The 56,181-nt window shown below is 39.3% G+C and overlaps 8 protein-coding genes across 20 annotated transcripts; 3 read left to right on the top strand and 5 right to left on the bottom strand.

The window, feature by feature from the left end:
• The first annotated feature begins 444 nt into the window (after nucleotides 1–444).
• LOC116195987 (potassium transporter 2) lies at nucleotides 445–6,102 on the top strand. Of its 7 annotated transcripts, none has more exons than XM_031525473.1 (10): nucleotides 445–872; nucleotides 1,961–2,025; nucleotides 2,137–2,365; nucleotides 2,479–2,724; nucleotides 2,818–2,871; nucleotides 3,634–3,894; nucleotides 4,023–4,075; nucleotides 4,191–4,308; nucleotides 4,404–4,658; nucleotides 4,919–6,102. In XM_031525473.1, the coding sequence occupies exons 2-10, from the start codon at nucleotides 1,987–1,989 to the stop codon at nucleotides 6,040–6,042; spliced, it is 2,379 nt and encodes a 792-aa protein (XP_031381333.1). In that variant the 5' UTR covers nucleotides 445–872; nucleotides 1,961–1,986; the 3' UTR covers nucleotides 6,043–6,102. The 7 variants fall into 7 exon arrangements, with proteins under 7 accessions (XP_031381333.1, XP_031381330.1, XP_031381329.1 ...); XM_031525470.1 differs by having other exon boundaries at nucleotides 497–914; XM_031525469.1 differs by having other exon boundaries at nucleotides 497–914; nucleotides 1,925–2,025.
• A 468-nt stretch (nucleotides 6,103–6,570) lies between these two features.
• On the top strand, nucleotides 6,571–11,870 carry LOC116195611 (mini-chromosome maintenance complex-binding protein). Its single transcript, XM_031524895.1, has 14 exons — nucleotides 6,571–6,843; nucleotides 7,093–7,206; nucleotides 7,292–7,399; nucleotides 7,570–7,701; nucleotides 7,993–8,037; nucleotides 8,860–8,979; nucleotides 9,088–9,246; nucleotides 9,544–9,618; nucleotides 9,764–9,877; nucleotides 10,056–10,258; nucleotides 10,370–10,505; nucleotides 10,634–10,861; nucleotides 11,359–11,426; nucleotides 11,537–11,870. Exons 1-14 carry the CDS (start codon nucleotides 6,676–6,678, stop codon nucleotides 11,649–11,651), a joined length of 1,785 nt encoding a protein of 594 aa, XP_031380755.1. The 5' UTR covers nucleotides 6,571–6,675; the 3' UTR covers nucleotides 11,652–11,870.
• Nucleotides 11,871–12,249: 379 nt separating this feature from the next.
• On the bottom strand, nucleotides 12,250–17,191 carry LOC116195612 (uroporphyrinogen decarboxylase). Its single transcript, XM_031524896.1, has 6 exons — nucleotides 17,008–17,191; nucleotides 15,437–15,549; nucleotides 14,647–14,757; nucleotides 14,295–14,483; nucleotides 13,696–13,821; nucleotides 12,250–12,945 (listed from the first exon to the last, which is right to left on the bottom strand). The coding sequence occupies exons 1-6, from the start codon at nucleotides 17,132–17,134 to the stop codon at nucleotides 12,430–12,432; spliced, it is 1,182 nt and encodes a 393-aa protein (XP_031380756.1). The 5' UTR covers nucleotides 17,135–17,191; the 3' UTR covers nucleotides 12,250–12,429.
• Nucleotides 17,192–17,793: 602 nt separating this feature from the next.
• On the bottom strand, nucleotides 17,794–20,840 carry LOC116195613 (5-amino-6-(5-phospho-D-ribitylamino)uracil phosphatase, chloroplastic). Its single transcript, XM_031524897.1, has 11 exons — nucleotides 20,669–20,840; nucleotides 20,431–20,553; nucleotides 20,236–20,304; nucleotides 20,007–20,111; nucleotides 19,694–19,748; nucleotides 19,238–19,311; nucleotides 18,873–18,956; nucleotides 18,646–18,786; nucleotides 18,376–18,441; nucleotides 18,157–18,266; nucleotides 17,794–18,072 (listed from the first exon to the last, which is right to left on the bottom strand). The coding sequence occupies exons 1-11, from the start codon at nucleotides 20,774–20,776 to the stop codon at nucleotides 17,904–17,906; spliced, it is 1,104 nt and encodes a 367-aa protein (XP_031380757.1). The 5' UTR covers nucleotides 20,777–20,840; the 3' UTR covers nucleotides 17,794–17,903.
• Nucleotides 20,841–26,974: 6,134 nt separating this feature from the next.
• On the bottom strand, nucleotides 26,975–29,912 carry LOC116196606 (high mobility group B protein 3). 6 transcript variants are annotated; one of them, XM_031526413.1, is made up of 8 exons: nucleotides 29,249–29,912; nucleotides 28,992–29,159; nucleotides 28,690–28,855; nucleotides 28,497–28,583; nucleotides 28,261–28,311; nucleotides 28,090–28,163; nucleotides 27,903–27,963; nucleotides 26,975–27,358 (listed from the first exon to the last, which is right to left on the bottom strand). In XM_031526413.1, exons 1-7 carry the CDS (start codon nucleotides 29,323–29,325, stop codon nucleotides 27,939–27,941), a joined length of 648 nt encoding a protein of 215 aa, XP_031382273.1. In that variant the 5' UTR covers nucleotides 29,326–29,912; the 3' UTR covers nucleotides 26,975–27,358; nucleotides 27,903–27,938. The 6 variants fall into 6 exon arrangements, with proteins under 6 accessions (XP_031382273.1, XP_031382272.1, XP_031382274.1 ...); XM_031526412.1 differs by lacking the exon at nucleotides 26,975–27,358 and having other exon boundaries at nucleotides 27,728–27,963; XM_031526414.1 differs by lacking the exon at nucleotides 26,975–27,358 and having other exon boundaries at nucleotides 27,728–27,963; nucleotides 28,551–28,583.
• A 135-nt stretch (nucleotides 29,913–30,047) lies between these two features.
• Nucleotides 30,048–33,377, bottom strand: LOC116196605 (WEB family protein At2g40480). 2 transcript variants are annotated; one of them, XM_031526411.1, is made up of 2 exons: nucleotides 32,524–33,377; nucleotides 30,048–31,760 (listed from the first exon to the last, which is right to left on the bottom strand). In XM_031526411.1, the coding sequence occupies exons 1-2, from the start codon at nucleotides 32,728–32,730 to the stop codon at nucleotides 30,312–30,314; spliced, it is 1,656 nt and encodes a 551-aa protein (XP_031382271.1). In that variant the 5' UTR covers nucleotides 32,731–33,377; the 3' UTR covers nucleotides 30,048–30,311. The 2 variants fall into 2 exon arrangements, with proteins under 2 accessions (XP_031382271.1, XP_031382270.1); XM_031526410.1 differs by having other exon boundaries at nucleotides 30,048–31,766; nucleotides 32,524–33,373.
• Nucleotides 33,378–41,135: 7,758 nt separating this feature from the next.
• On the top strand, nucleotides 41,136–43,656 carry LOC116194348 (LOB domain-containing protein 15). The gene is made up of 3 exons (XM_031523148.1): nucleotides 41,136–41,725; nucleotides 42,171–42,435; nucleotides 42,890–43,656. The coding sequence occupies exons 1-3, from the start codon at nucleotides 41,712–41,714 to the stop codon at nucleotides 43,310–43,312; spliced, it is 702 nt and encodes a 233-aa protein (XP_031379008.1). The 5' UTR covers nucleotides 41,136–41,711; the 3' UTR covers nucleotides 43,313–43,656.
• A 4,129-nt stretch (nucleotides 43,657–47,785) lies between these two features.
• On the bottom strand, nucleotides 47,786–49,961 carry LOC116193537 (peroxidase P7). Its single transcript, XM_031522280.1, has 4 exons — nucleotides 49,672–49,961; nucleotides 49,385–49,576; nucleotides 49,037–49,202; nucleotides 47,786–48,465 (listed from the first exon to the last, which is right to left on the bottom strand). Exons 1-4 carry the CDS (start codon nucleotides 49,888–49,890, stop codon nucleotides 48,074–48,076), a joined length of 969 nt encoding a protein of 322 aa, XP_031378140.1. The 5' UTR covers nucleotides 49,891–49,961; the 3' UTR covers nucleotides 47,786–48,073.
• Between the last annotated feature and the right edge of the window lie 6,220 nt (nucleotides 49,962–56,181).

Below are 56,181 nucleotides of genomic sequence, written 5' to 3'. Positions count from 1 at the left end.
GAATTGTGTTTGCTACGCCCGTGTGTTATCACATATGTACGTGCAACCATAATTGAACCAGAAGTCATGGTCGATAGTGGATCTGCTTCGGCGCACTCGGGAGTCCAGACGACTTGTATATTCCAAAGGATTCATATATTATTATGATAGCAACGTTTAAGATTGTACACAGAATTAGAGCCAAGATGGAAGCAACACCACCTGTGAGCAAATATTGAGTGTATATTATTCATTTATGACAATTATGAGCACTTCAATAAAAATATTTAAAAGTACAAAAATTAATTCTGCAATGAATTCATAAATTAAAATTAAATATTTTTTCATTGAATATCTATTGAATATTTTTTCTCACAGCCGTCATTCAAATTAAAAAGAAAAACAATGCTAAATGAATAAAAAAAAATCCCGCTTTCAATGTGATTTTGACGATTGTTCGACTCGAATGATTGCTGATTCACTCCCTCACGCACTCGCTCACTTACTTATCCGCCATTGTCGGGTTCTTGCAGCCCTCTCACCTCGATCCTCTCGATGTCCTGTCTGTCTTTTTCTTAGGTTCCCATCGTCTAAAAATCTACCCATAAAGATCTGTGGTCCTCCGTGTCGCTCCGTGGTTCGAGGTTGGAGTCCATCAGTATCACTATCGGATGGGGTGTCGATCCATCACATGGGAGCAGTCAATGTCTCGGAGCTCGCGACCTTTTTCTGCGGTGGATAACGATTGCTGTGAGAGATTGGTGATTAGCTGATTCGAGAAAACGACAATGTGGGGTCTCGGAAAGAGCAGCTCGGTTTCGGCACTGGCAAGGGGAGCACGAAAGGTTCTGGTGCTACACACGAGCTCTTAAAACCCGCATTGGATGGCCAAGGTATGCTCTCTCCTTCCTTCCCTGAGCTGAAAAGTTACCCGGGTAAGCTCTCAGATCCGCTCGTTTGTGTTTCTGCCGGTGATGGGTTTGTGAGAATCCCTTGCATTTTGGCTCTCTTGCTGTCATGGTGTCATTATCTGCTGATTTTGCTCACTTGATCTCATGGCCTTTTTGTCAGTCTCTTGTATCCTAAGCTTAGGCTGAGTAAAAGGGTCATGGAACTTGGAAGCTTGTCTTGGTTGGTGAGATTTCAGTGATCAAGTCCGCAACTTGAACATGGGTTTGCTGTGTATAAGCACAGCGAGAACGAAAACAAAAAAGGATGTCTAGCCAAGTGGGTGTGATGTAATATCCCTTGAAGTTAGCATTATTTGCGGGCACTAATTGGCGGGATTGATTGTTGGCGCCTTGTGAACGTTAAATGTGTTCAGTCACATGATCGTGTCCTTTTATGCCTATGTTCTCCTTGTGAATATTTAAGTTTTGCGATTGGATGGAGATGCCTGCGAGTGCTGTCGAAACTGAATCTTGCCAAATTTGCTGTCTTTCTACTCATCTCTGTCCTTCATTGGGCCAATTTTGTTGATGGATCTACTCTATCTCGTGGCTTCTTGATCAGCCAAAGTCATCCATCAATAGTGAGATTTCATTATCCTGTCTTTTCAGCGGTAGGTAGAAAATTAAAGGAACATAGAGCTTAATTATAGAAATAATGTATTCTAAGGAAATTAAATGAAGGGCCTGCTACATTTAATAGTGGGGTCCCATGCTGCTGTGTTGCTGAGTTGCATTATCCTTTTCTCCTCTCTTTCTTCTCTCTTCATAAGCTCTAGAAAGGCCTTTACTTCATATTCGAATAGAGGAATTAGGAATTTAGGAGGGTTCTAAAAGGTATGGAGATCATGTGGGTTTCTTTATAAGTGGATTGAGTGTGACCTGCTTTTTGCATTAATTTGCGTGTCGAAGATATTGCATGGTAAGTCCTGCTCTCCCATAAGTAAATCTCATTTGTCTTAAGTGCAACACCAATAACTCTACTGTTTCATTCATAGCGGATCTGCTGCTAAAAGATTCAATCCTTAACACAGATCGGAGATCAACATATGCGACTAGAATGGATCTCAATTATGGCAAGTGCTGGAAATCGCCCAAGGTTAGTCATCGTTAACTGACATCATTTTCCAGATAACTGGCACGGATCTCACCTCGTGATCTTATGTGAGATCTGAATTCGTTGCACATCATTTGCTGTATGAAATTGCAGGATTGCAAGACTCTGTTGCTCTTAGCTTATCAAAGCCTCGGTGTGGTTTATGGGGACCTAAGCATTTCGCCTCTTTATGTCTACAAGAGCACATTCGCAGAAGACATTCAGCATTCCGAAACAAACGAAGAAATCTACGGCGTTCTCTCCTTTGTCTTCTGGACTCTCACTCTCCTTCCCCTGTTCAAGTATGTGTTCATAGTCCTTCGAGCTGATGACAATGGAGAGGGTAAGGCCTGAGAAGTCTCGCAATGGTTATAAATTCTTATTAAGAAGCCATTGATCTTTATAGCAAAAGAATAGATTGAAAAATATAACCTTTCCTATCGTTGGCTTTTGCAGGAGGGACTTTTGCTTTGTATTCACTAATATGCAGGCATGCTAAAGTGAGCCTTCTCCCAAACCGACAAGCTGCTGATGAAGCTCTCTCTACATATAAGCTAGAGCACCATCCTGAGAGCAAAAACAGCCCCAAGATAAAGATGTTGCTGGAGAAGCACAAGCCCTTGCATACAGCTTTGCTCGTCTTGGTCCTTCTTGGAACTTGTATGGTGATTGGAGATGGACTTCTCACTCCTGCTATTTCCGGTAACTCATTGAATGCCCAGAAGTTGCATTTCTAAATTTGGCGTAGATTCTCCTAATTTTCTTAACCAAGAATTATCCGCTTTCTTTCTCCAGTTTTCTCAGCCGTATCGGGTCTCGAGTTATCCATGTCGAAGGACCATCATCAGTGTAAGTTTCTATGGAATCATCATCTTAAATTCGGTCACATCATTTGAGGGCTCTACATAGGAAAAAGAAGTCTCCATCCTGCCGCTGTCTCGATTCATTTGAAAAGTTCATTGTAGCAGAACTGTTGATATAATATATGTGGCGGGGCCACTGACATGGACTTCATGAGAAAGCCAATTTTTTTTTCCCCTTTTGAGAATTAAAAAGCCAGTTTTATGTGGTTCCATCGACTTGTTTACTGTTCATGGACCAGAAATTAGCTCCTTAATTAGCCTCACACGTGTATAAAGCAATGGACTAAGGTCCCTCTGTTCCTGTTCCTGAAACTGATAATTCAATACAGGGGGTCCGAATTGTTGGTCTGTCCTAGATAATGAAGGAAATTACATGACCCATTGTGTGTGGGGACCAATCAAATTGCCCTACTTGCTGGTGAAAGACCCATGTCCTGTTTCTCTTGAGGTGTCTAATTTTCTCTACCCTTCTCCTGTCAGAAGAAACATGATTATCAATTACAATTAAGCAAGACAAATCAACTTCCTGCCACAATAATTTTAGATCTTTCTTTCTGATGTAAAGCTGAAAAAATAATATTCCAAACACTAATTTAAGATATGGAATCTGAAGTAGAAAATTGATTAGATGTTAAAAAAAAAGATATAAACGTTTTATTTATGCCATTTGGTCATCTATATTAAGATGAAGAAAAGGTTATTAGCAGATTGCTTAGGTGGAAATGAACAATATTTTCCCTTGCTGCAGATGCGGTGGTTCCAATTACTTGCTTCATACTTGTATGCCTGTTTGCTCTCCAGCACTGGGGAACACATAGGGTTGGGTTCCTCTTTGCACCGATCGTCTTAATTTGGCTGCTTTGCATTAGTGCCGTCGGCTTGTACAACATATTGCATTGGAATCCCTATGTCTACAAGGCACTTTCTCCCTACTACATGTTCAAGTTTCTGAGAAAGACGAGGATTGGCGGATGGATGTCCTTAGGAGGAATCTTGCTGTGCATAACAGGTAACCTCTATAAGATATTAACCAAAATCTGGAGTCCGTGACAAAATTGTTATAATGAGCAAACTGATTTGTGGACTTTTAAATAGCTTTCATTGGTCTCACCAATAAGCTCTTGTGCTATCGTGCAGGTGCCGAGGCTATGTTTGCTGATCTCGGGCATTTCTCATATGCTGCAATTCAGGTACTTGTCAAGAAGCTTTTCTTCTTCTATGCTGGGAACTATTTGGTGTGCCCATAAAGAGGTACACGTCCAACTTTGCCACCGGACCTAAACACTTCTATATGTTCGACTGCAGATTGCTTTCACCTTCCTAGTTTATCCTGCTCTCATATTGGCATATATGGGTCAAGCTGCATACCTATCTAAACACCACCAAATCATTCATGAGATTGATTTCTACATCTCAGTTCCGCGTATGGTTATTTTCTTCTCAGTATGCGCTCTGCTCAGTTCTATCTGAAGTAAATAGCTTTTACACTATACTGAGGAATTGCATCTTTTGCTACAGAGAGTGTTAGGTGGCCTGTTCTCGTGGTAGCAATTCTTGCTTCCGTTGTTGGAAGCCAAGCAATCATAAGCGGGACATTCTCCATTATAAACCAGAGCCAGTCCCTTGGGTGCTTTCCTAGAGTAAAAGTCATTCATACCTCTGATAAGATACATGGACAGATCTATATCCCAGAGATCAACTGGATTCTCATGATTCTTTGCGTTGCCGTAACAATCGGCTTTAGAGATACAAAACGCATAGGAAATGCCTCAGGTAAAGATTTATTTCTATATCTTCTTTGAAATGATAGTAGAGTATCGTATTGGAGGATTTTCCTTGAAGTTAAAAGAACTTTGCAAAATTTCCTGATATATAATTAAATCTGTAACATGGAATGAACGAGATATCAAGCATGACTAAAAAGTATTTGTGTCTGAATCCTAACATCTTTTGTTGACTCGAGATCAGACACTTTTTATATTTCATGAGCATTATCTTGAAGAAATTATTCAAATTTCAACTCTTACTTGCAGGACTGGCGGTAATGGCAGTGATGCTAGTAACCACGTGCCTCACTTCCTTGGTTATCGTCCTTTGTTGGAACAAACCTCCAATCTTAGCCTTTCTTTTCCTACTTTTCTTTGGGTCGATCGAGCTGCTCTACTTCTCAGCATCTCTCACCAAATTTACCGAAGGGGCGTGGCTCCCTATCCTCCTGGCCCTCTTCCTTATGACAGTCATGTTTGTTTGGCACTATGCCACCATCAAGAAGTATGAGTTCGACCTCCACAACAAGGTCTCACTCGAGTGGCTGTTAGCCTTGGGCCCAACTCTCGGGATTGCTCGAGTCCCTGGGATCGGGGTGGTTTTCACAGACCTAATCTCTGGGATACCCGCTAACTTCTCTCGGTTTGTGACCAATCTCCCTGCTTTCCATCAGATCCTCGTATTTGTCTGCTTGAAGTCAGTACCGGTCCCTCATGTACCCCATGCAGAGAGATACCTCGTGGGCCGTGTGGGACCTGCAGAGCACCGGTCTTATCGGTGCATTGTCCGGTATGGCTACCGAGATGTTCATCAAGATGTAGATTCTTTCGAGTCTGAGCTTGTCGACAGGCTGGCAGAATTCATACACTACGACTGGCATAAAGGGCAAGGGAGTGTTAATAGCAATGACATTGACCGTGCATATGGTGATGATAGGTCACACCATTCCAACCGGTCCTCCAGTGAATGCAGGTTGGCGGTGATCGGGCCCACTTACGAGATGGATGGGAGCCTGGACCCGGAAAGTGTGTCGATCGAGTTCTCTAGCGTGGAAAGTCTGACAGAAGTCACTGAGATGGAACCGATCCGTGGATTGGAGAAAAAGGTGAGGTTCGCAGTTCCTAGTGATTCCTCTGAAGTGGGTGAAGTGACTGAGGCACAAGTGAGATGGCGGGAAGAGGTGGCGGACCTGCTGGCGGCTCGACAGTCGGGGATCGCATTCATAATAGGGCACTCCCACGTTAGGGCGAAACAAGGCTCGTCCATAATCAAGAGGGTAGCCATTAACTTTGGGTATAATTTCCTCAGGAGGAATTGTAGAGGCCCTGATGTGGCACTCAAGGTACCTCCAGTCTCTCTTCTTGAGGTTGGTATGGTGTATGTTGTTTAATATAAAACAAAGCATTCCCACTTGACTTATATCGTAATGCACTGTTTTCCCTCTTCCTCTCTTCATCTCCTTACAATCCGGATATACTTCGCGAAATGAATCGAGCGTAGAGTTTGCCCGAGCAACTCGGGAAGAGAGGGCCTCAAGGCAAAGGTTCCACATCGTCTCGAGCCGATAGGCTGCCCAAGCTCTGCAATAAAATTAAGGAAAGATTTTTAAAATAATACAATTAAAATGAGTTTCTTAAATTGCACTGTAGAAATAAATAAAATAAAAGACTGGAAATTAAAATGAAAAGAAAATACATTTTCACAGACCCAAAAAAAAAAAGGTTTGCAAGAAAAGATTGGGCTTTTTGCGAGCCCATTCCTTGTAAGTCCAATAAAGGGCCCATGGGCGCGGACAGTTGAGCCCATCACGTTAGGGCAACCGCAGCCGAAAGTGGCGGGAAACCGTTCCCTCATTTGGCGGGAAAGATCGCTCGCGAGTATTTATCATTTCAACCGGTCACAGAGCCTCTCTCACAGAGAGAGCGCGGGAGAGGGGGAGAGAGAGAGAGAGAGAGAGACGAGCCGAGCGACGACCGAGCGAGCGGGGGAGAGGGTGGGAGACGAGAGTGTCAGGGGATCGAATATGGTCGGACCGCCATACGACTGCTTGGCGAACCCACTCGGAGCCGTTCGGCTGACTTTCGAGAAGGCGGTGGCATCAGGATCTGATCCGACCTCGTTCGATGGCAAGGACTGGGGCGCCGTCGACCTCTTCCGCGAGTTCCTCTTCGATCAGGGCGCTCTCTCTCAGGTGATCTCACTAGCATAAGCTCTAGATGATCTCACTGTATCCGTGCCGTACGCGTTAGTCGTTTGCTTAAATGCATGCTCCTAACAGGCGCAGTCGGTCGACTGTTCTTGTTGTAAATGTAAATTTGAGTTCGAATGTGCTCAGGCCTGAACTATAGAATCAGTATGATTATGACTGCGTGCTACTGGTCCTTTGACTGATTAGAGCTCTTTGAGATGCTATTGTTCACATAATTTTGATTGAATGTAGGTCCCTGTCCTTAATGCGAAAACCATCAGATATCTTCAACCCAATACGCTTGTACGGTTCCGGGGAATGATACAGGACATGTTGGGAAATGAATTCTATGCCGGTGCCTATAAGGTACGTATACTAATCCCTGGTTATTTTGATATATAAAAAAGATGTCATAGAAGGTACTAATATCGTCTTTGGATTATATGCGAAGGATGGCGCTGTATGGAGAACAAATAAGTATACAGATGCCTTTCAATATCCAGTGGGTACTTCACCTGATATGCGGATTTGGGAACGCCGATTGTTCTATTGTGTTCCAGTAAGTTCCTTTTACTACAAACCACCAGAAAGAAGTCTAGACTCTTAGTTACCTTTGGTTTCAAATTTTAAGAATTGTTCACCGTATCTGATTATTAGACTGGGCTATCTACATTTGTCTGCTATCTATGCGACTAAGTGCACTCGACTGATTATGGTCCTTCTTCTCAGGTCCCAGGACGGAATGCTTGGGCTGATGATCTCTCTGATGTTGCTATTACACGGTGCATGGATTGGACTCTCCAACATGGAGAGAAGCGGAGGAGAATGGAAGATGAAGCTGATGATGAAATGGATATGCAGGTAAAGTCGGCCTTTTGGCTAACTCTTATCTGTTTCTACATTGCAGATTGTATAATAACAATGAGTGGAATGCCGTAGCTCTAGCATTTTCTGTGAAATTGTTTTCGAGGACTCTGGATTGAGTCCATGAAATTGCAGTCATGTCATCTCTCTCTCTCTCTCTCTCTCTCTCTCTCTCACAAATAAGTGGCCTTGCCATCTCATAAAGTTCTAAGCTCTTCTTATATTGTTCCTCTTTTGACTTTAGTTAGTAGACCATGAGTATCAATCTAATGCACTTTTATATGGCAGATTCCAGAAACTGGTGCAGGAGGTTCACCTGGTGCCAAAAAGATGGTAAATGACCTCTAGAATCTATAAAAGCAAAAATTTGCTGTTAACATGATAGGAATATTGAGGATTGCTCTTCGTTTGTATCTGTATTGCTGTCATCAATATCACGAGTTAGCCTGTTAATTTGTCTATTATGGTTTAAAGAACTATGTATCTGTGTTGGGTTGAACATAATTTTAAAAGCTTGGCAGGTTTATTTGTTTTACAAATAAAGGAATGCTTTTGCAGCATGTTGCAGACCTGTTCGTTTTCACAATTCAAAGAGGGGTTTCCAATGATAATTTTTAAAATGAAAATTACTGAAAGGAGCAATGTTAAATCAATTTTGGTAATGATTAAAAGAATTATTTTCCTCAGAATATTGTCCTTTAACTTGGACACTTTGCAACTTGGAACAATTAGAATACACAGGATCCCAGTTTTCAGAAAAGTCCTAGTTCTACTTAAAAAAGGATAGCCTTGGGATCAAAGTTTAATATTATTACTTGACCTTCCCACCCATATTTTCCAATAGTTTCTCCATTTCACCCGCTCAACAAACCGTCTATTCCACTGGGATTTACTCTTTAATTCTTATTGTACTCCAATATTTTTTTATCCTATTTGGTTTTAATTTACTAATCTCCGATCGGTTTATGATGTTTGCAGGATTTTGAATATTTTCATCTGTACTGATATCCCAACAATTTTTTTTTAACACTCAAAATGAAAAGCATTGGAAACTTAAAAATTTGCATTTTGCAAAAATTGTTATTGTTATTAAACATTTTTACTGGATTGTTATTTGACATTTTTAATTTTAAATCTTTTCCTCAATGATGATAGAGGGAGTCAGGGCAGCCTTCCCACCTCTCACCATCCCAGGGTTCTGTGACTGAGAGCTGTTGTTTTATCCCTTGCAAAGATTCGAAAGCAGAAAACCAGAATCTATCTTGTCTTGTAAAGGTAACTACTTGGTCAGATTTAATTTTCTTGAAATTTTATCGCAGTAGTTTTACTAAACAAAAATTATAATGACTTAAAATTCTTAACTCAAAGTTCCTTTTTTCGCAGATATATGATTCTTCCGACTCCGACCTGAAATTGAATGATGTTTTTGAGTTCATTGGTGTGTTCACTTTTGATTATGACCATCAAGTGAACATGGCTGAAAAGGATGAACTGGCTGATGACTTTTGTGAAGATGCCTCAGCTCAATTTCCTACAAACAAGGTAATGACACTTGTGCTCACATTCTCTAATAATTTGTGCTGTCCCCTTCATCATTTGTCTAGTAGTTGCCTTTTATGCACCATGCCATAAATTTGTTTTATGCATTTACCCTGAATATCCCAATTATGTTACTATAGGTTGGTCATCTGCATTAGATATCCTGTTATGCTAAGGTCATCCTATTTCTAGTCTTATTATCATGGAAATCTACGTAATTTAGTGCTGCTCATCATATCTATCCATAGTTTGGGGGAATAAGAAGGAAAAGCTATTAATCGTGCTTTTCTTTTAATTCAGGTGCCACGTCTTCATTGTCTAGTTCACAGGAAACTTGCAATTCAGGATTTTCTTCACAGTTCCCCTTCGATGGAGGTGATTTCCTGACAACTGCAACTGTTTTTGATCTGTCTTCACTTTTCAGGATCTGTGCAGATTTCGTTTATTAACCCTTTGCTGTTAGTTTTAATTTAAAATTTTTTCTTTATATCTTCAACTTAATTTGTCTATCACTTCGCAGCTGACACCCGATCTAGTGAAAAATGCGAGGGAAGGTTTGCTAGGCCATCTTTCAAGTGTTCTTGGAAATGATGGATTAGCTGCTCATTTCTTGTTGTTGCATCTCCTGTCAAAGGTAAACTGTTTTTCTTCTACTTGTTTGCCTACTTGGATTCATGATATGTCGATTTTGCAGTCATCCTAGTCTCCCCCATCTTTCATTCACGGTTAGGTTGTATATTCAATCTCCAGCTTTATTTGCCTATTTCCTTTCTTCAAAATGATCAGTTACAAGAGTGGAATTGCCTTGGCAGGTGCATGCTCGAGTGGATTCCTTGGCTGTGGGGAAGTTTTCACTTAATCTCACCTGTTTCAGCAAAGAAAGTGCATCTATATTTGTTAGCCAATTAAGCCTTGCTATTAAGGACCTACTGCCATTCACACAAAGTATACCCCTAACGGTGGAGAATCTCAATGCAGCTTCTCTTGCCCCAAGAAAAGATTATGAAACAAACAGGTCCATAACTATTAGTACTACGAGCAAATTAACAGCATGACAGTATCAATTATCTATTGAATTCCAAGAATTATATTCACCTATCCTGATGACGGGTATTATTCCTTTCAGATTAATAACCGGAGTCATGCAAGTGCCTGATAACTCACACTTAATTATTGATGAGACACAACTGAATGTTGGAACCCTAAATTCTGTTGGCATTGACAATGCGAGAGTTTTGAAGGATTTAATCGAATTGCAAAAGGTGGTTGTTTGAATCACCTTCCTTATTTCATATTAGTTTATTCTGCCTTATGTTCGGTAAGATAAAAAGTTATGTAGGCTTTTTTGTTGAAAGAGTATAACCTGTCACCTGAACCATTTTGGTTTCAGGTCGTATATGATTTTAAGTATTACAAAATGGAGGTGGCAGCTGATATTCAGATGCTTATACTTTCTGAGGGAAAGTCAAACATTTTACCGGCTGATACAGTAGTACCATTCCGACCGTCCTCGGTAGCCAGCAACCAAGCTGTTCCTAAAGAAGCACTGGAAGCTTGGAGGTGGTATTTAGCCTCTCTCAGAGCATTGCCACATTCTATCGACCCAGAAATGCAGAAGGTATGTCTTAGCATTCAAAGGCAGTTAAAGCTTTTTTGCCGCTTTCTTCATGCATCAGTACGTGGGTATGTGACTTGTCTGTTCCCAGTACGAACACTATCATGCTTCAACAATAAAAAATTTGTCACCAACAAAATGTTCACGATCTGTAGGTAATGGACTACTCTTTGCTTTTTGAGTAGAATAATAGCTTCGATCTTGTGCTTTCAGCAGAACCAAAAAAAACAAAAAAACAAAAAGGTGTATGGGTTTGATTTGGTTTCTTTGCACTCTGAACTTTGCAACTAATCAGACAGTGTCATCAACAAGTAATTTGCAAACTTGGGCCTTTCCTGATGTTTGCTTGTTCTTTGATCATTAAAGCTTCTGGAGTGGCTATGAAATTCGTTGTGGATGCTTCGTATACTAGACCGACATATATTTTGAGTGCACCTTTTCCTCGGTTAATTGGCATAATCTTGTTTAATCTTAAATTACCATGCGCTCATACTTACCAGGTGGTGGAAAATGATCTGGTCGCAGCAAGGCAATCAAATAGAAGCTTGGGCAGCCAAGAGTTTAGCAGGTGAGATAACAATCTGATGGTCTTCTATGTTATCGTAGTTATTATTTACCAATGACTGCTCGATGTAACTTGCATCATGACTGCTCTATTTGCAATGCTTCTGCTTGCAGGCTGCTAACTATGGGCCGCCTCATGTCGCTAAGCTACGGTGAAACCTCGCTCTCGTTGGAGAATTGGCAAATGGTTAAGGAACTGGAGAGGCTCAGACTCGAGAGGTTCACGTGACAACATAGAAGATCAGGGACCCTCATATGTCGCCTCTATCATGTTAATATTTTCACGAACGAACGTCATGTTCTGCATCTTTCAGCATCTCCCAGTTCCCACCAAATCGTTTGTTTCATTCTTAGGGTTGGGGGTCTATGTAATGTATGTCCAAAATTCATATTTGCAGTTATAACTCCATCATCATTATATAATAATAATTTTGTATAGCCCACAAAATCGATCTTCAATTCATGTAACGCTCTGTAGATGTAAAGTAATGGACCTAAGCGAGCTGATGTAATGATAGGTTTTGCTCAGACAACGATCAGTAGGTAGAGAAGATTGGGCTTGTGATGAGCCCGCCAGAGACAATCTGTATTGTCTAAGCCTATACTAGGCCTCTACTGGAAACAATTGGGTCTGATGTAGGCTTCATACAGGGCCTCCCTGGACTAGAGCTGAAGTAGGGCTTCGTATTGGGTGTGTTTGGGCCTGGGCTGGATCTCACCCAAGCATGTAGTGGGTTTCTCTGGCTTCTTTGGACCTCATATGGACTTTTTGTTGGGCCCTCCTAGGTCTAACTATTGGATCCACAATGGACCAATAAGCATCCCTATTGGAAAGGCTCATTGGCATCAATGCCATTTATTTTGCCAGGGAATTGCTCCCCATGAGTTTTAGCAGGAGCAAGATTCAAACGCAAAATATGGAAAGGCTTTCATATGATTCTAAGCTAAGTAACACAATCCCCCATTAAAGGGGACAAAAAATGAGAAGGAATCTAAGGGAACATCTCCTAGTATCGAATCGCTTTGGCAACTTCGAAAAAATGAGCAACATTCTCCTCTGGTGTACCAACCTTGATACCATGACCAAGGTTCAAAATATGTTTGCCTTTCCCAGCTTTCCTGACGGTGCCATGTATGCGGTTGGTGATGAACTCTTTCGAACCGAAGAGGACGCCCGGGTCCACGTTACCCTGCACGGCCACATCAGCACCCAGTCGTCTTCTCCCTTCAGCCATATCGACTGTCCAGTCCAAGCTCACCACGTCCACACCCGTCAAGGCTAGCCTCTCAAGCAAGCCTCCTGAACCACTGGCATATAAGATTAGAGGGAGATTCGGGTGTGTCTGCTTCACAGAGTCCACGATCCTCCTCAAGTAAGGAAGACTGAACTCCTCAAAGTCCTCAGGGCTTAACTCTGTGGCCCATGAATCGAAGATCTGAACGACCTGGGCTCCATTATCAGCTTGGTACTTGACATACTTAGCCATGGACGTAGCGAACTTATCAAGTAACGCATGGAGAACCTGGTGTCAAGCAATTCATTTGGAGGTGCATAAGACTAAACAGAGCAAGCTGTTAAGCATCTAATATTCAAATAGAAAAATGCGAATATTCTGGAAAAGTTTATTCACCGCCTTCCTAAATGTTTCAACAGCTGAGGAAAAGGAAAATACAAGAGGGCAATCAAGAAGACTCCTAAGCTCCCAGAAAATGCAAGTAAACATTTGATTTTAGCCATGGTTTACCAAATTGAAACCTTTCACATCAGTCAACTCCTTTTGCACCACTCTTTGAGTTTAGCTTCAGCTAAATCATGTTCCTGATGGGATATTTAATCAAATTCCATTTCACATATATAACTCAATCCATCTGTTAAGTCAAGCACATAACTTAGTTAAGCCTTTCAAATACCAAAACTATGTGCAAGAGTTTCTCCATACTATCCCCATGAGAGCAACTATATACTGCCAACTTCATCCTGTATTCATTGATTTCAGCACTCATCCAAATTCTCATTTCATTCCTCCTCAATTTCTCTACCTGCTAGCATTCAGCTCCATGGAGCACTATTGGTTATAGTATGTATAAGATACTATAATCGTCTCGCTCTCTTCCCAATAAATTATAGAGATAGTAATCAACTGAAAATTGTACCATCGAACCGATGGTAATTAATCAAGTTCTAAGCTATGAACATAACAGCTTGCATCCAGTTCTGTACCATAGGCTGTGCTACTACCCCCAAACTATCTATTGAAAAGTTATGAAACTACCTTGGGTTGGGAGAAGGCCAGTCTCTTTATCTTTGTGAAGTTCTTCGATGAACCACCTTCTACCACGTAGGATGCTAGAGTGAAAGGAGCTCCAACGAAACCCAATACTGCTGCTTTAGTATCGACCTGCAAGATGGTCCATCTGTTATATAATGCTTATAGTTCTTTGTCTGCGATAGCAGGTCAGGTTCTGTACAATGCATCCTCATAAAACAAATTGCTTTTCCTTCAACATTTTTCAAAACTACTTTTTTTATTTTTGCTTGCAGTGTCTAGATCAAGGAAATATGTCAATTACACATCAGCCTATAGACATTATCCTTGGCTCCATGCAACTCTCATTCACCGGCATACTTAGTTCAGACTGGAGTACTAAGGACAGATACCAGTCCAGAAAAGCAAAGCTGTGTGATGTTCAACTCCCAAGCAAAGGGTTATGAGGTCGAACACAACAACGAAAATATAAGATAGTGGAATCTGTAAGTTAGATCAACTATAGAGGTTTATATCTGTAAGTTTAGATCAACTACAGAGATTTATGATATAACTGAAAATATGAAAATGAAGAGCTACTGGTCTCTACTTAGACAATGAGATACCTCTTTTCTCAAGATGTTCAAAGCTTCCCCGACATATGGAACAGAAGCTTCAGGAATGAATTCTCTCACTTGATCAACATCAGAAGCCGTCTGTATAGGGTTGAATATGATGGGACCCTTGCCCTTCACAATGTCGAAAGGTATATTCATCCCAGAAAGTGGGGTGAGAATGTCTGAGAATAAAATTACCTGGCAAATGAAAAGGCGAAAAAAAAAAAAATTTGAGGAAAGCACATAGGTGAATGACAAGATTGCAACAGATACTTATAATAACAAGGCTGCTAATTTGAATGATGCTATAAGAGATAAGCATACATTTAATTCGTTAGGTGAAATGAGGCTAGCTATTTACCCCATCAGGCTTGAAGACATTCCATGGCTGGAGAGATATTTCTACAACAAGATCAACATTCTCTGATCTTTCACGAAAGGAGGGATACTTCTCGCAGATGATTTGATAACTCTGTAATAAGGAATTTTAACACAAGAAGCAAGACTTAAAATAAGGAAACCGAGGTAATAAACCATATAGCTAGCACCTATTTTTATCACAAAAAGACAAGTAACAGCTACTGCAAGGAAATCTATTGATAATTGACACCCACTAAGAGGAAGAAAAGAAAAAGAGAAGATGAGAAATACAAGACCCAAAACATGACATTGCTATCCCCATAATCACCTAATTCTAAAGTGGGAACTGCATAAGGTGAAGTGAAGGAAAAAAAGCAGCCACCATATTTGAAGATATAAATTACTATGAGCACAGTAAAATTTTAGAAAGGACAAAAGAGTATGTAGCCAGCCATCTTTGAGTGGTAAACCCAGCACATCAACTAGATAGAGCTCATGCCCTGTAAATGCAGCAAAAGGAACAATAACATCCCTCATCCTAAATTTAGTGAATTTGAATGAGTAATCAACAGAAAAGATGCTATGCCTGTGACTATGATGACAACTGTTACTGTGGGAAAATTTTACTAGGTGACGATGACATCAAATGTCCATGCCCAACCTCTATCCCAATAACTGATTCTGTCGTCAATTTCGTAAAAAATGGAAGAACCAAAAGTTCCACAAAGGGTTATAATGCAGCATAAGGACACAAGAATCAGTTGAAAATAGAGAAATAAGAATAGACCTGCCTTCATGTACCTTCCAGCTTGCCTCATGAGCCAAACTGGGGGTCTCTCCACATCTTCGCCGCGGACAGCAGTAAGCAAAAGTGGCTCAGTAGTTTTTGGTTCTGCTACAGTCCCTAAAAGATTTTTGTGAAAGAGACAATCAGTTTATGCACCAAAATAAACAAGAACCAGGAGACTACAGGACATAATTGATCAATGATTTGCCTCACAAACGATCTTTAATGTACATAAATCCTTCTTATACAAGCGCAAACAAAGTTGCAGATGATGGAGAGATCGGCCTTGTGGTTAAATGAGTCAGATCTAGGAAATGTCACTTCGAAAATAACAATTTGATGGCCTCTCAAATAGTAGAGAAACATATCAGGAATCCCAGAATTCATCCAGTGGATACTATTGCATTTATAAATGAGGAGTGTTTGCACTCAGTACAAGTGATTGTCAAAGTGCTCTGAACATTTAGAACATTTACTGCACTGGAATATAAGGGGACTCAGAAGTGAGAACATAACAACCTCAAAGACAGCAATGCAACTGTAGACATCCAAGGTGCTCCAACCCATATAAATCCATTTATACCCAATGCCACACCCTAGCATTGCTGGAATCATCTGATACATTCAGAAAGGACCAGAATCCCCTAGGCTATGCAGAATAAGTTTGACTGACTGAAATGTCCGAAACCTTTTAAAAGTGACAAGAAAATTGGGATGCCCCAGAAATCATTAACCATCCTAGAAATCTGGGAGTGGTTCACCCTAAAATCCTGAGCCGTCTTAGACCATCAAAAATAAGTTCAATACCATCACATATCGGGGACCACTCTGGAACTCCAAAACAGCACGATACCACAGGAGGAAGCCCTGGAGTGGATCAAGATTCCTGTAATGCACCTAACCCAAGGCGCTACAGACATTCCTAAGGAAGTCCTACCAGATCAAATAAAGCTGAACGGGGGTCTGAGGATTTAAGTAGCAGAGCACATGCTTAGAAACATAAAGATAGGGTTTTGAGACTAGCTGTCTTAAACAGAAGATCAGCTACCCACGCTTTCACCAACGATGATTTCCCGACCCGAAAGTCTACTGGTACAATTGGGTTACGTTTACCAAACTGGAAAAATTCAAATCATTCCAACCCTTGCCATTATGTTAACGAGTTCCTTGCAAAAGTAATTTCCAGTCCTCAACATAATGCTCAGAAGGTGTTGGAGCGTCAAATCACCTCGTACGTTATCAAATTGGAAACGAGCTCATGCCAAAGTCAACTCAACTCTCCAACACAAATTACAGAACGTAGAGACGCATCAAATTGACTCGCATCGCTTTCGGACCAAATATGACAGTCTTATCGTTTCAACCCTAACTACAGCTCCGACAACTTGGCGCCAAAGTCATCTTCATTCCTCAGCCAAACTTCCGAAACTATCAGCGCGCGAATGAACTCGCAGTTCAAAGATTTGGGAAATTCGACAGTTTCAACCCTAGCTGCGGCACAAATCGAGTCTGTGCCAGGGCATTACAACCAGAAAATGCCAGAAAATGAAGCGGAAGAAGATGTAAGGTGTGTACCTCCGAGAGTGCAGTGGATTCTCTGCCGAGGTCTGGAGCTCGACGAGAAGACGGCGGCGGATCTCGACCGACTCGCCGGTAGAGCGGAGAAAGAAGAAATGGAGGTGGAGGAGGAGATGCAAGCCATGTTTGACCGCGAAACGGTTTTTCCCGGTAAAGAAAAAACAAATGAGTTTCGGGTTTTTGAGCAATGATAATAATGGGAGAAGATGATAAGATAAGGGCATATCCACAACCCTGATCTCCGGGAATTCCAGTGGGCCCCTATCCTCTGCCACGTCAGCTTACCATGTTATCGCGCTGGAAACGGAGTGCAATGAAATTGTACTGAATTTAATTAATCACGACCCAATTATACTTTCGGATTTCAGAATTCAGACCGACAAAAAATTAAGGTTTAGAGTTTTCAAATTTGATTTGAATTGATTCAGACTAAATTACTCGAGCTCGATTCAGCTGTGCTCAAGATTGAACCAAGCTCTTCCGGCAATTGAGCCGAACGCAGACCCTTCATCACTGAGGCCGCTTCCCTTGATCATTACATTATAAACTGAACCAGCACGCAGCTCACTAACTTAATATACCTTCCATTATACTCAGTCTCTCTCACTCACACCTTAGGTAACATATCTACTTGAGCTTTCGGTCTTCCGATCTCCACCATTGCCCAGTAAAATATCAAATATGCACGATTAGACCCTGAAATGTTCTTGGCATTTGCTAACGAAGATTATTGGTTATCGAGGTGGCTCCAGCTCTTATCTAGAGATAGTGAACAGATGACACTGGAACAACAACAGAACAACACTCTTGTAAGTAGAGAAAAATAATGGGAGGATGAGTCGTCTTAATTTACAGCAAGAGCAGGCAGAAAAGGTATGAGTTCTATGAAAGAATCAAAAAATCGTATCGATAGTAAGCTTTCGTTTCGGGGGAGCTTTCTCAGTGATCTGCTTCTGAAGGTCCATAAACGTGGAGCCCTTGTTGGCGAATAACCTCCGGAGGTTGATCACCGAGAGCTCGTGGAAACTTGCAACCGTGAGATCAGCCTGCTCCAAATCGTACCTGCAGATGTATCTCAACTGAGCACTCTAACAAGAATATAATATTGCGTGCCCGAAACTAATGAACATCTTAGTGAAAACCTACGCCGGATGAGCTCCAATTAGTGCCACAGCCATCATTGTGCAATTGTGTGCAGCTGTTACTCCTCTTGGGTCGTCCTCAAACACGACACATTTCGATGGCTTTCGATCCAACTGCATTGACACCCCATTTAAAGGCATGAAATGGAGTTATGATCTATCATATTTATTCCGTTATTCCCCTATGACCATCTTGTATTGATTTTAAATAGATATTTAGTACCTTCAGGGCAGCAGAGAGAAATCTATGGGCCATAGACTCCATGCCATCTTCCTCTGTAACTATTGCCTGCTATTCCAAACTAAATCATGTTATATGGCAAGAGCACAACAGATTTACTGGAATGAACACACTTCAGAAAAGGTTAAACCCTATTGCCGGCTACACTGTTGAAGGATAAATTCAATTTCCAGACCAAATTGAGCAGCAAATGGTCAGGAGTTGCTAAATCAGAAAAGACCAGCTGATTCTGGAAGGACATCAATTACAAACCTGAAAATACTTTTTAAGCCTCATGCGTTCTAGGGCTTCCACCATGTTTTTCCGATCAAGACTAGATACAACAGCACAAGGGATTCGAGCTGTACGCATAGCATCTAGCCATTCTTCCAGTCCCTCTATGGGTTTTGTAAGCTGAATGGAGAAAAAAATGAGCACCACTTCGACTAAATCAAAGTAAAAAATAAGTTTCCAATCAGATCAGGGAAGTATGGTCTAACTTGTAGAAGGTTATCGTAATACAACTGGGCAAGCCTTGCCTTTAACCTGTCCATTTCTTCCCCTGCTTCATCCCACAGCAATACCTGAGAGTATTTCATGCAAAGGCTCTACTTAATTCTCAGTGTAACTAAATGGGACAGTCACAGGAGACTTGTTGTAGGAAGTCAGGAAATACAGTAATACTAAGTACGAGATGGACTGAGACTAATATGCAGTAGTCACTTATTATAGCAAGAGATCGACTTTTTCTTTTTTCTTGCTCCTGTTTTCAAGCTTCCTATATACCATGCAATTGCACCTCAAAAGCAAAACTGAATATTCCAAATAACAATGCAAGACCTCAAAGATATAATTATTTCCAAACCTTACGCAAAACATGATCAGCACCTGCACAGAGCACGTCTCTTTGGACTTTGACATCTTCAGGGATCTCTTTTCCTGTGAAGACATTTGAGCAAAGCAGATAAATTATAGCATTCTCATGTATCCCTCGGCATTAAAAATAAATTATATCCTAATCTATTTTCCTGTTTGACTTAGTCCCCATCCAAACTTTGTAGGGTTAATTTTCACAGTACAGAATAATACAGAGACAATAACTTCAAAAGAATTTATTACGCAGGAAATCCTTGCAATATTAAGCACAACCGATTAACTATAGCAAATTACTAATGGCCATGAAAAAAGATCTTGGAAAAGATTACCCATACTGTTCTCGAATATGGATAATTTTGACAGCCAACTATCTTACTGTTCATACATGCTTAACGAAAAGAGACTATTCATTATGTTTATTTGAGTTCCGACCATGTACACATACCTTCTTCAGCTGCAAGCTGTTTCCAAGCGTTCAACTTTAAAGCCCTATTATCTGCCTGAAGTATATTAATGCACAAACTGTAACATGTTATCTATTACGAGTGAATTATAGGAGGAAGGAGCATAAGAACTATTAGCAACAAAGTTCCGCCTCTGAAAAAGCCAACGAATCTGAAACACAACATGCTTCAAAACATCAATAAATTTTAAAAGAAAGGTTTCACTTAATTTTCTAATCGCATCAACAAGGAATTGAAACCCGTCACGACGTTATACTTCATACTATACAAATAATTAAAATATGAAGAGCTTACGACGACATTGTCCCAGGAGAATATAAGCCCATAAGCCTCGTCCGGTTTCATTGCATAACGGATGCGTTGAAGAAACCCTTCTTGCAATCTATCGTTCAGAAAGTCCTATTGAAATAATGCAGAACAAGAACATATTAAAAAGACAAGACAATGCACTCAGAGCACCAACACATCAAGCTCATACTCAAACCGGACAATCACAAGTAAGAGACGCGAACTCGTAGCTCACAACATCAATCTTCAGGGGCCCATCTGCCCTGAATGTCTCAAAGCCCTCCCCATATTCAGCTCCAATTGCCTGAAGCACCCACAGAACAGAAGAGCTAAATGAAACAGTCTGCCCTCCAATGAAACTTCAGGGCTCAGCTCAAGAACAAGAATTTGAACAAAGGGGATGAAATAAGAACAGCTACCGAATACCTACCTCTTGCATAAAGAGCTTATTTGGGGTCACAGGGAACCCATTAACGCAGCCACTATCGCCAGGCTCGCACGCACTTCTAATCACAAGGCGATGGCGAGCCTTGTCTCTATGCTTCTTCAATCTCTGCAGAGAGAGAGAGAGATTAAGGACGCTCGCGTTAGATAACGAATTACAGGGGTATTGAAAAACGGAAACTTCGAGCTCAAAATGGAGCGAGAGGAGGGGAAGCGGGACTCGCCGAGAAACTGAGGTTGGAGGATAGCTGGGATTGTGGGAGCAGAGAGAAAGGATTGCGGGGGAGGACCAGAGAAGAGGGCCGGAGGTGGCTGGAACAATGGCAATCCATTTGAACACGGCGCTGCTCTGCCGATTGTAGGTGCCGGCGTTTTTGCTATATCTGTACGCCGAGCGATCGACCTGATGAGTCATCTTTTTCAATTTGGATTTTTCCTTTTTTTCTTTTTATTTTTCGCTATTTTTCGATTTAACTAATAATATAAGTTTGCCACGTGGCAGAGATGGTTAATATTCAGGTGGGCTCCACTCGGGAATCAACTTGAAGGCACCAAAGAAAGATCCCCCCTCCCCCAACAAGTACAAAGGCCACAATGGATATATCTATTCCCAGATCGGGCCACAATTATTTCGATCTTTTTTTTTGTTTTTTTTTTATCACAATCGAAGCTCATGGGTTAGGAGTCAGAGGAAAAACACCCTAATTAACATAAATTGCCTGTTTAAAGCCTTAAACGATAGAATTTGCCTTAAATATCGAAAAATCAAGGCGAATCGGTGAGTTTTGCTCCGAAGGCCATTTCCTTCGAAATAGGGTCGTCAGAACCTATTTTTTTCTAGGTACCGACTTGCCAGGTCTTCTGCCGCATCATTCTCCCCTGGGTGGAGAGAATTCGTCCTCGAATCGTCATCGTCCGAGCTATCACCTGTGTAAGGAATCAGGTGCTTAACATTAAACACATCGGCAGTACGAATGTGGCTGGAAAGTTTAAGCCGATAGGCGTTCGAATTGATCTTCTCAACGATCTCCACAGGGCCAATCTTTCTAGCAGCGAGCTTGTGGTAGTCACCAGCAGAAAATCGATCCTTCGTAAGGACAGCCCAAACAAAATCGCCAACTTCAAACTCCACGTGCCTTCTCCTTCGGTCAGCAACAGCTTTGATACCAACTGACGCAGCGTACAACGCGAGTAACCGTCATAGACTCGTTGATTCGCGCACGAATACCGGAACTACAACCTTCTATACCTGTTGATTCTACGAATACCAGGAAATAAGCATCAAACTCGAACCCGAGATTGGACGAAGCACGAAAGCTCTGAATTTTATTGATAATCCGAAAAGACGACTCCTTTTGCCTTAGGGCTTACAGAAAGCTTAAATAGGGTTTAACAAAACCTAAATTGCATAAAAGAACTAAACTTTTCAAAAAGTGCACAAACACCCTAATTAACATAAATTGCCTGTTTAAGGCTCTAAACGATGGAATTTGCCTTAAATATCGAAAAATCACGGCGAAGCGGTGAGTTTTGCTCCGGAGGCCATTTCCTTCGAAATAGGGTCGTCGGAACCTATTTTTTTCTAGGTACCGACTTGCCAGGTCTTCTGCCGCATCATTCTCCCCTGGGTGGAGAGAATTCGTCCTCGAATCGTCATCGTCCGAGCTATCACCTGTGTAAGGAATCAGGTGCTTAACATTAAACACATCGGCAGTACGAATGTGGCTGGGAAGTTTAAGCCAATAGGCGTTCGAATTTATCTTCTCAACGATCTCCACAGGACCAATCTTTCTAGCAGCGAGCTTGTGGTAGTCACTAGCAGAAAATCGATCCTTCGTAAGGACAGCCCAAACAAAATCGCCAACTTCAAACTCCACGTGCCTTCTCCTTCGGTTGGCAACAGCTTTGATACCAACTGACGCAGCGTACAACGCGGGTAACCGTCACAGACTCGTTGATTCGCGCACGAATACCGGAACTACAACGTTCTATACCTGTTGATTCTACGAATACCAGGAAATAGGCATCAAACTCGAATCCGAGATTGGACAAAGCACGAAAGCTCTGAATTTTATTGATAATCCGAAAAGACGACACCTTTTGCCCTAGGGCTTACAGAAAGGTCAAATAGGGTTTAACAAAACCTAAATTGCATAAAAGAACTAAGGGCCTGTTTGGTTTGATGATTAGATTTTAGAATCATGATTTTGATTTTAAATCTACCCACTAGATAACAAAAACACACGTTTTCCAAGTCAAATTTATAATAACATCTCATTTGTCTTTTTCCACAATCAAAATCAAAATCAAAGTTACTTTAACTCTGAAACCAAACGCCCCGATAAAATTTCACTCATGAGAAATGAAAGACATTACCGACTGCACTACAAATTAACTTCAACTTAGCATTCTAATTCATTGTCTCTCTGTCCTTTTTTTTTTTTTGCCCTTTTACTAATCTGAAAAGAGCTTAGACCTGTATAAATATAATTTTTGTTGACATAAGTATCAATTTTAAAGCATAGTATGAATCAATGATCATGACGTCTTTTGGGTCTGAAATGTGTAAGAATTATGGAGTCTGATTCGAAAGTGTTTTGAACAATGGATCTCATCTCCTTCTTATACTGTTCATTCTTTTTTAACCCTTAAGGAGATTTGATTTTCTTCATAGCTGCTCACTTCCCAAGATGTCTTTCAAGGCCTCTATTAAGAGATTGGGCTACACGCCTCCTGTGTTTAGGACTCCTCCAAAGGAAGCTCACTTTAACGAGGTCGCTTCTAATGAGGGATCTTTTAATTAAGGTTTTCCGTAATAGGAGGACCTTGGCTTATAATAACATGTGATATATGCAATACACCAAACTTAAGATAATATACTTATTGTATACGATAATGAAGTGGAATGGATCAAAGGGAGCATAAACATAGATGAGTAAGAGGCAGAATAGATTGCTTATCTGAAATGGGGCTGGTTTCGGACCGCTAGAGGCGGAGTTACGCTTGAAGCGGTCGAGCAAACGATGCATTCTAATCTGCCATTTCATGGCTGCCTGAAACCTAATTCCCGTCACTGAACTCTAAAAGCAATTGGAGGGACCAAAGAGTCTACCTCAACATAGGATGAAGACCAAACTAATACCAAGTTAACAATATATATGCAAGAATCATTTTGGATCCTCAATAATGTCCAAAACTTATAATCATTTGTTGCCACCTTCCGGTCCATAGTGCCAAAGGTTTCTAGAGAGACGCAATATATGGACCAGGAGATTAAATTTCAAAATCAAAATCCATGCACAACGAGCATCGAAATATATGTGTAAACTTGTCTATAATATGCTTCAATCATTACCGCCGACATGTACTGCAATATTGTCACCGACATGCATTGCAAATTATTATATCATAAGCAACTAAGTTCAAAACTTTTCTTTTAAGAAATTGGAAGGAAAACACCGGTTAGAGACGGTGCCTGCAAGGATCATGCCATGGCAGGAGAATTCCTGAACAATGAGCTAGCAAGGCCTTTGCTGACGAGCATCACTGGGGTAGTGGGAGGTTGACCGAAGCAAACGAAGGCGCTACCGAGCAATAGTGTTGACATCGTGCATGACAGGACCACCGAGCGATTGTGGCTCTTGATCAATGTGCCATAAGTGCAGCACGGTGCGTGCCACAGTCTCTGTTCCTTAAAGGGTTATCGAGCGTCACGGGAACGACGAGAAGACCACTTCTCGTTTGCTGAGATTCCAATTGGATGATATGTGCTTTCATCACATCCATTATTCTCCGCTCTGCTCGATAGAAGATGTTTTGGAACTGCTCTGCTTGTTCTACAACCCAATCACACGCTACGATAATGGATCTTGCGGAGACCTCCTTTGGTATGACTTCCGAGAGACGAGCAATTGAGAAGTGGTTCACCATCGGTACAAAACTTGTCCCTTGACTCAAACACCAATCGAACATAATCCTTCAGCGGAATAAGAATTAAGGCAGGGGATTGAGGGGTAAAAATAAGAGTTGGAACCCAATGATCACGGGTGCTTCTTCCAAAAGAGCCAATAGCGTCCCCGAATAAAGCCCTCCACTGGTTGGTGACCAAGGGAGAAGAGATCACGATCTGCTAAATTTTGTCATCTCGCGTGATGTGAAGAAGGATCAGTGGTGGTGCCGAAACATCAACAATGGCAAAACCGGAGTCACAACCTTTTTCAATGTTCCCACAGACGACGCCAATGAAATGTGTAAGAATTATGGGGTCTGATTCGAAAGTGTCATGAACAATGGATCTCCTCTAGTTCTTATACTGATCATTCTTTTTTTACCGTTAGGAAGGTTTAGTTTTCTTCATAACCACTCACTTCCCAAGGGGTTGTTCAAGATCTCTATTGAGAGTTTGGGCTTATGGGCCCTATTATTTAACCCATATTAGGGTCAAAATATAATCCACAACCTGTGAAGCTCAACCAATTGGGTCACTAAGAGTTTGTTTACACGTGTGGTGAGAGGATTCATAATGACTTTTCTTTATAATTTTAAGCAGATTTAGTATTTAATGAGAGTTTTTGAAATTACTGTTTGGGTCGAAAATTAAGGTTACAAACATGATTTTCTCAAGTAGGTTAACAAGTGTTTATGAAATCTGTTTCTGCTTATTTGGTTTCAAGCATTAATAATTGTTTTTCTTACTTTCAGTAGTTTTAAATTAGTTTTTTTTCCAAACACTTTAACTTATTATGAAATCAGCACTTATTTTTTATCAGTTTTTGTTTTAGTACTTCTCTATTAGCAACAACACTTCCAAACCAAGCCTAATTTAGTTGGCTTGAACCAAGTTCTTACCCATATCAAGATCTCTCTCGCCTTTTATTCGGTGTGCACCGCCTGATATTCGTAAGTCTAATAGACTCTAATTAATTCAAGTTGCCCTTTTGTTCTATGTACATATATCAATCTCCCTAAATTTATAGTGGACTCATCTACTAAGAAGAAATAATTGCCTTTTTTAAGTGAGCAAAGCTACATTGATCCGAAGATTGATCCAGCTAGCCAGTCTCAGGTTTTTGCTATCCTATCAGTGCAAGATGATCTTTCTGGTCTAGTCGAGTGATCGGGAAGAAAATCTGATCATTTTCCTACTAACGAAAATGTCCACAATCGTTCCTTCAAGTATTAAAACGTGGGGATCATACGTCAACAAGAATTATTATTCTGATTGACTAGGACATACTTTTTAATATTTTTTCCGATTTTTTTTCAATAAAACCTTTTCTCAGAATAATTTTGGACGGAAATGTAATTTTTTAATGGGAAAGTTGACGAAAGAACTAAAACGAACAAGAAATGCAACATTATGGACTAGATTAAACGAATAAAAAATTAGAAGGAAAGTGAAAAAAAAAGGTTTGAAGATCAAAAGTGATATTTTTCCTCGATTATTTACATAGAACAATCTTGAAAAGTTAAAATGAACATTGAAAGAACAAAAAACGTTTAGTCAAACAAAGACTGGATTTTGGTTTACATGAATAGCAATTCAATTACGTACATTGTTTGTGTTGTGTCAGCAATTGAAATTCGGATTACTGATAGGCTCCTATCACTAATGGATGCGGAATTGCCATGCTTCCTTCCATCTGTAATTAGAACCCAAAATACCAATATACCATCACTTGTATTCATCATATTTTCAAAAAATCTACTCCTCAGCCACCACCCCCTCCGTCGCCCCTCCATTGTCACCGTCGCCGGATTTCTACTTGTGACAAAATCACAACACCCTCCAACTGCTCTTAAGCTGCCGAGACCATATTGGGCCTCGATGAGGCCAAATCTAACCTCATTGGGCCATATTTAACTTGTGCGGCGCATGGAAATTTCAAGCCTTTGAAACTTTGACCTCGTAGAACCAACATTCAAGGCTAGATAAAAAGACAAAGAGAGTCTCTCTAGCCATCCAAGGGCTCCTGAGCCCTAGTTTGATGAAGCTAGGGCATGCGAGCCTCATGGTTGACGTCAAGACCCCATCCCAAGGATCCTAAGCCTTCGTTTGGCGAAGTCAGGGCTCACAAACCCTGTGGTTGGGTTCACAACCCTAGTGCAAGCTGGCTCATGAGCCCGAGAGGCTAGGGGTCCAAGGCATACTGGAGCTGGACTCAGCTTCGAAAAGCCATGGTGATTTGAAGTTTTTTTCTTTTAGAAAAATTATTTATTATATATTATACTAATTACCTTTCTAATGCAGTATTTATATAACAATTAAATAAAAACATTTAATTTTCCATATTCCAATTCCGTTCAATAACAAAAGAATATATATATATATATATATATATATATCAGTATTGTTTTTTAATTCCTTGCCAATTCATATCTATATCTATTCTGTTGCCTATCTATTACATCATAGCGAACCAAACGCGAGGATCCTATCTCCTTTAGTCAAACAAAAACTCATGTAATTACAAAATACTCTCTCGTGAATAAGTTATTAGTATCAAGGAATTTTTGCTACTCTAAGGTCTAGAATTAACTTTTATTTTTAATTTTTCATATTTTCATTTAATAAAGAAATATGGAAATTGGCAATAGAGTAGTAAGCAAAGCAGCAGGAAAAATCATCTACTAACAAGTAATAATGGCCATTTAAGTAAGCTAAGCTACATTGATCCAAAGATTGATACACCTACCCAATCTCAGCTCGAAATGGCTATCCTATTAATGCATGATCTTTCTGGTCTAGTCAATTGATCGGGAAGAGAATGCAGTCATTTTCCTGCTGAGCTAAAATGTCCATACACGAGAATGGTGCGAATACAATACAACGATATCCAGTAGACACAATCATTCTCAGAGTATTGGATCTTTTCTTGGCAAACGTACGAATTTGCAGTCCTTTGATGCTGTGTCTGCATAATCCAGAAAAAAGGATGATGCACACGCACAAAAATTTCCCGATGTTTTCGGTTCATTATCAGATAGATGATCCAACTGGAGGAAAACATTTACATTGGAGTTAAACCATATGTACTAATGATGCCTGAGATCTCTGGAGGGGTCCGGTCTGTTAGAACTCCTAATGTCACTCTTACGATGGCTAGAGTGCGTTTGGATTGAGAGTTGAGTTGAGTTGAGTTGAATTTTGATTTTAATTGGTTTGTAATGATTGTATGGTTGAATTATGAGAAAAAGTGTGAAAAAATAATAAATAATTGAGAGAAAATAATGATTAAGTAATGATTGTGTTGTTGAATTGTGAAAAAGTAATGAATAGTTGAGAGAATTTAATATTAAAAATTGAATTGAATGGTTAAAAAAATTAAAAAAATAAAAAAAGTAATGATTATGATGTTGAATTGAAGATAAGTGGAGTTGAGTTGAATTGAGTTGAATATTTTTCCGAAAACAAACACAATGTAAAAGTTTTGCCTCATTCAGGGAGATTCGAGAAACCTTCGAGGAAACAGCTAATCGTCAACATACTTCTTCTCAAGAATCATCGCTGGACCATTGCCTGCTTGTTCATGTGTGAAAGCAGTAATATTAGACACAGCCAAGGAATTGAAGATTACGTAAACTTCAGTTGATTAAAGGTATTAGAATACAGTTTCTCAGGAAATCGGGAATCGCCAAAAGTTACCATCCATATGAGTCAGAGCTCTGTGATGCTTCAGAGCTATCAGAGTCCTCATGGTCTTGATATTCTTCAAGAAACTGTCCAGAGTAACGCAAAGGATGCTCTTTATGTTACGTTCATTAAGCACAATAAGACCCGAGTGCATAGCAAAGTCAGGAAGAGAGATAGCCGCACCTTGTCAAACTTCCAGAGCATCGGGGAATTGGCTCCGTCCTCGACCTTTGACTGTCAAAGTATTGCATAGTTGAGAGAGATCACATATGGATGGAACATCATTGACAGTATAAAAGGCAAGTCGGTTGTCAACTTAAAACCAGCATAAGAACTGTTTTGCGGATATTTCTGTTCCTGTATATCTGATTACTGGGAAATGGTATGCACATCAATCTATGAATACTCTCTTAAGTCACCTTTTGCATGCCCTTTACTTCATTGAGCAAAGTAGCATAGTAAGCCGCATTCACCTTTTCGGCCTCAGTTAGATATGGCCGCTTTTCCTGCAGAAAGTAATACGAGAAAAGGAAAACCTTGATCATATACAGAACTTATTGAATAGCAATTGATGCAGCATATTGTACAAGACTTCTTAGGGTATTACATTACCTCGTCGGACATGTTTTTCCACATTTCAAACCCCTTCCTGTCTAAGTCCAAGAAACTCTCTTCGCTGCTGGTCTCTCTGAGGCTTTCCCTGCCAAGCCACCGGACAGAGAGACAATAACCCCAGAAATCAAAACAGGAACACCCATCATTGCTGATAATAGAACGGCTGTAGCAGATGGGCACCGAGATTCTTAGCACATTCATCGGATGAACAAATGGCATTTGCGTTAAATCGAGTCTCTTTTGCTCAACATCAAACAAGGAAGCTACAGCATCACATTTCTAAAGCATAAAACCTTTACATGAAGAAACAGAAGGCTGATCTGGGCTGATGAGCAAAGCTCTGTCCCCCTGCTCGAATAAAGTCATGATTTGCAGAGAGCCCTCTGAATCTCTTCACTTCCTTCTTACCGGGTTGGCACTCATGCATGTCCGCCAACGCAATCGCCACCGATATCCCACACTGATCACTGAACCATTTCCATTTACAAAGAAGTCCAAATTCATCGTACATTTTGATTCAAAATCACGGAAGAAGGGAACTATAGTTAGCACATACCACTGCTCAAAGGCGCTCCCATCAGCAGCTCGGCGAATTGGATAAACCCTTTTCCGGGCTCTGGACGGGTTCGCCATTGAAGCCCAGCTTGGAAGCTTTTTTGCCTTTACACTTTCTGCAAAGCCTTTAAACTTCCGCCATTTATGGCAAAAAGTTGGAACTTTCCCACTAAAAATGTCTTAAAAAATGCCATTTTCGAAAATTCATTCTTCCCTTTTATTCGCGGGAATTGTTAAATTGCGCCAAAGAGGGAAAGAAACGAAATATTTACATTTTGCACCCTAAGGTTTTGAGTCGTGCCAATTTTGCGCATCCAAGTTCATAACACATCAAAATGTGGCTCCAGTTCATCCGATATCGCACCACGGACCTGTCATTGTCTACGAATGTAACGAGAATGTCGGCAAATCTCAGTATTGGTTTTTGGGATCTTTATATTTTTGATAGATTGATACTTAACAAAATTCCTTACCTTTTTAGTTTTCTCTACTTTAATGTTCTTTATTCGGATTTCAACTTGTAATCTTCGTCCGACCTTTTAGCAGTATTACTGATAAGAGAATCAATGATCAAGGCCTTCTTTCTTCGCTTCGGCTTAGCTTAGGTCTTCTCACCCTTTGTCTTCACTCGAATGACCTGATTTTTAGAGCTTTAACGTGGGTATATATAGTCATCAATAACAGAGAGTAAATATTTGGATATGAGCAAGTGAAAATAATTCAGCTCCTTATGAGATTTGCAGTTGTAATTATGATGCATATTAACCAAAACAAGTACTAAATCACTGAATGGGACGTTGAGGAGAAGTACAATGATATAAAGCATTATTACTTACCCGGTCCTGTTCGCAGATAACTGAACACCCACACACACACACACTCATCGTAATAATATAGCCAGCAATTCTTATACACTCTGGATGGAAACTCGAAGCATACCTCAACATCGGAAATGAACAAGAAAGAATGGATGCACAACATGACCAAACACACCATCAAAAAACAGAGAAAAACAGCTATCTGAATACACAAAGCAATAATAGCCGATGGAACTTTTAATACTATCACCGTAGATCTGAATTATGTGCATTTTTTCGACTAGGCTTCGACAATGGTAGCGATATGTGAATGAAACCAAACTTCTTCCTCTGCGTCATGTACTGTTTCTGCTGATTATTCCCCTCAGACCTGCTCGGCAATGTTATATCCTCTCTGAGTTCGTTGAGCATTTGACTTAGCGCAACCTTTCTGCCCTCGTTTTGTCTTCTGGGCATGTAATCCTCAGGAAGGACTACCTGCTTCCTGCTGAGCACATCTCTCATCGAAACAGTAGACCTTAAGACAGGCTTTGGCTCGCTCTCATTTTCCACAGTTGGCTTGGGAAGATTCACAAGTGGGGAGCTTAGCGGATGATCTGAAGGAGTGGAATGGGTCAGCCGTGTTGTGGTGGTTCCCCCTCTTGTGCGGGTCTCAGGAGCCCATTTCCTTAGAGCCTCCCCAGCAGCGAGTTGCTTGTGATTCGCAATCTCAAGTCTCTGCAGAGCCTCTTCCAAGGCTTGCTTGCTGAGTTTGAGTTCATCTGCTGCATCATCTAATTTCTTCAGGATGCTCACTCTAGAAACACTTACCCCATCATCGATTTGGAAAAGAGCCTCTCTGGTGTTCTTCTTCTGCATTTTTGGAACCTTTGAGTTGAGGGGAGATATGGCTTTGGAGATGATTGAAATATTGGGCTCGGGCAAGAGAAAACTTAACATGTCCTCATTATTGCCCGACAAAGCCTTGATTTCGGCAATAGCAACGGCCTCAGCAGCCTTAGCTGCTTCTTCCATCTTCTTTGCCGCAGCTAACCTCATCTCAGCAGTCCTCATGACATTCGTATTTGCCTGTTGTACTACAGGCATTTCTTCCTCAAATTGCTCGGACCTGAAGTTCATTTCTCGGACCTCCTTTGCATCGTCAGCAGATCTCTCCAAGATTCTATCTTCACTATCGGCATATGGTGAGTGATTCCTCTGTTGCACTTTCAACTCCGGTACTGTAGAGGACTTCAATGCCATCCTCTCCCGAGTTTTCTCTAGCAAGGCCTTCTCTTTTTTGATCTTCACATTGAGAGATTCAACGGAGGTTTGAATGGAGCCGAGCTCATTAATTGTCTTACCAAGGTTCAATTTCGCCTGATTCAGCTCCATCAGGATTAGATCAGGAGATGACATGGGACATGGGCTCGAGCTTCCCACAGCTAATTTATCTTGAGCGCCATTCAGAAGATACACGCGATTTTCCTTATTCACTTCACCAATATCAGGAGTTGCCATCCGCTCATTTGGGTTTGTGACTGCCATGCATTTCAAGGCTTCCTTCTGGAGCTGCCATTTGAGGTCTTCCACTATCCTTTTAGTCGTCCCGAGTTCTTCTAGGACATCAAGTGTCTCCAATTCTTTCACAATCAGATCTTTCTCTAACTCAAGCGTCTGTTCCTCCACCTTCTTTATGTCGATATCTCCAATATTCTGAAGCTAACAAAATGAAGCATGAAGTCAAGAGATATCCATAAATGGCAATCGCTTCACTCATTTCATCAATAACCGGAAAAGTACTCGTGTTCAAATGCTTTGTGAGAAAGTTATCCTAGGATAGTTTGGATAGTGTTCATTCTCAAGCATCCTCTTAAATGTCCATTTAAAATCTAGAGCATGGAAATCTCCTCTATGTACGCAGCTAGTCGAACATATCTAGACAACAGTTCAGTATGTCCAACTCGAACAACGGCTCCCAAATATATCTACTTACATGAACTAAATACACTTCATCACGAATTATTTCCGGCAAGAACATACCCACAGGTCGACGAGGCTCTACAGTCTACACGATAGAAACCAAACATTTGAACCCCCTTGTGTGTGTTGGCCATCCAAGCAGCAAATGCAGGCAATGGATGCACAGAATTTGCTTGGTAAGCACTGCCATTTCGTTCCGAGAATTTAGATGAAAGAATATGACCAAAGCTGTATGTCGTTGTCCTAACTTCTCATCAAATTCAGCGAAGCTCTTATTCTAGAAAAAAGAAGCCCGGAATGCAGCAAATCAGACAACACTACTTCTCACAACTTCAGGTCACTTCAAGGATCGCGGCCCAAATGTGCAGCTATGAAGACTTCCTTTTCGACAAGACTTCCGGAATATTTACGAACGACTTCCGTAGATGTTTAGTAGCATTCATCAACCCGAAGCAATCAAAGTTGAACGCGCAAAAATTAGAACCCGACAACTTACATAGTGGTGTCCGAGCCCGAGCTTGTGGAGGTGAATCCAAGCTCCGCTGCTCTCGAAATGGGTGACGGCCTCCTTCACCGAACCGAAGGGCGGTGAGGTGTCGATCTCGGCCCGGAGGTTTGGCGTCTTCGGCCCGTGGTTGAATTTGGGGCTGTGGCAGAAGGGATTGGAGCCAGTCCCGGACCCCGAGTCAGGAGTATCCGCCATGGGAGGTCAAGGAACGAACTAGGCGGGGGCATGCTAGACACTGAAGAGTATGGCGGGCCTTTAAAGAGGAATAGATAATAGGAAAAGCGGTCGAGGGAAGAAGAAACTTTCTGGGAGTATGAGCGATGATGGTGGGTCATGATTATGTCGAAGGGAGGAATCAAACTACTATACGAAGAGCTCTCTCTCTCTCTCTCTCTCTCCCCCCCCCCCCCCCCTCTTCTCTCTCTCTCTCTCGTGTTACAGAGGAAGAGCGAAGATGGTCCACACGGATGAGATTAACTTTTACTGAGAGATAAAGGGGTACCCTTAAAGGGTGAAAGCTTCATCCTTACATTAATTGGGAGAGCTTTTGCTGCAAAAATTTCAGAGGGTGGGGGCCGGAGGTTGATGCTGATGATGATGAGCATTTGAGGAGAGAAGCTTAGGCTGTTTGGGTGGGTGGGCGAGGTGAGGGGAAAGTCAGAGGATGGTAGTTAGAGCGTGCGATTTCGTGCCCACTGGGAATTCGAGGGATCGATGAGAGAGTGAGGGTGAAAGGTTTTAACAAACAAATCTCTGAGATTTGGATCCATTTCACAAAAGTGATTTGAGAGAGAGAGAGAGAGAGAGAGAGAGAGACAGACAGAGACAGAGGAAGAGGAAGAAAGAGGAAAGGTGTCGAGTGGGCGAGTGAGAGAGTGAGTGCACCTTTGCCGGGAAAAGACGGCCTTTTGCTTTTTAACGGAGATTGCGGAGCCAACTAACGGAGTTTCCTTTTCCCGCCTTTATTTCTTTATTTTGCTTTTTTGCCTTTTTCTTTTGTCATTTTGTGAGGATTAGATCTTTCTTATTGGTCTGAAATATTCGGGCTGGGCTTGCATCGGGCAAGCTTCGAAAATCAAATTCAGGCCCAATATTTAATTCGGCCCGTTCAAGCCCATTTATAACGGATTTGGTTTTTTTTTTTAGTGAGATTACGAGATGTTTTCACCTTATTGGCTAGAGAAAATTTCTCAAATAGGAGTGTGGTTATCCCAGCCGCAAAGTGCTTATAGTGGATTCCTTACTGATCCCTGTACTATCGATAAAATCCGCCCACCGGTGGCAAGTATATGGGTCGAGTAATCGAATAATTTTGGCTTTCTTTGTGCTACGAGTGAAGTGGTCCGTTGCATTGCCGCGCATTTAATTTCACAATGAATGCTCAAAATTAACATTTTTGTTTCTGTCGATTTCGATTTGAACGGTAGGGGAAATCCAACTCCGAAAGTAAAATTAGAAAAAAAAAACCTTTCTCCGGTTAGAATTGATGTTAATTGACAATCCAAACAACTTCAAATCTCGACAGGATGACTAGCGTCAGAACAACCCACTCTAGAGCGTACAAGTGTCCAAGGAAAATATTGGGCGAATAATACATAGTCAAGTGGTCATGTAAAACTCCATCCCGAGTGACAAGTGTTCCACTAAACAACTCTCTCTCTTTTTGATTGGACACGTGTCATTCGGGGATAGAGTTTTACACAACAATTTGGTTGTATATTACTCACTCAATATTTTCTCCTTTGAGAAGGGAAAGACGGTTCGCCAATTCATGACGTGGCCGCGTGAGATTTCAACATTCATAACAAAACATCCTTAAATTAATCCGAGGACTCCTACTCCTAGATCTGACCAAGGGTTAACTATAATAACTACCTTCCACTCTTTCCCGCCCTCCTTCCTCGGATCTTTGACTATGAAATGTTTGACCCAACCCCTTATCCCTCCCCACATCATCAGATCAGAAAGACTGTCCCATTGCCCCTTCCCTAACAAGAATATCCAACACAATGCTCAGAATCGGCCATGGAAAGAAAAGCTTCTCGTCTTCGGCCTCTTCTTCAGTATCGTCATCTTTCTCGTCCTCGTCCTCCTCGTCCTTCGTCTCCCTCCAAATCAAGGAGGACAACAAGTTCTTCTCGAAGCTCTTATCAAGGGAGGACTCTTCCTTGCTAGACCACATCAACAACTCGTCCAACTCCTCGTCCAAGGCCCTCTACTTTGGGGAAAGCCAGGGGTCGATCCCGTTCACGTGGGAGTCACAACCTGGGACCCCAAAGAGCCCGACCGTATTTCCCGAGACATATCCTGTTCCTGACATCGCTCCCGACCTTATTCCTCCTCTTACTCCCCCACCCTGCTCGTATTTCTCATCGTCATCAGTGTCGAGCGCCACTCCCAACAGCACCAACAAGAGCTTCCTCGGCAGGAAACAACACAACTTGAGCTTAAGTGGCGTTGTTTCTAGGGTCAAGAATACTAGTGGCGGCCCCAGGGCAAGGTCCCACACACTGCCCCTAAACTCTGCCCCGTCTTCATCCCCTTCGACATGGTCAGCATCCACAACTTCAAGGTCGTCTTGCGAGCAGCGCTGGTCGAGGTCCAGGCTTCAATTTGGACTACTGCCCGATGTGGACATTGAAGATGTCTACATCAACGACTATGATAGCAACAATAATGATGACAGTCATAATGTTAAGAAGACTGACGATCATGCAGGCAGTTCGCCTGATTCAACTTTGAAATTCAGCTCAAGGAGGAAGCACCGACCTTCAGGAAATAAATTATGGGCGTGCAGTCCCACGGCGAAAGTGAAGAGGGTGTTCTCATCCATCGTAGGACACCGTCCATCCTCTCATCATCATGCTGCGTAATAATAAAACCAATGGGAGAGGTCGAAGTTTGATGCTTGGACGATGATCGAGTTCTTGGCACATATTTTCTACTCTAGAAGTTACTTTTGTTTTCTCTTACTAATGCTCCGGTACGTGGAGGGACAGTCAGCAACATCTGACTTCCCGGTATTTTCGGCTTGGTTTCGATTAATTTGCTTTGCTATCTTCAATCTGAAGCAATGTCTTATGTTTTTGCACTGCCATTCCAATGGTAATCTCATCTCGTATATAAAATAAGGAGCAGGCATATATTTTGGTACAAATTGTAGCAGATATAGTCTCTGAATGAGCTTTTATTTTTATTATTGTTATTATAGTCGGCCAATTCATTACAAGCAATTGCAAACAACCAATCCATATCATTCTAGTATATGTCAAGAATTCAAACAAAAGATATGCCCGTCAGTGTTAAACGATGCCCATTAATTTTTCTTATGCAAATCAACGGAACGGACCAAAGGTCGGCCCATTATTCATCATACATAAAAACGCCGTAATGGACTTCTCTCAGACCAGCAGTACATGGGCCATTACGAAGCCTCTTGACCTAGAGAGGCATAGCTGGCCCAGTTGGCGTGTAGCCTGCCCGTGGAACGGTTGAAATCTATGTAACTATTCTCTTCAGGAAAAAATGAAAAAAGAAACACTTTTCAAATCAGAAATAAAATTTAACTTTTTATCATTTTTGAGCGTGTTACTAAATTTCAAATTTATGTGTCACTCATGTAAGTATTTCTCCGGTGTCAAAGGATGGCGAAGATGTAGTATTGCCATCGCTTGAGAGAGGTTCATGATGAGACCGGAAACTCCCCACAGAACTTACGAGCTTGTGAGATGTTCTTAGCCGGCTTCAGAGACTAGATATTACAGTCTTCGTATGTGCAATGTGGGTATTATTCGAAGGAGAGAAGAGTCCTCTAGCTAGCTAGCTTGTGATCATGATATACTATACATAAATATGTATGGCAGCTCCAAGCATGTTTTACTGTGTAAATTTGACCTATGCATATATAGAGATTTGAAACGAATGTTTGTTTGGGTGTAATGAAGCGGAAAATTGTGTTCTGTCAAACAAAGAGAGAGTTGGATCCAAGACTTGGGAATTTTGACTGTGACCCACCCACCATGATGAGAATACGAGGGGAACAAAAAGAATAAAAAGTCCCCCATTATTATCAAGAGTCTAAAGAGAGATGAAATCAGAGGTGAAAAAGTTGTTAATTATGAAAGCATTTCGTACGTTTTATGTGGATAAATTTTACCAACAGTATATTAAGGTTCATAATTTATTACTGAAAGCATTTCGTACCCTAAGCTAATTAAGGAGATGTATGCTCGAGTAACAATTAGTATCAGTCAATAGGATAAGAGCACGAGGGACACCACGTTTTAGTGTTCTAACACCCCCACCCCAAAAGAAAAAAAGAAGAAGAAGAAGATTAAAGTCAAGTTGTTGACTGAGTCCCCTTTACAGTTTGGGGCATATGGGGTTCTTCTTGGGCTTTGAGGTGCAAGGAGGAAAAATAACAAAGACGGTGAAATAATATAGAGAGAGAGAGAGAGAGAGAGAGAGAAAGAGAGGAACAGAGGGGCGATTTTTAAGGCATGAAAGAAGGGTCAAACAAGAAGAATTGGATTGCAATCTAAGCAAATCTATCTATCCTTTCCTAGTTATATTAATTATTTGAATTTTTTTTTATATGGGTATAAATTTACATATATAAGTTATATATTTAGCAAGCTAGTCCATATTCCCAAATTATATTTATGTAGGGATATACTCTTCATTTTCTTCCTTCCCTTTCATCACCCACTTCTGATTTAACTCTCCTCAGGATCCAAAGCTATCTCAGAGCAATATTTTCATGCCAATCTATCAATGTCAGCAACAAAATTTATATTGTCATATACATGATAATTATTAGCAGAAAAAAGGTGATCCTACGAGCTAGGTTCCATATAAAATATGTATAACCACATCATGTACGTATAATTTTTGCCCAATCTCGACTTCTTTTTCAAATTATTTCAGTAGATTTTTTCAGAAACTATTTCCCTATATAGATTTTTTAACAAACACAATTCTCAAAATAGACTATACTATTATCCTAATTATTCTTCTAATTCCTGTAATTTTTTATTTGTTTCATTTGAATACCTTTTGATAAATAATCACCCTTCTAATTAGTAGATCTAATGAATTATTTATACGTTTGCAATTAAACATATTCTTGAATACAAGTCTCATGTACGTAGAATTAAATTTTATAGAAGAAATTACTAGCTGGAGATTTCTTTTTTGGAATTTCTTAGAGTTTTGTTAAGCCGAGTATATAGCGAACTAGGTAATCTATTTGATTTTCATCCAATAAATAGGAGCACAGAAGAAATTGTAGTTTTAAACTGTTTAACTCAAGAATTTTATGTAGAGAATTAAATATTTTAAAAATTCACCGAAAAAATATTTAAAAAATGATGTAGAACTCTCTAGAAAATCAGTTTCATTGCCTAGCTTTGTTCATTTTGTTTATCAAAACTCTAATAAAATTCTAAAATATATTTTCATAAAATTTAAATATTGATGATTCATCATAGATCTATTTAAGGATATGTGTAATGGGAAATTTTTGAATTCATTTACATAATTAAGTAATATTTTTCCTTTTCAAATGGATTTAAAAGAAACAAATTGATAAGTTGTAGGGACCAGAAGGATATTATAGAGAATAGTATAAGCCTTTTATAGGAAATAGTTTCTAAGGAAGTGTGTTTTGAGAAAATAATCTCAAACATAAGTTTAATTTGGAAAAGAAAAAAGAAAAAAAAAAGAGTCGATTTTACAGGTAAGAGAAAGAAGGTTGTAAAGAACTTCTCCAGCTGGAATTCAGGCCTTTGAGTCTGGCCTCGTAAATTTCTACGGAAATACTTTACCCACCGAAAATGATTTCTACGGAAATAAAGAGAAATTCCCCATGATTAAAATATAAATAAAAAATCATAACCTAAAAAGTACCAAACTAAGTACATCTCTAATCATAAAGAAGATCATATGAATACAATGATTATAAAGACGAGTACTAGTCATATATACATATGTTTTTTTTTAGGGAGGCCACTGGTATAACAATAAAACATAAATTATAATAACTAATAAATGAACACGAATAGTTCTATAATGATAATCGAACTTGAAATTTATTGATTACTAGGTAAAAACATGCGTCATTGTACTACACCCTCTTTAATTATTTAATTTGAATTTTTTTTTTCCATTGTCACAAAACTCTTCCCCATTGGGATTAATCATAATAATTTGAATATTCACTGGGAGTTAATTTGTAGTCTATCATAAAAAAGGGGTTACTCTACAATACCTAAGATTAAAAAGTGCATATATAATAAGTCAGGTAAATTAATTAGTCGTAATTTTTTCAAAGAAATTACTGAACTTCAAGTGGTTATGTTGCTTTTACATAATTTGTATAAGTAAATTACTTGGAGTTTTTTTTCGTAAATTACTTGTCTGTATTATACCTACATTTTATCTAAATGTATTATAGAATTTTCATCAAAAGACGTAAGCTGATCCATCTACTATTACGTTCTTCCTTTAATTTAAATTGAGCAGTTCATTAATGTCGAATACACGGAGATTCCAAAACAGATCAGCCTTTTCAACAGTTTCTCCATGTTCTCCGAGGGAACAAGAGATTATTTGACAATAATTGCATCATAATGAAGACATCTTATATGTACAATTTTGAAAGGAGATTCTTAACATGAAATGAATGCCGACACTTATAGGTCACTCGAAAATTTAACAAGAATGTGATTGCAAAACGTTATTTCTTTAAGCAGAATGTTCTACACTCATTAAGGATAGATGTAGGTGAGATGTCCGGATCACAAATATACTAATTAGCATATGTTTATATTATATTATATTATATATATATATATATATATATATAGCTCTGCCATTCTCATCAAATATATAAAGGTAATAATCGACCTATTTAGTTTTAACTATAAGCGTCATGGTTAGTAGTAAGAGTAAGTGAAATGTTGTGCAGTCAATGGACATGTGTTAGCTCTTACTCTTGATGATCGAGTTGTCGACTGCTAGCGACAGTTCTAAAGATTTACCCCTAACAAGCAACCTGGAGTTAAAATTTTAGGTGGCTGCTTGAAGTTGATATAAGCAATTAGATAATATAATTAATTTCAAAGATTAACTGAGTACTTGAAGATGAATTCGGGTAATCGATATTAAATATAAATAACAAATAGTCAATGAAAAATACGGCCGACAAAGGAAATAAGTTCAAATTATCCTGAGGGTGTTGAGTCCTTTTCTGTAAACTTTAGATAGCGAAGTATTCGTGCAGAGTAAGCTCAAGTCGCTGTAAACTTATATAACAATTTGCAATGTAGGGGTAAAGATTAAACTCAAAGAGTGTAAACACAAAGAGAGAAAACGATTGATCAAAAGCGCAATTGGAAATTATTCAACAAATTTACCAATTACCATGAAGTCAAGGTTGACCAACTGGTGCGCGCTAACATATTAACATATAATGACCCACACACATATATCATATGAAACTAATTATGGGATGTATTTTCAAGTTTTAAACTAGGTGCATAATATTTGGGGTTATTTTTTCTGGATTTGTATATAACATATCAAAGCGAAGATTTATTTATTATATGTGATGTAAATGAAGGGCTAAGAACTAAATAAGTGCGTACTCAAATAATCAAAACTTAATTCGTAAAACTGAACTGCATATAACAAAAGAGATTGCGGGTTCTTTACGATGATGAAGATAGATGCGAAGATTTCGTTTTCGGGGTTAATGATGCCATAATGTAGATGTCATTTTAGTGAAGGGGTATGGGCTCTTGATATTGACAAGAAACTAACAACACCCTCTCGGGGATTACCCATGAACTATTGAAGTTAACGTAAATAGTACATATTTCTTATGAACTTATTAATCAATACAATTATTTATTTATCATATTCTTCATCTTATATAAAATTACCATAATCCTTTTCCTTTTATAAGAAGATTATGATAATCAAAACACATGTAATGAATTTAACTTAAGTAGACAAATAAAGCTTTTATTAGATTGTCAATTATAAACATATTTTTCCACATGAGGACTGTTTCAAGGTCAGCCCCGATGAAAGAAGCAAAGGCCACATGCAAAGAAAGTATAGAGAGAGAGAGAGAGAGAGAGAGAGCATATTCAAAAGCATGCAAAAAGGCAAAACCATGGAAGCAACGAATTAAACCCGAAGAACAAATAAAATGTTGAGAGAGAGAGAGGGGGGGGGGGTGGGGAGATGATTTGAAAAAAAGTCAAATGTCATTTAAAGACACACACGTGAGGGATCAGAGAGACTAAAAGGCCGCAGCTGGCATTTAATATAAATTCATCAATATATATATATATATTTTATGGATATTATAATATCTAAAAATTCAACTCATCTTAATTCTGCTCAAGTCGAGTCAGTCCTTCGAGAAATAAAAATCTCCCAATCAAGTATATTATATATTTATAAGACTTAAATTCGAAATTTTATTTAATGAGACTAATCCGGAATCTTTTGAACCAATCCAATTGATATATTCATTAATATTTAGTAGACGCCAGACACAGTGTCTCTTCCCCTTTCATTCTCTTAGTTTGAGTTGTGCAGTAATGATCTGACTTGCGTCCCCAGACAAGAAACAAAGCCAGAATCAGTTTGGGTCGGTTTCTGCAAATCTCAGGAGGAGGAGACAGTGTCTGAGGAAATAATGAGCAGCATATGAGCAAGAGAGAGCTGCAGCAGCTAAGGTAGCTGCACCCCACCACACCCACACCATACACAGCTGCACCTGCAGTGCAGACATTTAAGACTTTCTCGTACAAGCTAAGGTCACAGGTCAGCCTGGTCAGTTCTCTCCACCAGGAGGAGGAGAAGATCATCATCATCATCAAGAGAGCAATAGAGAGAGGAGAGGAGTGAAAGGGAACCAAATCTTTAAACCCTACTCAATGGAGAAACACTCGTGACAACCCTTTTTGCCCCCTCTTTCTATTTTAAGCATTCTTTGTTTGCCTTTGCCTCTCTCTCTCTCTCTCTCTTCTCTGCCTTGCCTTTTAAGCACTCTTTTCTTTCCTTCATCCTCTCCCCTTATATTAGTTTTTCTCTTCTATTTGCTCTCTTCTCTCTCTCTAATCTCCCATCTCTCTTCCTATACTCTGAGAGAGCATGCCTGAATGTCCAGGGAAAGGTAAGCTGCCCACATCTCATTTCTCTCGTTTTCTTTTCCCTCATAGCAAAATATAAGAAAAAGAAACAAAAAAGGAGCTCCAATTTTCTACTGGTGGAGTTTTCATTATCAACACACATCTTTCCAACAATATTTTAATTCTTCTGCACACGGTTCTTTTGAGCCCCGAAGTTCTTTTTATTTTTTGAACTGCTCGATCGCCTACAGATACTGCCTTTTGTTTTCTTGAAGATAATAGAATGCGAATCTGTGTACTTTTTTAATTTCACGGGGCAATGAATTCACATTTGAAAGCCTTGGCTAATTTTTCATTCATCTTATTTTAACTTAGAAATGCCGTTCTGAAGAATTGTGTTATATATGGTTAGATGTGCTATGGAAGAATCAAAATGTTAAAGATTTATGGGTTTTAGGGGATTGTGGTAATTTGGTTTGTGTGATGTAGGGAGAGATTAGATGAAATCGGGAAGAAGATTAAGAGAGAAGCTGATGTTGCCCCTTCTCGTCTGATGGGACGGCGGCACATGTTGAGTCCTCAGAGTCAGGCCGGAACCCTAAACACGATTACTCCATGCGCGGCTTGTAAGCTCTTGAGGAGAAGGTGTGCTCAAGAGTGCCCCTTCTCTCCATACTTCTCTCCTCATGAGCCTCAGAAGTTTGCATCTGTTCACAAGGTTTTTGGTGCCAGCAATGTCTCCAAGATGCTAATGGTAAAGCCCTGATCCCCATTAAAAAAAAAAAAATTCATTGCTTCGTTCTCTCTCTGGTGCATTGGCCGATGTATACTGTTGGATGTCTTAGAGCGTGTTAAGAGATCCTGCTTTTCGTATACTTCTAGCAATATTGAAAAGAGAAAGATTTACTAAAAGATTGATGTATACTAATTGAAGGTTAAATTTGATCTATCCCCTTCCAGAATCATGAAATCTCCTTTGTTTAAAAGAAAAAAAAAAACAAAAGAAAAGCTCAAATTCAATGTTTGTGTCTGCTTCTTCAAGACGTTGAATTTCTAGCCACCTATGTTGATTTAAGTAAAATTCAACTCTTTCAGATGTTTATATAATGTGAATATTCACATTAAATATGTGTATAGACGTGTTCTTTGTACTTGTCCATATTTGACGCGGATATGATTTTCCGAACTCTATTTTGGAGAACTTCTAGGAGGTGCCTGAAAGCCAGAGGGCAGATGCAGCTAACAGTCTCGTTTACGAAGCAAATGTGAGGCTCAGGGATCCAGTTTATGGTTGTATGGGTGCAATCTCGGCTTTGCAACAGCAAGTTCAATCTCTACAAGCCGAGCTCAATGCGGTGAGGGCTGAAATCCTGAAATACAAGTACAGAGAAGCAAACGTCCTCCCTTCTTCTTCTCATATGACCTTGCTTTCTTCGGGCCCCGGTGTCAACATTGTCTCAGTGGCTGCACCGCCTCCCATTCTGCAACCTCAGCCTCCGTCCCCACAACCATCGTCTCTTCCCCCTCCCGCTGCTATCTCGTGCTCTTCTGTCTTCACTCAACCAACAACGTCGAGTTGCACTACTGACTTCAACTCCATCTCAAGCGAAAACGTCTCCTATTTCGGTTAAAATTCTAAACTCGATCACTGAAATAATATTCCCCTTTTAATCTTCATATAATGTATGAACGGATAATTAGAAAGAGAAGATGAAAAATATTGAATTGCTAATGAATTTGCTTAACTGGGTTTTTCAGAGGGTCCTTGATCTTGATGAAACCCTCCATGTAGAGTGTTTTAGATGGTTGGATCCATATGTGCTCCTTCACATACATCGTATCATGTGCTTATGTTACAATTTTTTCTTTTTGGCCCATGTGTTTATGTTGCGTTTTTCTCTATAATATGTATTCCACAGAATTACTTATCCGGAGAGTTATTTTAATAGAGACTTGTTATTTATTTGCATTACAATTCTAATGGCCACTTTTGCCAACTTGTCAACTTAATTACGGCCAATACCTATAATAGCACTCCAAGGATATCTTTGTTTGCATCATTTTCCTTGTTTCTCCATGGTATTAATTTGATTTGTTTGGTAATATCGATTAACTAGACAGACATTAGTATGTGAAAAGGATCGGTTAGTGAGCCCTCAAATTAGCATAGTGAATGAAATAGATGTCAATGATACGATTGAGATGGGTGCATTCGTTTTTTGAAAAACTTAAGTATGATATACCTAATTTATGAACCTTAGGAACAAGATATATGCTTGATTGAGTTCGTGTTTGACGCCTACATAAACCTTGGACTCTGATGTTTTTAGTCTAACATATTTCATTTATGGACCAACACAGAAACTGTTAAAAAGATAATTTAAATAGTAATATTAAGGTTTATTCTTTTTAGATAGAACTTGATTTTCTATTTGATCTCTTGCCCTTTCCCTTACCGGGAAAATAAAATAAAATTGGTGAACTCAAGCAAGCTAGCTGGGTATGGTAGTTTTACTTTTTTTCTCTATACATATGCGTGCGTGTAACTGTACTATGCCTTGTTGGATTGTCAATGGTGGTGCCAGCTACACTTTTTTTTTGTTTTTGTTTTTGCTTTTTTTTTTTGGTGTTCCTTGGACTGCTGGTGTTTCCTTAGCGTGTGGACATCAACCAGTTAAGTGGAATAATTGGGGAAGAAAGAAACTTGTTTTATATAAGCAAGAAAGCAACTCATCGCTTTTGCTTTAATTTCTGAATGTTTTCCTCCTTGTAATTAATTAGAATCAAATGTCAGCTACACAATCCTAGCAAATTTCGAATTTTGCCTGTGGTTTCTCGTCATATAGTGTGTCAAGTTTTTCGATATTCTTAGTTACAGTTTTCACACGCTTTGTACAATCAATTAGTTAGATTGATATATATCTCTTTGCGAAGTCACGCTATATACACTTGTAATTTACATGTAATTTTGATAGTCATTGTCCTGTATTATTTTATAAAATAGCTAAAAAGCCTACGATATAAGAAAGAACTATATATAATTATAAGATTGGTCTTTATCATATATCCCAATCTCTAGAAAACCATGGGGATGTGATAGTATTTGGTCTTAGGTCATGGTTGCTTCAAATGTTGGCATCCTTACTTTGTCCCAGTACATGCCTCCGCCCCATGCCTCCTAATAATTTTTTCTCAATATTATTATTTTGTTTGTGCTTACAATATGTTTTAAGTGTGTATATATATATATATATACATATATACGTATGTATATATACACACCTACACATACAAGGGCATCGAAATCGTGCCCAGGCCAACATGATATCATTCGAGATTGACTGGAAGAAGACTTGGGATCCCAATATTCACAGATGTTCCTTAGGAAGCCACGAGGGGATACTTCCCAGAGAGAAAAAAAAATAAAGATGCATAGTTTATGTGGCAAAGGTGTATTGGGAAGACGCAAATTGGTATGAAGAATGAGGTTTCCAATAACACTAATTTGTTACCCAAACTAATAATTATAAGTGTATACTACGTGGCAAAAAAAAGAAAAAGAAAAAAAGAAATTACAATACTATTTTCCTTTTTTCGGTTAATGAGGGTCCAAAATAGTTTGCAACCTAGGCTAATTCCTCTCCCAGCGGTCCATATCAAGCATTAATCTATACTAAGGTAATGTTCTTTTTTCCCTATGTACACCACTTTATATTTGACAACTCAATGAACTGTAATTAATTCAAATTTAAGTCGGGTTGGCCATTGAAATAAAAAAATTCCAATCATGAATTATCTTTATAACAATACTCCAACTCGAAACCTTATTAAAAAGCAACAATGATTCACTTGAATGAGTTTACATTGAAATAATTTTGATTCTATAGAAATTGTTTTCAATGAAACTCTTGGTATGATTCGAACTCTTTGAGGAACCTCAAGGGGGGGAAAAAGAAAACAAACACTCATGTTTTATGAGTTATATGATATACATCATTTTGTTTATATATTTATTGGTTTCAGGACAACTTGCCACAATTGCTTCATTCTTACCCGATGTATTTTTTTACCATGTATCTTCCATGTAACCTGTCCTGGCGGGTCAATCGATTTATTCCGCTCTTGTAATTTCTGCTTGGGTATTTTCCCTTATATCCGCTTTTGTAGTGGACGGTTGTATCCGCTTGGGAATGGACTTCATGACCGTTTAGAGAAAAAGAAGAAAAAATGAAGATATAGTTAGTTAATTAGGGTTTTTACTGGAGGCATTTATGTGGGTTGACAAATATCATGAAGAATCTCTGATACATGAATTAGTGTTGTCAGCAAACGAGATTAAAATATATTGTCAGATTATATATCATCTATATATAAATACCTAATTAACTAGCTGTCATCGAAATGAGGTTAAATATATAATTTCTCTGTATATGTTTAGATTTCTCATATCATAAATTTTGTTTACAGAACTTACTGTTTAAGATTCCAGCCGGCAGAGTAGGTAAGATTTTATTTAGTCATCCCTAATATAATATATCGTCTTTTGTATGTCGTCATTTATAATAAATAACCTATGGCAAAAAGAGAGATGCGCATACCATACGGCCAAATATGTATACATAGAGATCATTACCCGCACATATATTATAACTTACACATGTATAAGAAAAGAAACTCTCTGGAGTTTGGCCTGCACTGCCGTCCTTGGTGGTTGCCGAGGTCCAAATCTCCACCAGACAAACCACATGGATTTAATTATCTTAGGTCGAGTGTGAATGACTAGCCTTTTAACTTGTCCAAGAAAAAGTGCAAATTGATCAGGTGCGTGAAAGAACACTAGCTATATGTGTGTGTATATATATATATATATATACGCGTGAACTTATAATTACAGCATTTAACGTAGCGGGGAGGAAGAACACTCGCTATTTGCATAAATAAAACGTGCTTGGTCAGCGGCCCAGGCCTTTCATTGCCCAATAGAAAAGGTCCACTGGCTGTTTATGTTTAAATTGGGCCTAATTATTTTGGGCCAAAACTTGGGCTGAATGCCCAGACAATTTAGTTTGGGCTTAATTTCAAATCGGCCCCTCTAGTTGGGGTAGAGTTACACGACATCGAGCAGGCATCCAAATTTCAACTCTCACCTATCCCCAAGAAAATGACGAGGAACCGAGAGATGGAAGAAGTAAAAAGCTGCAATGGAAGGTAAATAAAGGGAATATTCTTAGAGTATAAGTATACCTATAGATTAATGTGAAGACTGACATAAAATATGTCGTTAATTTCATAATCGATCACTGATAGGAGTACATGTCATCATTTAAAAATTTCACAAGTCCACTACGAATGGTTCCATACTTTATAGTGAAAAAAAAAACATGAAAGCAAAGAAAGCAAACCTCCATACCTTTTGCCACGATGAGAAAAAAAAAATCCCCATTTTCTGAATTCTGTGCCTATATACCTTTTCTAAAAGCAGAACGAAGCATCAAGGACAATAATTTCTCATACCCTTCCCCCCTTCCCTATCTAGTAGTAGAACAAGGCACTAAGGATACACTTCTTCTTCTGTCTTCTCGTTTCATATCTCTACTTTCATTTCATGTAATTCCCATCTTTCCTTCATCCTTCCGTGGTGACTATTGAAGAATTTCCTCTCTTAGTTTTGTAAAACATACAGAATGAATGTTCCAAGATGAAATGGCGATACAAGAACAGGGAAATGCACCCTCTCCCAACAAAGAGTAGATGAACGGTGCTTCAGTCGGTGATGGGTGCGATACAAGAGTCTCTTAAGTTAGTCATGAAATATAATAGCAGGCCAATCGCGTAAAATTCACTTCCGTTGCTTGTAGATGAGATGAGAAAAGACCATATGGAGGCTGATGCATAAATTGACTAACAAGGTTGATGGCAAAAGCAATGTCTGAGCGGTTCGTCGAAACATACTCAAGGGATCTAATTAACATCTCTCAATACGCGGTGACGTTTGGAAGAAGGCCACCGTTCTTAGATGATATAATAAGTCAATGATGATTATGAGTGCTTAGGTACGTGTCCTCCGACATTAATTTGAAGGCACATAAAAAGGTCAATCGAACTGGACAAAACATCTTCTAAGTTCAAACAAAGATGATTACTAGACACTTTTCCAACTGAAAGCGAAAGTATATATAAAAAATCAACACTGAAATTGCCGACAACAACAACAACAACCTATTAATCAAAACGAAAAATCAGAAAATTGCACATGACATCCTCTTGTATCAAGAGTGACTCGAAGAGACCCAAAACTCATTGGAATTGCAGAACCTTATTCCGACATAGAGAAAAACCAAGAACGACCAAGTTCGTAGCCTGTAGCAATACTCTTGGTACTGAATGGCTCATCAGTTGATCCTCCTGCAGTTCTTCCTGATCTCTCCTTTGGACCCGGTGAGGGGCTTGATATCTCCCATCCTGATCATTGAAGCCACGAAGTCGGAGGTGAAGGTGGAGGGGTTGCCGCTGTAGGTTCGGACAAGGGAGTCTGTGGAACCCCCGTTGAAGAGCTGCTGGTCGGAATGGAGGAGGCCGCGGTTCCGGACGAGGTTCTTGAAGTAGTAGTTGTCAAAAGACGTTGGGGTTTGGGCATCTAGCGGAGCGAGGTTGTTGTCCCCGTTGCCGGTGGTCCTCGGGCAGTTCTTCTTCCGGGTCTGGGCCAAGGAGGAGTCGAGGTTGGTCTCATTGTAGAGTCTCGCCCTGAAGCTCGTGCACCTTGCCTGTCCAATTGTATGTGCTCCTGCAAAATGTATAATTAAAGTGTAAGATTCATAAGTGATACGGTGAACAGAACCAATCACAGTTAAAAATTCAATTGAAATTACTGTATATTTTCTGCAATATAATTAAAATTAGTCCATCACCTAGTTGTTTCCGGTTAGCTAATGATCTCCTCGTGCGATATGATTACTTTTTTTCAGAAAAGATTCCGGTATTATTTTATAAAATTTTTTAATGAATTATCACGCAGAAAAATGTAGTTTGTATAGAACAGCCTCAAGACCCCATAGTGAGCGTTCACATCGTATGTAGTAATGGGCCAGGCTCATTACGTAATATATGTGGCCCATGAAGGCCCACGTCATCCAAGGCCATGATAGTCTCCATACATAGTCAAAAGCGATACGTGATGTATAGGATCTACTGATCTTCATATTGCAATTCCTTTCGTAAAAGAACTCCCCGGTTATTGGTTTGGGATTGTTTTACAACTCTTTTTTTTTATGATGAATATCGGTTTTGCTTAATCGATGCAGTTCTTGAAAGAAAAAGGGGTTCAAAGTAGGTTTTGATGGAGAGAGTGTTCAGACCGGAGAGCGCAACCATGTCCCGAGTGGAGAGACCAACATTGCTGAAGAAAGAGATGAGATTGTTGAGGTTCGAGGTCGGGGGCGGGATGCTGTTGTTTGCCGCAGCTTGGCTTGCTGTCCTCGCATCTCTCCTTCCTAGCTTCACTTCCCAAGTCGGCCCTCCGAGCTGCCCAATCATTCCCGTGTGACGGTTAATATATCAACTTAGAAATAAAAAAATGCACGATGTCGGTCGTGACAATGGTCTTGATGAAGATAAGCCATAGTTAATTGAAGGGTGTTATAGCGAACGTCAAATGCTAATAAATTAATTCTTTGTAAGTAGAGAGAGTACAGTCTAGGACTTACTGTCTGAACAGAGTCACGAGCAGTGATGGCAAGTATATCTGCACAAGAGACCACGCCGGGGCACACCTTCTCAACAGCGGACTTGATTTGGTCGACGACTTCGAATCCCCGAGCTGAGTTCCTGTTCGGGGCCGCATTCTTCTCTCCTGTGAAGGACGAGGTGTCATCCAACAGGATCGACCCGTCACATCCCTGGAGTACAATAAAAGGACAAGTTAAATATAGAGCGACCGATACATGTTCTAAAACACATGCATCCTATATGAATGACGAGTACTTTTACGTACGTTTACAAAGCAGTCGTGAAAGAAGAGTCGGAGGAGAGACGCGCCCATACGGGCCTCCTTGGCAATGGCGGAACGGACCGTCGACATCACGGTCTTGTGGAGCTTGGGGCATGACTTGGAGTAAAACCCGGTCGAGAGCTGAGCATCTGAGTGAATGCTCATGAGCAAGAGCACCACCAAAGTCAAACTAATAACGGCCATTGACTTAGAAGAAGCCATAGTCGTTACCGACGTTGCTATCTCTAAACTTAAAGAGCAAGAATGGATCAATTGCAGTCTCTGATGAAATTGTCGAACGATGTGTTGGGGTTTTTATAGAGGAAGATGAGATCATGAGAGAGACAAGGAAGACACACAGAAATAGGGATTATCTCTCTCAAGGTGGCAAGGGTCGGCAGGTCACCTAACACGTAGACTACTACGTACATGGTCGGGAAATTATAGCTCGCGTTGTGCAAATTAGAGCTGGCATTTCTACGTTCAAACATGACTTTTTCCAATCGTTCCTCTCTTTACCTTTTGACGTGGTTCTGGTTCTCCCCATCACGAGCTCATGGATTAAATTAACTATAACCTTTGGATTTTTGTGCAGAAGGCCATGCATATAGTCAAACTAAAGCTATCTATGGACGATGATGGGCACAATAAAAAAAACTCATGTGTCTCTATCTACGCGTAAAATCCATCTCTCTCGTGCTATCTTTAACTTTCCACTGTAGATATAGATTGATCAGTACCAAAATGCAGACACGGAAACCAACTTGATATATTGAAAATAACCAATCTAGCATTTTGGGTGTCTAATAATTTTCTTTGCTTTTCTAAGTAATCCATGTATATAGCTATTTGAGTGAAGCACAATAAGAAAATGTCATATCCGATGTGACAACAAAAAGAATATTTCTCCCACCAGGAAGAATTTTTCTCGTCGTCCGGGCGGGCTATTTCATCAAGTCATCTCTAATAACTTTACTACCTCCCTCTTTCCCCCCAGCCAATTGATTGGGAGCATCGGAGGGGTTTCTCGGGAACAACTCCCTAACACCCTGCTCACCTCGTGTTTTGTGATTGGGAAATATCTTGAGGGTGAGATAAAACACGAAAGTCCGGTGAGAAAATTAGAAAGAGACCATGGGAGAGGGGAAAAGGAAAGAACCATCCTGCCGGGAATGGCCGGAAAAAATTTTCATGGTGGGAGGAAGATCCCATATCGAATTTTTTTCCACATCATTATCTACTCAAGGAGGTTAACTTAAATAGATGACTTGATGAGACTATTAATATGGACTATTAAAATTGCTAGGGCTTAGAAAAAACTCGGAATGTTCGGATTTCGTCTGACTAATTCCCAGGACTTCACGAATTCCGATGATGTACAGAGCATGTAATCACACTAAAAGTGCTCTGGTGATACTAAGAGATTTTGAATCCGAAACCGGATGAATATATAAACTCCTCCTTAACTACTGCGCAAAACCCCTTGAGGTTGCTAGGGCTAAAAGTTACTGATCTGTATTCATGGCCCAAGTTTATGAGAATTGGAAAAAATAAAAAAGAATATCGATCAATAAGTCAAGATTGAATAAAAGGTTTAGATTATAATATTAATGAACCCAATTATCTTTAATACTTATTAGAATCGTTTTATTATTATTTTTAATTGTAAAATCAGTCCAAATCTAAACATTTTATCAGCTCCTTAAACTGGATTGGATTCATATTTAAAATAAATAAATAAATAAAATAGGGTGTAACGCAAATACACGTCCATCGCCTGATAATTAAGAGAGTGCAAGTTTGATACTCATTAAAGGACTACCCGTATCCCTGTTATAACTATTAAAATTTCTATTTTATTATATTAGTTCTATTGACCTCCATTATAACTGAAAAAAAGAAATCAATTTATATTTGAGAAAATTATTACTAACCACTCCAGACTATTCAACTTTTCTCCTTTTGTGATTTTAGCTCATTGCTTATCCCCACCTAGGGCTGCCAGCTACGCACAGTCGGGCAATATATGGGGCAAGAGGGCTGACCCAAGGGCACATAAGGGAACCATAATTAATGCATGATTGATATGAGAACTAAGCTGAAGACTTCTTCCTTTTTTAGGACAATTATTATGAACAATGAACGCATGCATTGATTAGCCTCTAACCAAGCCAAGGTTGAGGCACCGTTACCTATGATGAAGCACGAACCTACGCGTCCTTGTAATTTTGGAGTCCTTTCCAAACTATTGAGGAAGAGCTCATTGATCTATTCTCTGGCTTTAGGGAGCTCCCATACTTAGCGTCCATGGCCTTCCTAGCCAAGCTCTTGGTGTTTGTTGAGAGGTTTGACAAAATGGTAACTAGGGAGATGATGACCTCCTTCAGCTCTAAACTTTGAATCAAGCTTGAAATACGGTGAATTATATGAAAACATGCTTAAAAACCAGTCTAATTTTGGGAACTTGACTATACGTAAGAAAAATTATATCTGCTACTACTTATATCTACTTACATATAAAGCTACCACAACCATTTTTTTTTCTCACTATGCTTTTACAAAAATTACTCATTCCACATTGTGTGTTTAATTATTAAATTAAAGCCAGTAAATTAGTGGAAATTCAAGGTCATGAATGGATTTTTTCGATCATTAATAGAGGCTCATAGGCAAGTACAATAATAAAAAAAAAGGTATAATAAAATGATATATAAATTCCACTAATAAATTGGCGCTTTATATTACCGCACTATCATCTCTTACTCTAAAATGATTAATTTTAAAGGTACAACAACTAATCGTCTAACATACCTACAATGAATTCCACATCTCACCATCCTTCCTCAACCAGCACAGCTTGCATCACTTACTCTCTCTCTTTCCCTTCGGAAAACGTGTCACAACTCAATCCACTTTTTCTCCCTTCTTCTTACAACCAGAGGTCCTTCAGCCAGGAGCATGCAGAGTCCCATATATGGAACAAGAAATCTTTTTCTAACGTTTCCCTTCTATCCAAAAAAATAAGGGGTCATAAATAATACCAGTAACCTCTTAATTTTTAAGTAAGAGTAAGCGTGTGCTATTGCTTGACATCCCATTTCTCTCAAAAAGGTCCAATTCATAAAAAAATAATTGATTTTTTCTAGTTATAAAGAAAAGCCATAAGTCTGGTACAATGAAATATAAATCTTAATAGTTAATAAAGTGACACAAATAGTCCCACTAAGCATCAAACTTGCAATTTCTTGATTGTCAGGAAAGTCGCCACTATACTACACCCTTTTTAATAAAAAAAAAGAACAAAATGTTTTTGTGTATATTCATTTTATAAGTCAAGTTAATTATTGCTAAAAATTTTACCTTATATTAAGAAATTAGCAATCCAGTATTATAATTGTCTGAACTAATTCCGCTCGTACAGCGCGTGGCCGGTGTCTTTTATTTTATGTTCATGGACGCGGTTCAATTCTAAAAGTTTGCATGCGCTTGTATTAGTCAAAGGTTCTAGTGTGGTCGTTAAAATGTTCTTTTCTTTTTGAGAGAAAATGTATAGTGCAATTAATGGTCCTCGCTCTTAGTATGGAATCGCGAGACTTCTAGTTCAACTTTTTTTTTTTCTCTTTTTAATACAAATGAGGTTTATGGGCGTAAAAGGAATAGGAACATGGAATATAAAAGCCTACCAAAAAAAAAAGGATTCCACGAATGATAATTGACTTAGAATATTTTGGTTGAAAGTCAAAGATAATATTACTGTACCAAATATCAGTAATTTCTTTTTTTCGATATAAATGTCAGTAATTTCTAGCTCAAAAAATTGGAGGCATTTGATAGATTTCCAACAATTAAATTGTTATTAATCTACATTCCCATCAACGTGGGAATTCACATTTCTATCCCTCATGTAATCTACTTTACCATTCGAGTGAGAATATGAGACTGAAAATGTGGATTGTCCGATCCAATCAAACATGATAATCTTGTGAGTTCAGAAAATTTAAATTAATTTTTTTGGGAATTCACATATATTCTCACGTACCAAACGTCACATTAAAGAAATTTCTTACCATTTATTTTCCTTTTCTCTATTTTATATTAGACATATAAACATCCCTTAATAAAGAAAAATTGGTTAAGAGGCTCAAACTAATGGATCAACCTATAGCATATATATATATATATATATATATATATATCAATTGTACGAATCTATTTAGGGAAAAAAAAAGGAATCCAGATGTAGTACTATTTTTTTCAGTTAGATCATGAGGGTGTTCTCAATATTTTAGCTTGGGTTAACTTTAGTTCGATTGTTGGCTTAATTATACGTAGTTTTTTTTTTCCTTTTTCGGTAAATTATATGGAGTACTTTTAAAGGGCCGTTTGGATTCAGAGTTAAAGTTACTTTGATTTTGATTTTGATTTTAATTGTGGAAAATGAAAAATGAGATGTGATTATAAATTTGACTTGGAAAATGTGTATTTTTATTGTGTAGTGTGTTGAGTTAAAGTTAAAAGTTAAAATTTTGAATTGAGAAATATGTATTTTTGTTGTGTAGTGTGTTGAGTTAAAGTTAAAGTTAAAGTTAAAATCAATTCTCTTCGAATTCAAACGGGTATCAATATCTGTTACGTGGAAAACTGGACGTTCGAGAAGGCCAACATGCATGCATTATTGAGACAAATAATTTTCAATGCATTGTCATCAGAAAACTATAAAAATTCTTTCTCTGTCTTCCTTTCTTGCTAATTGCTTTGCCTTTCTTTCTGTAGGTGACTTCATTATGCAATCTTGATTTGATATTATGATTGGACTGGCTGTCCCAAAACTAAAAGCCATTTGATGGGCAAAATTACCCCAAAAAAAAAAAAGAAGAAAGGGGAAGATTTTTCCCTGTCAAGTCCCCCGACAGCTCCGATCAGGTCCAATCTGGTGCCTATGAATTTACCCACGAGAAAAAATATATGCTATCGGCTTTAAATCTCATTTTTCCACGTTGAAGTTAGACTACCAATAAATAAATAAGAAAATAACAGGTTCAGCTAATCAGGCTGAGGACGTAAACAAAAAAGTATCTATCAGAGATGTACAAATTATATATATATATATATATATATATTATAAATTTAACGGGCAATGCATCGTTAGTTGAAGAGACAAAATGAATGGCCCCATAATCGAGAATTGGACTCGAAATCTCGTATAAGAAAAACATATATATGCCAAATATATATATAATATATGAATTGACTGATAATGATGTGGATATTGTATTAACTTTCGGTTCTACCTTACCAAACAAGTACTGGTCAATATGATCTGATATTTGACAAAGTAGATAATTCAAATAGTTTTTCTTTGTTAGATTAATTATATTTTCTCCATAGACTTAGTGATTGTTAGGAGCATTAAACAATGATGTTTATACTAATCAAAAGAGTAAATTATTGATTGATTAATTAATTAATTACTTAACCTGCATTGACCATTCAAAAGAATATGTGCAGAAGTTTCTCATAATCTCTCTTTCACACTTTTAATTTCGAATTTCGCACTGATTTTAGGGAAGATTTTGAAAGGGTCATTACAAAAATAATTGATCCATGCATGCATAATTATTAATTATTAAGGTTGACAAGAATGCAGTTAGGCATTGCTTTCTGATTATTAATTTTATTTACGGAGGCACCAATACTTTTATTACATGGAGCAGTTGAATGGAGAAATGCCGCAGCCATGATTAATATAAAGAAAACTATCTGCTTTAGAGAGATATATTAATTTCTTGTTTGGAATAAGGAAGGCTAATCTGGGTTCGATTCTCAGAATACGGTGGTCTTTTTCTCGAAAAATGTGCGATTGGATTATTGAAGCCATATCATGTCTCTTTGTGCTTTTTCGATGACGAATAACCTTAGTAAGTACCTCGGTATACCCATTGTTAATGGTAACATTCAACGAGCTCATTTCCAAGATGTGATCGGTAGAGTCAGGTCACGCCTTAATGGGTGGTTTGCTTCAACTTTAACGATGACGGGTCGGACTACTCTCGTCAAAACGGTCTTGCTAGCTACCCCCACTTACACAATGTAGATTATGAAGCTTTCAATTTACGTTTGTAAGGAGATAGAGAGATTATGCTGCGATTTCCTTTGAGGGCATTCCCCTGATCACCGTAAGATTCACCTTGTTGGATGGGATGCTATACATGCCGGAAGCTGTGCGGGGGTCTTGGTTTGAGGAGGGTGGTTGATTTCAATACTGCTTTGCTCGGTAAAATCAGATGGGGTTTCTTGACCAGAGAATTTGAATTATGGGTCCAGGTTCTTCGTTGAAAGTATCCGAGAAGACAAGGTTTGGATCTCTCGCTCTCGACTCGATCTTTTGATTCGTGACTCTGGAAGGCTGTTTCTACGGCTTGGAACTCGACTTCAAATGGGACTGGTTGGCTACTAGGAGATGGTACCATGATCACGATTCTGGGAGGATAGATGGATGCCAGGAGGTGGCTG

Source organism: Punica granatum, chromosome 2 (assembly GCF_007655135.1).
Source record: "Punica granatum isolate Tunisia-2019 chromosome 2, ASM765513v2, whole genome shotgun sequence".
Taxonomy (NCBI): Eukaryota; Viridiplantae; Streptophyta; class Magnoliopsida; order Myrtales; family Lythraceae; genus Punica; species Punica granatum.
Note: the sequence above shows the minus strand (reverse complement) of the source record. Positions and strands in the feature narration are given on the sequence as shown.

Bases quoted from the DNA above. Each gene is read 5' to 3' on its own strand.
- LOC116195987 (XM_031525469.1), top strand. From the start codon at position 875: ATGCTCTCTCCTTCCTTCCCTGAGCTGAAAAGTTACCCGG. The intron at 2,725-2,817 runs GTAACTCATTGA...TTCTTTCTCCAG, and splicing joins TCTCACTCCTGCTATTTCCG to TTTTCTCAGCCGTATCGGGT. The intron at 4,076-4,190 runs GTACTTGTCAAG...GTTCGACTGCAG, and splicing joins TCTCATATGCTGCAATTCAG to ATTGCTTTCACCTTCCTAGT.
- LOC116195611 (XM_031524895.1), top strand. From the start codon at position 6,676: ATGGTCGGACCGCCATACGACTGCTTGGCGAACCCACTCGGAGCCGTT. The intron at 6,844-7,092 runs GTGATCTCACTA...GATTGAATGTAG, and splicing joins ATCAGGGCGCTCTCTCTCAG to GTCCCTGTCCTTAATGCGAA. The intron at 7,207-7,291 runs GTACGTATACTA...TTATATGCGAAG, and splicing joins TCTATGCCGGTGCCTATAAG to GATGGCGCTGTATGGAGAAC.
- LOC116195612 (XM_031524896.1), bottom strand. From the start codon at position 17,134: ATGGCTTGCATCTCCTCCTCCACCTCCATTTCTTCTTTCTCCGCTCTA. The intron at 14,758-15,436 runs GCAGGTCTATTC...TCCTTATTACAG, and splicing joins AAGCTGGAAGGTACATGAAG to AGTTATCAAATCATCTGCGA. The intron at 13,822-14,294 runs GTATCTCATTGT...ACCATCTTGCAG, and splicing joins TGAACATCTTGAGAAAAGAG to GTCGATACTAAAGCAGCAGT.
- LOC116195613 (XM_031524897.1), bottom strand. From the start codon at position 20,776: ATGGATTGCCATTGTTCCAGCCACCTCCGGCCCTCTTCTCTGGTCCTC. The intron at 18,957-19,237 runs GTTTGGAAATAA...AAATACTCTCAG, and splicing joins CTGATCATGTTTTGCGTAAG to GTATTGCTGTGGGATGAAGC. The intron at 18,267-18,375 runs GTACTAAATATC...GTGTCAATGCAG, and splicing joins TTCTCTCTGCTGCCCTGAAG to TTGGATCGAAAGCCATCGAA.
- LOC116196606 (XM_031526413.1), bottom strand. From the start codon at position 29,325: ATGGCGAACCCGTCCAGAGCCCGGAAAAGGGTTTATCCAATTCGCCGA. The intron at 28,164-28,260 runs GTGCGGCTATCT...TACTCTGGACAG, and splicing joins TGCTCTGGAAGTTTGACAAG to TTTCTTGAAGAATATCAAGA. The intron at 27,964-28,089 runs GTAACTTTTGGC...ATGAACAAGCAG, and splicing joins AGCTCTGACTCATATGGATG to GCAATGGTCCAGCGATGATT.
- LOC116196605 (XM_031526410.1), bottom strand. From the start codon at position 32,730: ATGGCGGATACTCCTGACTCGGGGTCCGGGACTGGCTCCAATCCCTTC. The intron at 31,767-32,523 runs GTAAGTTGTCGG...TCATTTTGTTAG, and splicing joins TCGGGCTCGGACACCACTAT to CTTCAGAATATTGGAGATAT.
- LOC116194348 (XM_031523148.1), top strand. The intron at 42,436-42,889 runs GTAAAGCCCTGA...GAGAACTTCTAG, and splicing joins ATGTCTCCAAGATGCTAATG to GAGGTGCCTGAAAGCCAGAG.
- LOC116193537 (XM_031522280.1), bottom strand. From the start codon at position 49,890: ATGGCTTCTTCTAAGTCAATGGCCGTTATTAGTTTGACTTTGGTGGTG. The intron at 49,577-49,671 runs GTACGTAAAAGT...ATTGTACTCCAG, and splicing joins TTCACGACTGCTTTGTAAAC to GGATGTGACGGGTCGATCCT. The intron at 48,466-49,036 runs GTCTGAACACTC...TACATTTTGCAG, and splicing joins GGACATGGTTGCGCTCTCCG to GAGCACATACAATTGGACAG.